Genomic DNA, 72,089 nt, shown 5'->3' with positions numbered 1-72,089 from the left:
CGGGAAGCCGCAGTAAAAATAAAACTACTAGTCGAGCGCGCACAGAATCAAGAAGTTGCGCGTGCGCGGAGAACATGTTGAGCGAGCAGGGAAGACTCTGCACGCGGAGAATCGAGCTGTTGAGCGTGCAGTGGGGACACTGCAAACGCATAAAGTGGTTTGTCTGCTCTCAAAATGCACGCCATCAGAATTGTGGCAGGAATATAACGCCATATAAAACGAATATTTAGGCCTAAAAATATGCTTTAAAATCCATCTAAAATGAATTTATCAGCGTTTATAAACCCGCGACTCGCACTTATATAGCTACTCAATAGATAAACGCTGGCTTTTCCCACACGCCAGTGCGCTCCGATGTAAGCCGATTTATTCAAGTCATAATTAGAGAATATATAGAGAGATAAATAAGATAGAGGAAGCATAATGCGACTGTCCAAACAGTAAATATAAAAAGGTATAAAATCCAACTAAATCTCAATGAGTGCTCAAATGTAAAGCAAACGCAATTATTAATTTATTGTGTATATTTAACTTCATTCAGCCGTTTAAGTTATATGAAAAATAACGTTCCTACCAGCCCACTATTATTTTCTGTTCAAATTTAAAGATGCCTGTGTGTGTGTGCAAAAGACGAATACAATAAATACAAAAGTAAATAATCTTTAATAAAGTTAGCCTAATACAATATTGTTTCCAATGCTGAAGCAAACATGATTCTGTTTAAATCTATTCTCTGAATACAACGCGACAGCACTCTCCGAGGTGACACCCAAAACCCCCAGATACTGTAATCCCTCTAATCACCTATCATTCATGATACTGTAGGTGTGAAAATATCAAACCGGTTTCGCTGATGGGGGGGATTTCGCAGAAATGGGGAGTTTAAAACGATTTAACAAGACCGAGCAGACGTCCCTGCCTAAAATGTATTTCGCCAGCAAAACATAAAAAAAAATTCTATATTTAATAAAACTGTATTGAAACAAAATTGTGTATTCTCCTTATTTAATATCGCTTCCGGAACATTGTTGTCCAAACGTTGTATGGAAAACAGTGAAACCTAAGCACAAACAGAAAGGACGAATAAAGGAATGTACAAAACATTAACACCTTTACCGTGTTCAAATGAATAAAGAGTTACTGCATTATATTTCAAGACATCCTTAATTTACTTTTTTTAAATATTTTTTTTTACTAATTATATTGTTAGGGGGTGTGGTGGAGATCCGCACCAAGAGATGTTTTACTGATTATAATAGCCCTGACGCAGGGCTTTAGACGGTGTCAGTGAAATAGGAGTTGTTGTGAAAGCTTATGACAGACACAGGAAGATATTTCCGTTTGCAGATAGCGTGGGATTATTAATTAATAAACTTAAAACTAAACCAAAAGAAAACTGAAAACACAAAATAACCAGAGCTCCGCCGTCTACGCGAGAACGGACTGGATTCTGGAAACTAAAACAAAAAACTAAAAAACTAAAGATGCCATTGGGGCTTATGCTCTTACTGAGGATTTATAGTAGGAAGAGAGAGAAAGAGTTGAGTTTGTGCTTTGTGCGCGTTTGTGCTTTGTGCTCCCTCACTCTCTCGCCGGTGTCTTAGACAGACAGAGGCTTGGGCTTTGCCTGTGTCTTCTTCGACGCGCTTTGTCTTTGACCCTGACACCTTTTACTGCTGCGACCGAATGATCACATGGAGTGTCGCGTCGTTACATACATATCCACAAATACTTTAACAACATACACTTATCATGAATTGCATTTTATATGAATGTCTCATAAGAGACGCGCGCACAAACACATACTTATATAATAGATTTACACACAAACACATACTGTATACACATAGAAACAATATATTCAGTAAATTTGTGAATTACACTCAAAGTAATTATGAAGTCTGAGTTGATTGGTACCAATAAATTTTTTATTTCTATTTATTCTATAGCCGGCGAAATACATTTTAGGCAGAGACGTGCGCTCAGTCTTGTTAAATCGTTCTAAACGCCTCAATTCTGCCAATTCCCCCATCCGCGAAACCGGTTTGATAACTTCACACCTACATCAAAGGTGAGAAAAGAGATGACAGTAACTGAGCGCGCTGTCGCATTGTATATACTGTATATATACTATATATATATATATATATATATATATATATATATAGGAGATTAATTTAATTTTAAGACCATTTAAACCAAAGCATTGCCATGTCCTTCATTGTTTTGTCCCTGTTAAGACATTACAAAAACTATATAAGAAACTTTTAAAGCACGAATTTGGGCATCTCATTTCATCACTGTGAAAATAATATGAAGCACATATACACACATTCATCATGAAAGATCTATTGTAAAACAAAATAAAATTCATGTTTGCTTCAGCACTGGAAACAATATTGTTTTAGGCTAACTAATTATACACAATTCTCCATCGTACTTGGTCTGGCTTTTAGATAAAGTCCTTCCATGCGCCATCTGGCGGATATTCAGTGAAGCACAACACATTTATTTAAATTCCCAAAGGTTGCTTACGGAAATTCGCAGCACGTCGCGCGCCAAATTGTGGCGTCTCTCGAGAAAACACGCGCAGTCTTAATGGCCACATCTGTAACTTTTTTTATTTACAATATACAGTATTATTTACATATTTTTTTTTTATTATTTTTGTATTATTTATAAGACAACGTTTCAGTTTTGTACATATTCTAGTTATAGTGTGTTAAGTCTTACTTTAGATTAAACGTTTTTGAGAATTACACCATCCAGCTAAGATGAATTTTATGTCGATGATTAATAAAATCTGGATTAAGGATATTTTATTTTATTTTGCTTTATATACTGTATATATATATATATCTATATCTATATCTATATATATATATATATATATATATATAAACTGTCAATATTTTAAATTATTTAGTGTTGTGATCTAAATACTGTATATTTACAAAATACAAAAAAAAATATTCTATTAACATATTACAATACATTAAAAATACATAAGGGATTGCCGCTTTTCATATATTGAGAAATCTATCAGTTAATATATAAAAAGTATACTAACATCATGCTTTTACCAAATCATTGGAATTAAACTTTAAATATACATCAAATAATTGTCATGTACAAAAATAATTGTATTATAGTACACTTTCCAAAAATATATTATTGGAAAATATACTTTAAGTGAAAGGTTGGTCTAATTTCTAAAGCACACTTATTTTAACTTATAGTTTTTAAATTCATTTTTGATATATTTTTTAAAAAATATGCTCGAAATAATCACAAAAATATTTTTTATTCAAAATTATTTTATTTTCATCGACATAAGGTAAATTACATGTTTTTTAAAATAGTTTAAAATTAAGTACGTCGTTTAAGCTATGGAATGTATTGTCTAATGTTTTATTGCTACATCTTATGTACTTTATTGTGGTATAATGTCTCTGTAGCTCTCGGCCTGTTCTCAGTCTCTGTGTAACAGCTAGAATCAACACACCAGGTTTAAATTAATACTGTTTCTGTATACTCTAATACTAATGTCTGTCTTGGTTTAGACAATAGTTTAAATTTTAGTTTGTGTGTTTGCAAGACAACCTGATGTTTTGTTGAATACAAATAAACTATAGTACTGTTTTTTTGTAACCTTGTGCAAATGAAATCTGTTGAACTCATGAATAAAATTTGCCTCAGTAATGTAATGTGATGTAATGTGTTTCAAAAACATGTTATAGTGTAGAAAATGCATTAAGCATTTGTAAATTATCCTAAACACCTGGTAACACATTTGCAATACAGAATTATAGAAGACTCTGTATGCTATATTTCTGTTAAGCACACAGTGTACTTTTTAGTATTTGTAATTGGCCATAAGAATAACAGCATGATACTGCTGCAATAAAAGTATATAAATAGTATATTAATCATGTATTTGTAACACAGTAAGAATTACTGTCAAATATGTAGGTTATACACACACAGCCATATACTTTAAGTGTACTAAGTATAATAAAATATAAAATGAAAGGAATAGAAATGTCCAGGGTGAGTGCAAATGTGCATGAATGTTCAAATGTATCATGTCCATAAATTGACCATAAATGTTGGGTGTGAGCAATGTCCATAAAGTGCAGTGTGCAAAAAGGATGTTTGTAGGGAATATTTAATTTTTGGTGTTTCATGATATTCTGTGTGCATGGGAACAGAGTGTTTTCTTTCTTTTACCTTGACACGCTGGCCTATTAATAAACACATTCTATAGTAGTTTATGTTAAAGGTCGTAAAACTGTTAAACGCTCGTAAATGCAGAGCTACTCCCAAGTTTCTGTTCTTCTTCACCTTATCTTTTATAAACATTCCAGACCAGATTTAAACGCTCCTGCACCCACTTTTTTTTTGGTTCTTTGTGTGTCTGCATATATACACTCCTGTCTCCCACAATAATCTTTGAACATCTCACTAAGCACTGTCTTGTGTGTTTCATTCAGGGGTTCCTTGGCCAGACGGGACAAGCAGAATACAGGCTGAGCACTGAGTAGACAAAAGGGGGTCTACCAAAGTTCATGAAATCCCTACAATTTGAGGGCTCTGTCTGGGATACCTCTAATCAGGTGAGTGCTGCTTTTTTATTTTTCTCTATAATGATAGAGCAAGAACACTCCCTGTTTTTTGGTATCTGGACCATATACGCGGGAATATTGTCTTGTGGCTTTTACGCCTGTTTAGCGCACACTCGCTTCTGAAAAGTTCCTTGAACTGAAGCATAGTGTGGAAGCTGTATTCTGTTGCGCGCTATTTGTTGTTGTCCTTGTTGAGCTCTTTTATTGTCTTTTTTAAACTCATTTTAACTTTAAACTTTTTTAAACTGTTAAACCACAGTCTTAATTTTTCACCTGTCCATGCGGTGGTATCTAGCCTCTGCTTACTCTCAGATATATGAGGGTATGGGTGATCCAGGTTGGGATTATCCTTACATGGGTTCAGGTTATCAAAAATGGGTAGAAATGAAAGATCTTTGGAATAAATACTTAGACATTAAAGATACTTTAATACGGAAGAAAAAGAAGAAAAAGATTCCAAAGGTCACATCCGAAACTAAATTTCGTTCCGATCCTTCCTCCATATCATGCTGACATAGTAACATCAGCATCTAACCAACAAATTATTGAGATTGTTCAACTCGGAAACAAATAATCTGTTTTTATGCTGTTTTTTTTTTCATTACAGCTGATGTGATCCAGCCTCCCTGTGCGCGCGCTGTTCATAAAAGGTTCATTTCCATATGAACAGCGCGCGCACAGGGAGGCGGGATCACATTAGCTGTAATGAGCCGATACAGGAGAATCTGTACCACTCCTTACTTTCATACGGATTACGTAAAACCAGACTATTTGGTTCCGAGTTGATTTGGTAAATGTAAAATATGTATTGTGTGTCTCTCTGTGGAGTATTTGCTAAGTTTCAGTTCATTTTAATGACGTGCTTCTCCCTGCAGTTTACGCAGACCAACCAAGTTTTATTTTTAACCTGTGTGCATATCGGATATGCTCTGGCACACTTGATCAATGCACAAGACTAAACGCTAGTAGATACAGATCATGACTGCTGTTCAGAGATTATTCACTCCATCTAATATACGTCCTGATCTGTCTTCCACCCCATTAATGACAGGTGACACTCTGTAGATGGTTCCTGTTCAAAACTTTATGATGGGAAATTTCTCTGTGGTTATGCTGTGTGTGCACTGCCAGATATAACCATTAAAGCTTACTCTCTCCCTTTTTCATCTGCTTAGACAGCTGATCTTTTTGCTTTAACCTGTGCGTGTGTTCTTTCTGAAGGAAAAGATGTCACTATATACACTGATTCTCATTACACTTTTGGTATCTCTCATGACTTTGGCCGCATCTGGCAATTCAGGGGTTTTCGTTCTGCTAAGGGTAAACCTATTTCTCATTCTTCTCTTATTCAGGATTTAATAGGCGCATGCCATCTACCTAGTACTCTCGCTATTGTAAAAAAAAACTAAGGCTCAGTTCTCTGGCAACTCTATGGAACTGCGAGGTAATTTGCTAGCTGATTGTATTGCTATTATTTCTTTCCTGACTCTGATTATGATCTAATCAATACATGTTTTCTTGCTATCTCTTTGATTCCTGATTTAGATTTATTGTCTTTACAAGCTAAATAAAGGAATATATGAAAAAACTCCTTTGCATAGCTGGCATGCTATGACATGGAACAATTGATTCATTAATATCTAGATGCTTGGTGTGTGCTCAGAATAATGTATTAAAGGGTTTAGGTAAACACGAAAGTCCTCCATTACCTATTGCCTCGTTTGCAGAATGGCAAATTGATTTTACGCATATGCCTACATGTGGTCCATTCAAATATATTCTGGTTTTGATTGACAAGTTTTCTAGGTGGGTGGAAGCTTTTTTTGTGCGCTCAAGAGAATGCAAAGGCGATGACCCGAGTCCTAGCAAAAGAAATAATACCTCTTTATGGCGTGCCTCACGCTATTGACTCAGATAAAAAAACACCTTTTGCATCACAGGTAACACAGAATTGGTGTAAATATATTTTACTGTCCTGGCATTTTCACAATCCTTATCATCCACATTCATCAGGTATAGTAGAAAGGACAAATAGGACACTGAAAGAAAAATTGACTAAAGCAACGCAATCCCTGGGGAGTAAAAACTGGGTTGATTTGTTACTGTCAAACCCCTGGTCTGATCATTAAGTTTTTCATTTTCCTTTCTTTCTTCTCCCTTCCTCTTCCCCCGTGTTGTTTACATGTCTATTCAAGCACATGGCGTTTGTTTTTGATACTTCGCCATGTGTCCGCGTCACTGACATCACCACCTTCCCTCCCACTTTCTCTCTATCACTCTATTAAGATGATTGCACTCACCTGTTCCCCTCGTGTTTGTTGTAATCACTCGCCCTATTTATTCCCTCTTTTTCCGTTGTCCTGTGTCAGACTGTTGTTCCGTGTCGCTAACCATATCGCTTGCCAATGTCATGTCCTGTCTAGTTTTTGTCTGTGTAGTTTGTTTTGGCTCCAAGCCAGTATCATCCGGGACTGCTTTTTCACTTTTTTTCCCCTTCTCCCTCTCTCTGGGTGTTTTTTTTATCTTCTTTGCATCCAGGCTGGGTCCTGTTTTTTCCCCCCTTCTTTAGTGTGCCTTGCGCTGCGGTTTTCCGTCCCGAAGCCGGCCTGCTCTCGCCCTTCTTCGCGGCCGCACAGTTCAGCGAGCTTCGGCCCTATCGCCCCCTGCTGGCCACCGACGGAACTACAGCCACGTCTCCCGGACCTGGCCTTTTTCCTCTTCGGAGTGGTTTTTGTTTGTTTTTTGTTTTCCCCATTTTGGGACGTCGGCGCTCCAGGTTTTCCTTTCACTTAAGAAAAAGAACCTTGCAGCTGGTCACAGTTTTTATCTCTATTTTCATATTTTTTTTTGTTTTGCTTTATTATTTAAAAGGAAGAGAAATAATAAAGGATTGAAGGAGACCTGCACTTGTGTCCGTTTCAATTCCCTGACAGAACGGTCTGACCAGCATGGACGCAGCAGGTCCAGATCCCATCAGATCAGCAGTGGCCCAACAGGGGGTGCTCCTAGGCCAGCATGAGACCCGGCTGACAAGCACCACGAGAGAGGTCGAGTTCCTCGCCAACCAGGTGGCAGACCTCACCGCACGCATCCAGGAACTCCAGCGGGAAGGCACTCAAGCTGGTACCGCCCACCTCTCCTCACGTCACGATCCTGAACCCCGCTGTAACAACCCACCTCCCTATGACGGGGATCCTAACTCCTGCCGAGTGTTCCTGACACAATGCTCTGTAGTGTTCACCCTGCAGCCACGTACATTCGCGGCAGAGGAGACGAGGGTAGCATTTATCTTGACTCTTCTTACGGGCAAAGCTCGTGAATGGGGAACGTCTGTCTGGGAGTCCAGAGCCCCGTGTTGTGACTCATTTGACGAGCTTCGACAGGAGATGTTGAGACTTTTCGACCGGTCCGTCAGAGGACAGGAGGCAGCAGAGAAGCTTGCACGGCTTCGTCAGGCAGGCCGCTCAGTCACAGAGTTTGCCATTCAGTTTAAGACCTTAGCAGCCTCCTGTGACTGGAATGAGGCAGCCTGTCGGGCAATGTTCCGGGCAGGACTCGAGGAGGAGATACAGGACGAACTGGCCACGCATGACCTGCCCCGCGACCTTGAGGACCTCATCGACCTGGCACTCCGCATCGAGGCTCGTCTCTGTCGTCGGCACCAGCGCCGGATGATCCGTCCCTCTAGCAGGGTGGAGGGCCCTCACCCTCCCGCGGCGACCGTGGACCTGCCAGAACCTGAACCCATGCAGCTGGGACGCCTCCACCTAACGCCCCAGGAGAAACAACTGCGCCTGGTCAAAGGTCTGTGCCTCTATTGTGGCAAGCCAGGCCACTTTGCCGTCGCATGCCCAGCAAAAGCCAAGGCTCACCAGTGAAGCGGGGGATCCTGGTGAGCGCTATTCCTTTTTCACAATCCCCCTCCTCTCGCACTGTTTTATCTGTCTTAGTTCAGTATGGGGAGACTTCACAGTTATGCTCGGCCTTGGTCGATTCAGGGGCTGAGGGTAATTTCATGGACAGCTCAATAGCTGCACGTTTGGGTATTCCGGCTATTCCCTTGCCTGAACCTATTCCTGCCCGATCCCTAAATGGAACCTTAATTACTGCTGTCTCTCACCAGACACCCAAGGTTAGCTTAGTGGTCTCAGGTAATCACCGTGAGGAGACCACGTTGTACCTTCTGGACTCCCCTAGTGCTCCTATTGTGCTGGGGCACCCCTGGTTGGTACAACATGGCCCTCACATTGATTGGTCTGGAAACTCTGTCCTGTCTTGGAGCCAAAATTGTCTAGCTTCTTGTCTTGGTCCTGCCCCTTTTTCTGGTCCTGTTTGTCCTGTGTTGCAGGTGGAGGTTGCTGATCTGTCTGGGGTCCCGGCGGAGTACCACGACCTGCGGCTGGTGTTCAGCAAGTCCCGGGCCATGTCCTTGCCTCCTCATCGCCCTTATGACTGTGCCATTGAGCTCCTCCCAGGCACTTCTCCGCCCAAGGGTCATTTATATTCCCTTTCAGGTCCGGAAAGAGAGGCCATGGACACATACATTAACGAGTCCCTCAAAGCCGGCCTCATCCGTCCCTCCTCCTCTCCTGCGGGTACGGGGTTCTTCTTTGTCAAGAAGAAAGATGGTTCCCTGCGTCCCTGTATTGATTATCGTGGGCTGAATGACATCACCATTAAGAACAGGTACCCCCTCCCTCTTATGTCTTCAGCTTTCGAGCTTTTGCAGGGAGCCAAGGTCTTCACCAAGCTTGACCTGCGCAATGCCTACCACCTTATCCGTATTCGGGAGGGAGATGAGTGAAAGACAGCTTTCAACACACCCACGGGACACTTTGAATACCGGGTCCTTCCTTTTGGTCTGACCAATGCTCCTGCTGTCTTCCAGGCCCTGGTCAATGATGTGCTGAGAGACATGGTAAATCAATTTGTCTTTGTGTACCTAGATGATATCCTGATATTTTCTCCCTCTTTGCAGGTACACACTCGGCATGTCCGCCAGGTGTTGCAACGGCTTTTGGAGAACCAACTTTTCATTAAAGCGGAGAAGTGCGTTTTCCATGCAAGGTCGGTTTCGTTCTTGGGGTTCATAATTTCGGCGGGTGAGATCAGAGCTGACCCTGCTAAGATAAGGGCGGAAGCTGAGTGGCCAACTCCTGACTCTCGGAAGGCTCTGCAGCGGTTCCTGGGGTTCGCCAACTTTTATCGGCGTTTCATCCGGAACTTCAGTCAGATGGCTGCACCCTTAACAGCGCTCACTTCTCCAAAGGTACTGTTTAAATGGAGTAATGAGGCCCAGGAGGCCTTTGATAAATTAAAGTCCCGGTTTGTCTCTGCTCCTGTCTTGTCTACTCCAGATCCTGAGCAACTGTTTATTGTTGAGGTGGACGCTTCAGATGTTGGAGTTGGTGCGGTCTTGTCACAACGCTCTCTTCAGGATGGGAAAGTGCATCCGTGCGCCTTCTTCTCCCACCGCCTGAGCCCCACTGAGCGGAATTATGACATAGGTAATCGGGAGTTGTTGGCAGTCAGACTGGCTTTGGGTGAGTGGCGTCACTGGCTAGAGGGCGCAGTCCAACCATTCATGGTCTGGACCGACCACAAAAATCTAGAATATATCAGTTCAGCCAGGAGACTAAATTCTAGACAGGCCCGCTGGTCCCTTTTCTTTAGCCGTTTTAATTTTACACTCTCCTACAGGCCTGGGTCCAAAAACACCAAACCAGACTCCCTTTCTCGCCTGTTTGAGACCCCCGAGAAGGAGGCCTCCATCGACACCATCCTGCCCAAGGGTGTGGTGGTGGCCTCACTCTCATGGGATGTCGAGAGGGAGGTGCAGGAGGCCCTGCGTAAGTGCCGTGTACCCAGAGGGGTTCCAGCGGGCAAGTTGTATGTCCCTTTGAGACTGCGTCCCAAAGTCATCCAGTGGTGTCACTCATCCAAACTAGTCTGTCACCCAGGAGTTCGGAGATCGCTGGCCTCCATCCGTCAGCGATTTTGGTGGCCCTCCATGACCAAGGATGTCAGGCAGTTCGTGGCAGCTTGCTCAGTTTGCGCCCAGAACAAGAGTTCACCTTTGCCTCCCGTTGGTCTGCTTCGCCCATTACCCATCCCCGCCCGCCCGTGGTCACATATAGCTCTTGATTTTGTCACTGGCCTCCCCGAGTCAAGGGGCAACACGGTCATTCTCACGGTGGTGGACCGCTTTTCCAAAGCTGCCCACTTCATCCCTCTTCCCAAGCTCCCCTCCGCCAAAGAGACTGCTCAGGTGGTGGTTGACCAAGTATTCCGGATTCATGGTCTTCCGGTAGACGTGGTCTCCGATAGGGGCCCACAGTTCGTCTCTAGGTTTTGGAAGGAGTTTTGCAGACAGATCGGGGCCTCAACGAGTCTGTCATCTGGATTTCATCCCCAGACCAATGGGCAGTCTGAGCGGGCTAACCAGGATTTGGAACGTGCTCTCCGCTGCCTGGCATCCCACAATCCGGCCTCCTGGTGTCAACAGCTGTCCTGGGTAGAGTATGCCCACAATACTCTACCGGTTTCTGCCACAGGTATGTCACCATTTCAGTGTTCTGTTGGCTATCAACCCCCTCTGTTCCCTTCACAGGAACCCGAAGCGGCAGTTCCGTCTGCCTTGGCTTTTGTTCAACGTTGCCGGCGCACGTGGAGAAAAGCTAAGGAGGTCTTGGCCCGGGCTAGTAGACGGACCAAAGCCGCAGCCAATCGCCACCGGACTCCTGCCCCTAACTATGTTTGTGGTCAAAGAGTATGGCTTTCTACCAAGGACTTGCCTCTCAGGGTAGCCTCACGCAAGTTGGCTCCTAAGTTCATTGGTCCGTACCGGATCACAAAGGTCTTGAACCCAGTGGAGATTCGGCTCAAGCTTCCTTCCACGCTTGGTCGGGTACACCCAGTATTTCATGTTTCTAGGGTCAAACCTGTGTTTTCCTCACCTCTTGCCCCTTCTGCTCCGACCCCCCCTCCCCCCCGTCTAGTGGATGGCTCCCCAGTATACACTGTTAGGAGGTTGCTGGACGTCCGTCGCAGAGGTCGGGGTTTTCAGTACTTGGTGGACTGGGAGGGTTATGGCCCAGAGGAGAGGAGTTGGATTCCGGCTCGGGATGTTCTGGATCAGACGCTGGTCGAGGACCTCCGTCGACGACGAGGTGAGCCCCTCCCTGGGGGCGCCTAGTGGCGCCCAAGGGGGGGGGGTACTGTCAAACCCCTGGTCTGATCATTAAGTTTTTCATTTTCCTTTCTTTCTTCTCCCTTCCTCTTCCCCCGTGTTGTTTACATGTCTATTCAAGCACATGGCGTTTGTTTTTGATACTTCGCCATGTGTCCGCGTCACTGACATCACCACCTTCCCTCCCACTTTCTCTCTATCACTCTATTAAGATGATTGCACTCACCTGTTCCCCTCGTGTTTGTTGTAATCACTCGCCCTATTTATTCCCTCTTTTTCCGTTGTCCTGTGTCAGACTGTTGTTCCGTGTCGCTAACCATATCGCTTGCCAATGTCATGTCCTGTCTAGTTTTTGTCTGTGTAGTTTGTTTTGGCTCCAAGCCAGTATCATCCGGGACTGCTTTTTCACTTTTTTTCCCCTTCTCCCTCTCTCTGGGTGTTTTTTTTATCTTCTTTGCATCCAGGCTGGGTCCTGTTTTTTCCCCCCTTCTTTAGTGTGCCTTGCGCTGCGGTTTTCCGTCCCGAAGCCGGCCTGCTCTCGCCCTTCTTCGCGGCCGCACAGTTCAGCGAGCTTCGGCCCTATCGCCCCCTGCTGGCCACCGACGGAACTACAGCCACGTCTCCCGGACATGGCCTTTTTCCTCTTCGGAGTGGTTTTTGTTTGTTTTTTGTTTTCCCCATTTTGGGACGTCGGCGCTCCAGGTTTTCCTTTCACTTAAGAAAAAGAACCTTGCAGCTGGTCACAGTTTTTATCTCTATTTTCATATTTTTTTTTGTTTTGCTTTATTATTTAAAAGGAAGAGAAATAATAAAGGATTGAAGGAGACCTGCACTTGTGTCCGTTTCAATTCCCTGACAGTTACTTGATGTACATATTGCTAAATATTCTGCTGCTCTAATAGATACTTTAACTAAAGATTATAAACAAATTCTTGATGTGATTCCAATACCCTCAACAAAACCCACATATCCTTTTGATGTGGGAAATACTGTTCTGGTAAATCTGGGAGATTGCAAAATTTCTGCTGTGATCTTTTTCCACAGTGCATCCATGCTACTTGGCTGAAGAGATGTCCTGTCGGCATGAGATCAAAAGATGAATAAATCCTTGTGTATTAATACTTTTTTTTGTGAGTTTTTGTTTCCTAGACTAAAGACCTGCTGCAGTGATGACCAACCCGTGACCCGACACAGAGGAGGTGATGTGACACAGAGGGATTGCCTTGGGTTGCCACGGGATGACTTTACTTTACACTGATATTAGTGTACCATTTCTGGTGGTGTCTTAGCGCCTCGTGAAGTGGGACGAGTGCAGATTTGATCATGCCCGCACTCTGAGCACCGCAGCGTCAAGAAAGGCAATAGTTCACTACTAGTAGTCATTTATGAGTTAGACCTGTTGTGTCTCTTTGGTCCATGCATTCTTCGCTGTGTGGAAAATATTTTGTATAGGTATGTTTTCTGGTTATGTGCCTGTGCCGTGTCCGATGACCTATTATCTTCTGGCGACTTCTGAAAAGCTCTGAGTTTTATTCAACGATGTTTCTTATGAATAAAAGGGGGGGTATTTAATTTTTAGTGTTTCATGATATTCTGTGTGCGTGAGAACAGAGTGTTTTCGTTCTTTTACCTCGACACGCTGCACTATCCATAAACACATTCCTTAGTATAGTTTATGTTAAGTGTTATAAAACTGTTGAAGGCTCATAAATGCAGAACTACTCCCAAGTTTCTGTTTTTCTTCACCTTATCTTTTATAAACATTCCAGACTTCAGATGTAAACGCTCCTGCCCCCAATTTTTTCATTCTTTTTGTGTGTGTGCATATATATATATATATATATATAATGTGTTTTGGTGTAACTCATTTAATTTTTGGGAAAAGTTACGCCCATCCTTTGCCTTTGAGAGAAAATGAAACTTAAGCACTATTTATATCTGAAGAAATCTCTCTCTACACACTCTGCACCGAACTGCAAATCCTCCACTTCTTCACCTTCACAGCACAAATCTTGCAAAATCACCAACAATGAAGTCTTAAATATCATCGCTGCTCTTCTGCACACTTTTCTCCAAAGGTAATGAAGTTTCCATTCATCTCTTCTCAGTAAACAATTAAATCCATAATTTAAATGGTTTAACAAAGTGAGGTTTTTTGCTTGTTTTTAACCCTGCTGGTATTTTTGGTTGTTTGTTTTCCCAATGCTGTTCATTCTATTTTTTCAGCGCTCTCACTGATTAGTCAGCAGTGCCTTTCATTAACTGGAAATTGTGAACAGACAACATGTACAGATCAGTGTCTTACTTCCACCACTTCTGTGTACACGAGTAAGTAAAAAAAATTAGTTCTTAATTTTTTATGAATAAAATATTTGTATACTTAATAAGGCATAAAAGCACAATAGCCTGGCCAGCAGAATATTTTTCTATTTACACATAAAGTGTTTTTTTGTTGTTGTTTATTTGTTTTTGTTTCATTGTAGGATTATCTTTAATTTTCTTTCTTTGAGGTACAGTAGTAGGAAAGAAAATTGTAACTTGTCATGTGTAAAATCTTCTACCCCAAAAATTCCCACTGTCTTTATAACATTAACACTGTTTCAGATAATTAAATTCAACTATAAGTCCTTAAAGAAAGTGTCATACCTTAGTGAATTAAAAACTGTATTTGCCATAATAATGTACGTTTTCTAGTAACAAGCTATTTTTTCCCATGGTTGGGCGTGCCGCTGTGCTGTGCTCCACTCTACCGTTATTTTCCCACTGCGTCAATCCTTCAGTAAAGCAGTGACTCATGAAGGCCAAAGGGGTCATAAAGTGCCTGAATGTTTCACATATAAATTAAATTCTTAGTATTGTAAATAAAAAGCGAAAAGGTGTTTTCCAAATAAATACATAAATTGGAAGACAGCCTTTCTTTTTGTTTAATCACAGATACTATTAATTTTATGTATTAGTGATTCTGCGTTTGAACCCCGGCATTACAGGGTCACCATTGTTGGATGCTTGCCCAAGAACCTTATCTTTATGCCATACAACCCAGTGAGTGCATGCAATGCCGTTTATCATGAGCCAGTGATTCACTTATTGGTTTCTAGTTGAAAAGCACTAAACATTAAATTATTGATTTTTCTAATGTCCGTAAATTCATTCTTGACCCTCAATAGGTCATAAAACAGCAGTTTGTGCAGCAAAATTCATCAGCAACAGTCCATGAAATAAACATTTTCAGTGCAAGACTTATGTGGCCCCTATTGACTTTGACCTGAGTGAAAAAAAGAAAAAGTTAAATAGAATAGGAGAAAAAGCCCTAACTTCATCTTGAGGAGAGTTTTATACAGTTTATACAGAAAAAAAGCTTTCTGTTTTATTTTTTTTTTCCAGTTTTATTATTATTTCCTAATTATTAAATCCACATTATCTCAGAACAGGAAAGTCCTCCTAAACATGCACAGAATCATTCAGCATACTTACATTTTGCATCTGAAGCCGTGCACTAGGGCTCTTACATTCATGCACCACATAACTAATAGAAAATTTGTATGAAATGTAACATATGCATTCTAATTGATTTGTTCATTAATTCAACCTCAAGTATAGATATATACATAAAAATTATAGTAAGCAATTAATACAATTTGTCTAAAGGTCTACAGTCTACAAGTTTACAATGTGCAAACAATTGCACAAGTTTACAGTTCAGTACTTATTACATTATTGCAGAGAACATGTTCACTTCAATATGTTAAATGTTCTATAGGTGGTATAAAGTCTCCAGATGTTACTATGAAGACTTGCGGCACACCAGAGGTGTGTGTCAGTGGGAGCATGAACCTGGGAGCGATGAAAATGGGCTTCAATTCCAAATGCTGCAAAATTAATAATTGTAACAGTGAAACACTTCCAGGTACAAGAACACATGCATAAAAGTGGTTAATTTTTTTATTGTAAAAATATTTAGTTTTACAGGAAACTTTAACAATTTTTATTTACATATTAGCAGTTACTTGTCATTGATGTTTAAGGATAATTAGGAAGATTAAGAAGATAACTAATCTCAAAGTTTGTATCTTGTCTTTAAAGAAAACTTCATGCATAGGTATTTTATTGCAATAATTCTTGGTCATGTATTAGGCACAAGGGGCTGTTTTTTTAATTTTATTTCTTTATTAAGCTTTACCCAGACAGTCTCCAAATGGAAAAATATGTTACACCTGTGAAGGTGACAGCTGCTCAGGAACAGTGAGTTGTGAAGGAAATGAAGATCACTGCATCACTGCATCAGGTGAACATCTTCATCTGTGCTATAAATTAATTAAATATATTCATATAATATAAAATACACAAATAATGTGTTATTTAGAATGAAAAAAAAGCTCTTTATTGCTTAATTCTAAATTCTTTGTTTGTCTTTCTTTCTGTCAGTTAAACAAGGAAGTAACACTCTGTCAATGAAAGGATGTGTATCCCAGATCTACTGTGCTGCTTCTGGACCCACATCCATGGCAACAATCGGTGCAACAAGTGTAAAATGTTGTGAGGGAAATTTGTGTAATGGTGCGGAGATGTTCAAACTGAGTTTGCTTCTCATGATCGTCTCTCTGCTCTTCTTTTTTCTTTTTTATTTAAATCCCCACTAATGGAGCAGCTCATTTGAATTTAGTTCATTTGATTTCTGTTTAAAGTTGACTGTGGTATATATTGTCATATAAAGACATAAAGAGGAAACGATGATAATGATGTAAAAGTTTAAATATTTTAGCAGTTTAACAGTCTAAAAGTACAGTGACTATTACTGTCTTTTTCCTTTTTGTGGTGAAAATTGTCACATTTCAGTGATTTCCACTTTTTTTTCTCTCTTTTCTTTTCATTATGACAACATTATTAGATCTGTTTATAAGCTTCTGTCTAAAAGTAGAATCGTGAGCAGTGCTTGCCAAGTCATGCTAACTGTAAAAATGATTTTGGGTCAATAAATAATACACATACATTTTTTAATAATTACTTACAATAATCCAGTACTCATGTGTAGTATGTTATTATTATTATTATTATTATTATTATTATTATTATTTATTACCTTTATTCTTTATTACCTTTCTTAGTTAACAACTGTGAGCACCTGTAACCGAGCATAAGCAATTTCCCTCTGGGATTAATAAAGTTATTTGAATCTTGAATCTTGAATCTAGTATATATATAAAGTTATATTTGTGAAAATTTACATTACTTGTGTAATTCAATTAAATTTAAGGTAGTTAAAAGACTTAGTTTGAAAAAAAAAGGGCTAATAACTATTGCTCTATTCTCCACTAGAGGCTCCGTCATGAGAAAAAAGCAGAGAAAGAAGCAGCCATTTTACAGAAGGAGATAACCCGAGAAATACTTTATATTTAGAGTGTACAAGTAAAAAGTGCAAAATGAACGAATGCAACGAATTGGGTGTTATGCTGGCTGTTGTTGCCGTGGGCACAAAGAGCAGGCATATCATATAAATCACAAAACATAAATAATAATAATAATAAAAAAGGAACAAACAACAAACTTAAACAATAACCAAAACATTTGGCGAAACACAGGCTCTATGGCGACGAGCGGGACAAGGGGCCATGAGCGAACCACGAGGCTACGACCTCACAAACAAACTAAGCGAGAGCTAAAACGGGACAAGACAAAACTAGAGACACGGAGGGAGACCAGAGACCGAACTAGAGACGAGACTCCAGAGACACACTGAACATCAGACATAGAGCCTTTTCATCCAAAAAACAAATTAAACTAAACTAAACAAAATGCCCACTATAGTGACAGTAAACTTAAACGATGCTCAACCCAGTTTCCCAGACTAAACAGCTATTTATAAATGATCTAATGAGCTACCTCGGTTCAGGTGTGCACCTGCATCACCTGACCGAGGTGCCATTCTGAGTCTGCAAACAAAAACTACAAAAAACAAAACAGTGACCTCTAGTGGTGGTCCCTTACATATTTAGACTATTTAAAAAAATAATCCTGCAACTATTTTTAGGTGTGACACCTGCCACTTTTCTTATGCAGCTTTTTGTCATGGCAAATCGTTTAGTGACAAGCCTGTAAATTTTAGTTTAAATGTATTTAAATGTGCTCAATGTAATGAGCTATTGATCAGTTACAGATTTAAGTAAATGCTCATTGCTGCACTGTTTGGGGGAGTGACATGATGATGATGTTTCGTCTGCTTTTCTGGACTTGCCACTCTATTATGTGAGTCTTTTAAGTGTGTGTGTGTGTGTGTGTGTGTGTGTGTGTGTGTGTGTGTGTGTGTGGTGTCATGTGAGAGGTGCCAATAGATCTGACATATTCATAAAATTCATGGATTATTCAGTAAAACAGGCTCTGCTGAAAAGGCACATTAGTCAAGTGTTGTAATTTAGTTGTAACATGACAGATATACAAACCAAAGAAACTGTGTGTACTGAATACTAAACCTAAACTGAGCATGCGGATAATTAATCTGAGATTCATGCAAAGGAATGCTCCACCTCTCTAGATTTTCCTCCACCTGTTCCCTGCTCTCCCTACAAAGCACAATGTCATCTGCAAACATCATTGTCCATGGAGACCCCTGCTTAACCTTATCTGTCATCCTGCCCATCACATTTTTTGCTACCCTCTGCTCTATCTTTCTGCCTCACCACCCTGTACAGGTTCACCTCTTTCTTCTTACTATCCAATCCAGCATACGCATATACGTCCTTATATGCTCTTTGTTTGGCCTTTACCACTTCTACCTTCACATACGAACCTATTTTATTACGTACATAATATTACATGCAGAGATAGCATTGGATAAGGGTCCTTTAACATTTTTTACACTGCCCTTTGCTAGACATAAACATTCTATAGTAAACATTCTGGAATTACTAGAAGGCAGAGGACCCCCAGGAGATCAGACCACCAACGCACATCTGTTACCTAAATTGTACTGATGGGAAGTATTATTTTAGTGATTCGATCCTTTGAATGTCCTTCATCAAAATGAAATCTTTTTTGAGGCATTTTGTTCTTTTACAAATAAAGTGTTACATTTTCAATAAACAAACCCCCAAAAAGTATACATACACAAATTGTCACTATAGTTTTGATTACTGAAAATATTCCAATACGTGTTATGAAAAACAGAATGAGCAGCTCACCTTTTATCTTCCGGTCCAAAGCGTTCTGTCTTTTATCACGTAACTCCCAGACGCTATAGGAGTAACAGCATAACAGATCTGGTAACAATATTTGGCCCGGCTTATTTTTGCATTAGAGGCCAAACACAAATCTATAGCTAAAATTCTGACCATTTTATGAAAAAAATTTTTATGAAATAGTGAAAGGCGAGAAGGGCTCACATTGAGATTTGTTTACTATCCCATAAACACCTGTAACAATGTGGAGGTTTAATAAATAAATAAATAAATAAATAATAATAATAATAATAATAATAATACAATTGTACATGTGTGTATTTTTCTTCATTGACCGACCACATTGTTCCCTGATAGCAAAACTATTTTGGCCCAGGTCTGGACAAGATGTTTCCCAAGATCTTTAAGAGATCTGGTAACATAATTTGCTCGTCCTATTTATTGCACAATGGGCCAAATATGGCACAAATCTATCCTGCACATCTAATGTAAATATGTTCCAGAGCTTGGGTAAGCTCAACCTTTAATTTTATTACACTTGACCCAAATTAGGCACAGTAGTAAAACTACACTGGCTCAGATCTGGCCCAGACGTTTCCCCTGATTTGACCTGGCTTATTTTTGCTCAACGGGTCAGATACACAGGCTTTACAACCTACACTGTAGATCTGACCAGAAGCATAACTCAAGCTTTACTGATCCTCCTATGTAAAATCAGATGCATGTTTCATGTCGTCAACTCTAATTATCTATTCATGCACATGTAGATACAGTGGATTCCGCTTTCAGACACATAAATATAAATGTTCATTTATAATAAGCAGACAGCCAATGAGCTGAATCAGTCTGTAGGGACAGAGGATGTACGCAGGGGATGGTGAGATGAAGGCTCATTTACTCTATGTGACGAGGCTTTCCAGCTGAAAGTTTCACCAAAAGGTTCATTTCATGAAGCTTCATTTAAGAGCTAATTGTACTGCCATCTAGTGGCCAAGTCTTGTGTAACAAACAGACAAACAGATGCGAACGTTGCACGCAGCACAACTACAGAATTATAAACATGTAGTATGGAATAAGATCACTGTCAAAAATATTTGTGCGTAAAAAAAAAAATTGTGTGTAATTCTGTCTTTTGTCTGAGTTGGATTCCAAAATCGACAGCTTACAGATACGAGATTTTGTACGTTTGTTACAATACAACTCTGAAATATACGACTCTGACCGTTTACAGACACAAAACTCGTTTTTACAACACGGAGATGCGAAATTACGCCCACGAATGCTGTGTGTTAAACCACTGTTAAAAATACATCATCAAGGCCACATGCACAGGCATTACTATCCGAGGGAAGAGGAATCGATTTGGTTTCAGCTGTTGTCCATTTTTTCCTCTTTTTTTCCTGAGTAACGGCTTGTTTTTTGTTACCTGTTGTGTTAGTTTTTTTCAGTTCATTTAACGTTTTTACTACCTGTTTCTTCTCTCTTTTGGACAGCTGTAGGAATAGTCTCCCCGCGAGCTCGCCGGCTGCACAGCCTTTTGTGACCTACATCCCCGCACTCGAAACACCTCAGCCGCTTCGTGGTGGCGAAGACAGTGTAGCTGTTGTTCCCGTCTTTAACTTTAAAATTAATGTTCAGTGGGCCCTCCTGATCGTTTAAAATCATCATTTTAGGACTTGCCTTCGGAAAGACAGGACGTGCTCCACGCTCGAGCTTTTGCACCCGAGCGGGTTGGGTTTCATGGGGTCGGTGAACTTCCCAAAAGCGCGCCAGCTCCCTCAGTATCTGCTCGTCCTTGATGAACAGGGGGATGTTGGAGATCACCACTCGTGTTGCTGGCACAGACAGAGGGATGACCTGGACCATGACGTCTCTCACTCGTATCCCGTTTTTTGTTGCCGTGGGGACATGTGTGTTTTTTTGGTCAGGAAGACCACCACTGCTTTATTCATCCGGGAGGCAGAGTAGATGTTCTGGCACCCAATCTGCTCCCCCATAGCTAGCAGCACTTCCCCCAGCAGTCCACCGTCTTCCACAACACACCCGACGCCATTCTGGAGAGACAAAGTCTCCCCTCCGGCCTCAAAGGCCATGGTGCCTCGCTCACTCTCTCTCACTATAATCTTTTAACTTTTTTTGTTTTTTTAACTAATTACATAAACCAAAAATAAATAAATAAATAAACTCAGCAATAGGTCTCAAAAACTTGGCAGGATGCCAAGCAGCCTTCCGCACGTTTACTCACACCCAGCGCATGCGCAGAGAGAGAGAGAGAGAGAGAGAGGAATAAGAATAGGAATAAGACTTCTTATCTTTGGAGAAGATCATGAACATGAGCAGCATTGCTGTTGGTGAAGTTCCGCATGACAAAAATTCATGTGACATAATGTTTAATGGGAAATCAGAAAGTGCTGAGTACGTGAGGCCTAAGGATTCCTCATATCAGCCTGTCACTTTTCTGCCTGAAATGACTCCATCTTTCCCACCATCAAGAAGGAATAAACACAGAGCAGCTGGTCATGTTTGGTCTTTTGCAATGAACTGCACACAGTGAAACAGATTTAAACTTTACCAACATTTTTTTCCAATTGATTTAAATCTGTACATCACATAAGGCATGCACTACTTGGCACATAGTGTATCCTTTTAAGTGTAGCTTCGTCTGCAGTATAATTAGAGTTATAGAATGGTGAAGGTTTTATTGCCGATCAGATTGTATGCACATGAGGACAAGAAATTATTATGCAATTATGTGTTTATTACAGATTAAGTGTTTATTAGTTTCTGACTGTAATACCAGTGATTTTTATCTCATCCTTTACAGCTTAAGTGCTTTGTATCTGGTGGCCTAATGGCAGTTGTATATTTATGTGTGCACTGCAGGCCACTTGTATTTGTGCAATAAATGCTAAGCAATCGGAAACAAGTCCACTGTGATGCCCAGAAGCTGTACAAACTTATACCAACTCTTTTTGAATGACAAAATATGAAATGTCTGCAGTAGCAGTGGCATGAAACCCCCATAAACTGGTGAATCTTATAAACTGCTGGCAGATTTCTTTCTGGATCAAGAGGGTCTCAGTCCAGTTGTCTTTGTAAACATGTCTCACGATATTTATCGCTAAGAATTGAATAAATAGATTGAAAAGCAGATAGATTTTATGGAACTTACTTGCATAGATATTACATAACATAAATACTGTATGTGCTGTTCTTTAAATAATCAGGGGCAAATTACTTTGGTATAAGAGGATTAAAAATGTAAATAAACCAAGTTGCATGTCCAATAGAAATCAGAGCTGTGTTTAATAGTGAAAGTAAGAGTATTTTCACACGCTACGTGGCGAGAACTCACAGAACACATGTTGGGACCAAACAGCGATGTGTCCATAAGAATCCTAACACTTGTTGGTCAGAATCATTAAAAAAAAAGCTTAAGTTTTCTAGGAAGCATAAAGATTGGTGTTTGTAACTATGGAAAAAGGTCATGTGATCTGAGTAAGGGTGTGTCTGAAAAAGAGGTTCTGGGGACATAAGAAATCATTTTAACATCTTTACTGGACACCCCAGAGTCCTGACCGTCCCCTCAGTGAATTTGTTTTTAATAAAGAAGTTCAACTCTCTCGTCAATACAAAGTAAATGTTGTGACATTGCATAAATATGGTGAAATAATTGTGACAACCAATAAATTGAGGTCTAATTTGTGATGTAAAAAAGACTTGATTTTTTTATTTGAAGTTTTCTTGTGTCTTCTCTAAAGGATGACTAATGTAAGCACCTCCACTGTTATAATTTAGACTGAAAGTAAAACTTATAAATAATATGACTGAAAATGAGACAAGGAGCTATTATATGAGAGTGACGAAATTGTGTTGTGTAATCACTTATCATCAATCTTCGGTTAATGTTTGACACGAGTATAAGCTGCTCACTTATAAGCTTCCTAAACACCGTGCACTTGGTCATTCGCAATGCATTATTTATTGCTTTTACATCAATCAGACATAACATTAAATCCTCCTGTATAATTTTCTGTACGCTTAAAAAAATAAGGTTACAGCATAAAAATATGTTTTATGATACCATTATAATAATGAATACAGTTACTGTAGGTCCATTCATGGTTTAATGCTGGTTTGTGTTGTGCATGCTCAGTGTGGCAGTGGGTTTAATGTAAGGGCAGATTGCTGTATGTTACTAAAGTATCACATTGTTTTTTTGATCAGGATTCTGATCCAGAACTGTGACTGTAGTGACTTTCCTATGGCTCTTACTGTTAAGTTTATCATTGAACCACTTGTATACTGTATATTATGTAAATATTGTTTCATTAATTATTTGAGGTTTTGGTTTCCACTGTAAATAAGGAGCAATTGGGTGAGATGTTGTGACATCTCTACTAAAGTTTGCTAATGTTCATTTCAAGTCTCAAGTTTGCTTCATTACATTACACAGTTAATTCTCTGATTAGTAATCAGTGACAGCCTTTATTATATTAACACCTTTTTATTTTGATTTTATTTCTTATGTCGGCTTCCTATTTCTCTAGACACCAATAATAAAAATAACAACAAGATAGGAAACTGCAACAAAAATCTATCACACCATGAAATGCTAACAAAACACTGATTGTTTATAATGTAAATATGAACTATATTGTATACTTTTACAGGCTTATTGTGCAACCTTATTCATAATAATATATAACCAGTCTGACCAGTCTTTTATTGCGGGTGGGTAATGTGCTAATGCTCTTTAAATAAAAATAAATAATAAAAAGATCAAAGCCATTAGGTGACCATTTTAAGAAAAAAGGTAAGGAAAAACAAGCAAAAGGCAAATGTATTCAGGCTGAGGATGGTGGGCACACAAGGCCAGCATCTTAGTTTCTCATCAATGGAGGGCTGCTGTATTCATGCATAAAGAGAAAAGGGGAACAGCATGATTGACTAGTGGCAACATCATAATGCACCTGGACCACTAACATCTTCTGGTCATCTAAGATTGCTTCCATTGTCTGGGAGAAGAAGTTTCATTTTAAAATCAGTGTTGTCAGTTTCACTCTCAGTTTCATCATCACATTTGTCCCTCTGCTCTTCTGTGGAATTTGTCACCATGGATCACCTGTAGCAGTTTATTAGCTCATTAGCTGCAGTGGACATTGTGTACATTATTAGCATACACACAGTACTGTATATTTATTTAATTTGCTAAGGTATATTTTTCTGAGTGGGATATCAAATGTAATGCATATACAGTATAATTACACAGTAATCTATGAACCAACAACTTCTAACTTCTAACCTCTGTCTTTGATGAATTACAGGTTCTCTTTAAAACCCGTATTGTTCAACATATCATCACAAGTGCTGGCAGGAACCCTTTAGGAGCCCTTGCATGTGTCTTTATTAAGTTCAACAGAAAAAAGGTGAGAAGCCTGAGGAAGTTTCTTTAGTCACGCAAGTTTTTTTTTTCGCAACCATTCTATTTCTTTCAATCTGTAATGTTTAGATTTTGCTCACCATTATCACAATTATACGAACAATATTGAAAATAAGTTTACCCTGATAATAATTTATGTGTAAACAAAGTTCTTCATATCCTGCAAAAGTTTATGTTTATTTATAAGATGTTCTTGTTTATTCATGGATACGTGTTTAACACTGGGCATGTTCACGGCCATGGTCAGGGTTTCATTCCGAGTCCAGGACACTGGAACCACTGAATCTTAGTGACTTTCTCAAGGCTGAATAAACAGAGTGGGTTGTGTTAGAAAAGGGCATCTAACATCACCAAGCTAATTCTATAGAATTTTTATTTCTGCTGAACTTGGATACTTAAAAGCTAAAGTATTTATCCTTGTTTTCTAAACAGATGTTGCTGTTCTGTTAATCTATAGAACTCTTTTGCAGAGTTTCCTGTGACTTATGCATAGTCTGTGTTTGGCTTCTTAAAATTCTTGCCTGGGCAGCTCAGGTCAAGAGGCAGTCTATGAGCATGAGCCGTTGACTCCAACAAAATTTGACTTACACAGCTGCAATAAAACATACTGTGTGTGTATGTGTGCATAATGTGCTGCCTTTGTTAAAAAACGTTACTTGCTAACAAACCGCTGGTAACTAACTGATGTTGTAAGTGCTGTAAAACCCAGGTTGAGAAATGCACCAGTTCAATTCATGAGGCCTATAGACCAGCGTTATTATACAGCACTACACTGACATTCCCAACATTGTTAATATTTTTAAGAAAGTTCCCAACATTGTTAATATTTTTACTGTAAGAACTGTTTATAAATATACACTTCAAAATGGTTTCTCAGTGAGTAAAAAATGCAATATATACAAATGCAATATACAAGATGTCTATATTTGCCTACTTTAAGCATTTATCCTCATAATCATCATTTATTTTATTAGGAACACCTTTATGATTTAAGCCCTCCGTTCCCAGTTGGGGATGGCTGGGTGAGAGGAGCCACACTGAAAAGCCCACAGGAGCTGTCCCACAAGGATTAATTCTGTCGCTCAATAACCGCCTGCCTGAACATGTGCGTGGCATGTGAGCAGGGTGTTGCACCATGTCTTAGGGACTTCAAATGTAAGCATGCTTCACAAAGGTGAGCAGACTAAATTCTGCAGTTTCACCAGCCTGAGCATGCTTTAAAGGTGGGGTTGACTGAATGCCACCATTTGACCAGCCGGAGCATGAAAGAAGCATGCAAAAAGACGATGCCATGCGCCCCCAGCGACTTCAAGGGAAAATGGGCTGAATGCCACAATTTGATCATTGCAAAGCAGCAAAAAAGGCCTGCATTCTCTGCTAAGAGACCTGTTTCCAGTTGGGAAAGTTTCTAGATGTTGGACGTCACAAAGACTCGTGCCTAAGGCTGCTGCCAATGGATGGCTGGGTGGGCCTGGCTGAGCTTGACCATGAAAGCCACATCGAAGGGCGATGTTTCTTTTTGTAAATTCTTTTTTTTTTTTTTTAAAAAGCTGAAGTAGATATACTTCAATGAATATACCTGAATATATATAAAAAAAGTTCTAAAGAACTGAACAAAGTTGATAAAATGATTTAGAAAAAAAAACGGCTTAGACTAGTTATAAATCCCTCTTCCTGTGCTCCAGACTCCTCCCTCCACTGCACCCCAATAACACTGAATATGAGATCCCTTTCTTAATGCATCACCCAAATCCATCACAGCTTCACACTTTTGCCTTCCAGCAGCAATGAAGTCACTTGTGGCACTTGTGTTCATCTACATGTTTTTACCTAAAGGTAAGATACAGGATCTTACTGTATATAAATTCTTGTGTGTGTGTGTGTGTGTGTGTGTGTACTCAGACAAGTAAAATTATCTTAATTAGTCTTTTGGTGTCAGTATTGATACAGTATTTTACATGTTTTAGACTTTGCTCTATGACATGCTATAAATTAGGCTATTAAAACTAATCCACTTATATATTAGTAGCCACTTTTGTGTGACTGGAAAAATAAAAGGACATTAAAGGTTCTCACATTATTAGACTATTATTTATAATCCTTTCTTATAAGATGTCACAAAATAAATGTTATTAAGTTAAATCATGGCAGGCAAATCATGCGAATGCCTCCATCCTGTGTTTCCAATAGTCTTAAACAAGCTTTGCCCTGAATGTAGAATAATGTTCTATTTTTTTAGTTATTTATTTTAAAACACTCCCCAAATTTAAGAAACTATTAAAAAAAAAAATAAGTGGAACAGCATATTTACTCACATATCATTTCATAAATAGTTACATTTTATAGGAGTAGATGACTTTCTCAAGGCTGCATCCACATGCTTTTAAAGATGATAAAGAATTCATGAAGAAAATGATACATAATAAAATTTGGATGTGGTATAAAATTTAAGAAACCATGCTTTTTGTTACATAGATGACGGCCATAATGGCTAATAGCTAAATCAAATATCAATTTATAAAAATATAAAAAATTAGACAATTACACAAGTTTTCCATCAGCATAATTAAACCGAAGTCTGAACCTTTCACTTTCACTTCTTTTTTCTGTTTTTTTTTTTTTTTTTCCATTGAAGCAAGGGCATCAAACTGAATCTAGAAAGGGACATGTGGGTGCAGGTTTTAATTTAAACCAAGCAGAAGACATGCCTTTTCAAGTAGTCATTGTTGGAATTCCATAGCCTATCAGGTGTAATTACTACTTGGTTTGAATGAAAGTCTGGCCTTTGTGGATTTCTTTCATTTTTTTCCATTGAAGATCTCTTGAGCAAAGTTCATGGTAATATTACAAGGAATATCGATATTTTTCATTTAAAATACAAATCTGGTTTGTTGTCAATTCACTTACATAGAAGACTTTTACTTTCACTTTTACATTTACTACAGACAGCCATTGGAGGGCCTCAGGGACTATTTTGGCTTCATTTTTCTATCTCTGTCTTAAAGCTGCTGACATTTCCCACCATACTAATGTTTGATATAAAAAACAAAACAAAAAAAAAACAGCTTACTATGACAGTAGCTAATCAGTCACTCCCTTTTAATTGAGCAGTACTAAAAGAGTGGAACAGAAGAGTGCATATAGATTACCTGTTAGGTAAACTGTATTTACCATAGGTGTCTTAATTCAGTATTTCCACTTAAATAACAGTTTCCCCTGACACCATGAAAACATATACTGTACATGCAAAAAAACAAAAAACAAAAAAAAAACATTATTATTTATCTTAATGAATGGTAATGTTGTATTTGCCACTTTTGGTGTTAAATTCTATATATGTAATTAGTCATTATTTTATACAGATAAAACCTATATAGAGAATGTACTTCACTCAAAAAGGTATAAAATTTTTATTTTTAATAAACATTGACATTGGAATATGCTGCTATGAATCATCTGTTTGGTTGGATAAAAAGATGAGACCTTCACGATTAGTTAAAAGTACTGTGTGTGTGTGTGTGTGTGTGTGTGTGTGTGTAAGAGAGAGAGAAAGAAAGAGAGAGAGAGAGACATACAATTCAACAGACTTATACAGAATTATTGTTGTCATCTTTATTTTAGTGACATTTGTCAGATAAAATCTGAAATAAAATATACTCTTTATGTTTGCCCTATTTTATTGTTTTATTTCTTTCATTAGCTGAACCCCTGAGATGTTACACTTGTGATCCCACTAATTGTGTTGAATATAGAACGCAGACCTGTTCTGGGTTTTCTAATACCTGCCTGAATGTAACAGGTAAATAATATACACTCATGCAATTTTAAAAAATATTCCCAGTAACAGTGTATATCATGCATTATTAATATCTATTACTTGTGAAAAAGTAAATCATAAACTATAAAAGACACTATTCAAAACAAACAAATCAGCAAGCATTATACTCTGTTACTACAGTAAGTCTACACATGTGATGTTTCTTTATGTGATTCATGTCTCTCTTAGGTTAATAATCTATTAGACTCTATTAAACACTATTAACTATTAACAGCAGTTAAGATTAAAAATTATTTAAAAAATATATTTTTCTTTCTCCTTCTCCTAGGTACTGTATCGGGCCAAAGGTTCGTTTTGAAAACGTGTGCACCGAGTGACATGTGTAATCAGGTTCTGGCTTTGTTCTTGGGAGTTACAATTGAATATGCGAAGTGTTGTCAGGCGGACCTGTGTAACGGTGCTGAGAGATTCACACTGAGCCTCCTCCTTATGATTGTCCCCATGCTGTCCTTCTTCCGCTTTTCCTTAAAGACTTAAAGCTGTATCTAGTTTAGAAATGACAGCAATAAAACATAATAATAATCTTCTGGGCTCTCCTTTTTCATGGGGTCGGGGTGGGACCTCTCATTAATGTATACACTGTTCATATTATTCCCATTTAATAATCTTGTGTAAATTATGCTGGGGGAAATATGTTTGGCATATCACTAATACTACTAGCTGTTGGGAAATATTAGTAAAAAAAAAATCAGATTCCCTGATTTCCAATAATTCACACCAGCTCTGAAGCCTCAAAAATAAACAATAAAATGAATAATTGAATGATTAAATAATTGAATAATGAATAAATAAATAATTAAATAAATAAGACACTTTTAATGATTGAGACTGCTTGAGAGTGCGGTTTGTGGGGGTGTGTGGTGGGGTGAATTATTTGAAAAGCGCCAACAACGCCTGCTGTAAAGAAAGCAGATGTAAAACTTGTTCCATAACCGAGTACATTTGCTCATTTGACAAATAAGTTGAAAGGTTTTGTTCAGTGACTCAATCAGAGCAGTTTGGTGGTGGAGTCTGAAATGACATTCCTATTTTGTGATTTAAAATCTTAACCTCAATGCAACTAGCATGTGCTGATTCAACTCAAGTTAGTAGATTACTATGAAATTACTAGAGTATGCATGTGTTTAAGTAAAGAGTCTCCATTTAAAGTAAGTGGACACCAGGACATCACATGCTCGTGTTCTTGTTAACCCTTAGGAGTCTGTAGGTGTTTCAAGGAAATTCTGTCAAGTCTTGACATTTCTGTATTTTTCAATTGGCTAATGTCTAATTACACTGTATTTAGCACAAACTGGGCTGCAGTAATATGTATGAGAAAGTTTGTATTTTGGAGAAAATTACAGTTAAGCGTGGTTATTGTAAACAACAAAAAATAAGTCACTAAAATTCGACAACAAAACACAGTCATGAGATCTGTGGACAAGACAACTGGATTTTGTAGTCTAGAGTTTTTGCTTCAAATTGATGTGATAATCATCCTGCTCACTCATTCACAAAAAAAAAAATTATCTAAGAATCTTTTTGTGTAGAAAAGCCATATGCAAGAAGGCGTGAAGGATCATGGACAATGCTATAATTCACACCAGAGTAGACAAAGACATGAGCTGCATAATGAGCCTTCCAGTTAGGGTTGTGACGGAGGGAAGTGCTACAAGAAAATAATTTAAGAACAAAATAAAAATAGTTTTTTGTAGTTTATTTAGAATATAGTTAACTGGCATGTAAAATAACTCACTCTTACACCCTCTACATAATCTACTCACTTACACAGGGCAGGCAAAATGTCCAAGATTGAGTGGAGAGGGACACAGATGATCTTCTACACAGAAGGCACATTTATAGCAAAAATATGGCTGTGCAAAATACAATGAAGCAAGGGTGCTGTGCCACTCTCGAAAAGCTGTTCCTGTTTAACTAAAGACACAAGTAATCATTGCATACCTGGCATATCCATGGTGTTTTTTTTTTTTGCTGCTTACCTTTGCAATGTATACAGATCCTGTGACCAGCAGGAGCAACATTTCTGTCACCTGCGGTCAGTCCATGTGATATTTATCAGAGACATATCGTATGTCCATCCACTTTTAAAATACAAGAAATCCCAAATCCAGACCCCAGTTTTGGTCCAGGTTCCCATGAGGGCAGGAATGGCAGACTGTCATCATCAGTCTGTTTTTTTCATGAAACAGTGATGGGCTGTCTGTATCTCACCAGCTTGTTTGCATTTGCTTTCGATCAAACAGGTGATAATAATTTTCACTGTCACAACTGTGTATAAAAAAAAAACAAGATGAGCATGATACGTAACACAACAAAAGCAAGTACTATATATTTTTATCATCATCACTCACTAATTACCATGCATAAAGACAACACAAGCAAAACTTTTTTATATCTGAATATCACACACGCAATCATAACTGAACTAATGGTTTTTCTTTTTCTTGCGCTATGGAATTGTGGGTAATCGTCTCCCCTGCTGGATCTTAGTGCGCGTCTCTTACTTGTATAATCAACATCCGTGCATGCGTGTACCATTTACTATAACACTCTGACCATGTGTGTGTGCGTAAAACATATTTGATTTTGTGTCTGTATGTGTGTGTGTACAGTGCACATGTACTGTTTATTATAACACACGTGTGTGTGTGTAAAGCAAAGGAAAGTCTAATTAGAGAGGTTAAAGATCCATTAAAGATCTCTCTCCTTGTGTTCTACACATTTAACCATGAAGACAATCCTGGCCTCGACTGATACTGACAGCTGATCTTCAAGGACACCATAATTTATGGTCTTAATTTGCTAATTATGTGTCATTCTATAGTAAACTTTTCATAGGTGAAATGACAATAAAAGCCTACTTGACTTGACATCCATAAAAAACACTTGAAAAAAAAAGTGCTTGGCATTGACAACGCCTTAGATCTCAGAGGGTTAATATTTAACTCTGATGGTAACTTGTGGTACATGGCCCAGAAAACAGATGGAGTTGATTATTTTTTGAAATACTTACATTTTCCTCGTCTTCCTGAGACAATTGGACCTGATCCATCTTTTAGGACAAGTTTGATGGCAAAAACAGAATTGTACTTCCACAGGTTGGTGGAGTAGTGTATTGTTTGACTTTTCCATCAAAAAATAAGGTAATTCTTGCATCTCTTGTTGTAACATTTTGTGCAACTAACAACAGAGCAACTCTTATGCCTGCCTCTAGCCTTAGACAGGATAGCCGTGCTTTGGCGGTGGTATTATTGTGAATGTTAGACAGTGGTTGGCCCTGAAATACTTAGGCAGACAGAGGGTAGGTTATTAAAATGAAAGCCATTGTGATGTAAAAACAGGCTCAAAATCTGAACAGGCCATTTTCACAGTTTGAGTGCTGGCAGGCACTCTGGACACCTTAATATACGTACATAAGCACTGAAAGTGCGTTTTTTTTGTCCGCTTTAAAACCACTGACAGGTGAAGTGAATAACATTACCTCTTTACTTATCTCTTTAACAAGGCAGGCTATATTAGGCAGCAAATAACCCCACCAGTCAGTTCTCATCCTTTCGCAAATAAAAGGATGTAAGCAACTATCGACAAGGGCCAGTTTGTGACAATTAGCTCAGTTTAGCTCTCCAAACTGGCAGTTCTTGTGAGTTGTACCTGGTATGCATTGGTTATTACCTACCAAATGGAGAGCAAAGGTATGGAAGTATATTGGCGTCATAATAATTTTAATTAAATCAGCATTTGAAAAACACGTTTTAAAATTTAATATCCTTTAATATGTTTTTAAACGCAATATGTTTGATTTTATGTGCACTAAATGCCACATGATATTATCAATAGTCAATTTCAAGCTGTGAAATTTCAATGCTTTAATTTCAATACATTTTCAATACATATTCTCAAATTCAGATAAAAAAATCACGTGTCTAACAACTAAACACTATATTTAACGTGTCCTATTTCATTAAGTTCAATTCAGAACTAGGAACTGAACTCAAGTCAAATTATAAACTTGAAGAATTTAATCACTAAAATTCAGTACTGAACATCCAGGACACCAAGAAATAGCATTCAAGCCTAAATGAAATCCATTTGGCCTCTGGCCTATCCAGTAACCAAATGTTGGTAAAAAATAAAAATAAAATTCTGTTTCGCATAGCTCATTGTGAGGGACAGTGTTTAGTGTTTTATAGCAAACCATAGGACAGACTTGGAGAGGTTACAGAGCGGAACTTTACTGACACTGTGTTCAAGAGAGGGGAGGGGGGAGCAATTAAGCACCGCAAACATGCAAAGCTGGAAGATGTGTGGAATTTTTTTTATCTTTGATATGCAATGTGGTAACCAGCAGTAACATCTACAACGACATGTCATAAACACCCTAAAACGTAACAAACACTAAGGTAAAAGCAGCAACCTAAATTTATAGAAGAGAAATTGAGAAAAACAAATTGAGAGAATGAAATAGTTTTACTTCATAAATAATGTTAGTTTATATATATATATATATATATATATATATATATATATATATATAGTACAGGCCAAAAGTTAGAACACACCTGCACTCATTCAATGTGTTTTCTTTATTTTCATGACCATTTACATTGGTAGATTCTCACTGAAGGCATCAAAACTATAAATTATGTACTTAACAAAAAAAGGTAATATAACTGAAAACATGTTTTATATTCTAGTTTCTTCAAAATAGCCACCCTTTGTTCTGATTACCGCTTTGCACACACTTGGCATTCTCTCGATGAGCTTCAAGAGATAGTCACCTGAAATGGTTTTCCAACAGTCTTAAAGGAGTTCCCAGAGGTGGTTAGCACTTGTTGCCCCCTTTGCCTTCACTCTGCAGTCCAGCTCACCTCCAAACTTTTGGCCTGTACTATATACACACATTGTAACGGGTTCAACCCTAAGTGCACGGGCGACACTATGAAACACGGACACGAGGCGAGGTCTTACGTGGAAAAAAGGGTAATTTATTTAGAAAAAATGGGGGAGGAAAAAGGGTTAGAGGAGGGGAGGACGGAAAGAAGGGGAAGGAAAGCTTGTGATGCACGTGCTTGTCTGGTTGGCAGTGCCCCACTGGCATGTGGGCACAGGCTGGTGAGCGCTGGTGACAGGCAGAGTGGCAGGTTTGGAGCATGCAGAGGTAGCGCTCCTGCACGCTCCTGATGACGGTGACCTCTCCTGGACGTCCGTCGGCTGGGCGGCTTTCCCGGCTAGGATTGGGGGCCCTAATGCAGCCTTTTTCCTTTTTAGCAGCGGGGATGCGAAGGCGGGCTCGAAGCAGCTCGTTCACGCGCTGTCCTCTCGCGGAGATCAAAGAGCTGCATTCCGCTTTCAAAGTCTCCAGGGCGCGTCACATTGCCCCTGCTTGTGTGCCACTGTCTTTTTAAAAATCCACTGCATAGCAAAGATCCAGCTTCCCAACAGTCAGACCTCAAACTACATTCCCCGCTGTGTTTTATAGCGCAGGGAGAAGCCTGGGATCATTAACGGCGATAGCTCACCAGCCGTGCTTAATTGCGCGGCCCTACTCCTTCGCGCCCCAGTAGAAGGAGAGGGCGCCTACCTAGTGAGCTTTGGAGTAAACTAGAAGCGATATTAATTTGGGCGCACGCCCATCACAGGCACACGCCGTGACATACATATACAGATGGAGCCACGCCAAATAGCCGCGGCCGTGTGAATTGCTTACGAATGGCGTACGGCTGCCCCATGCACGCCGTAGTCCCCCCTCCTTTTTCTTCGAGAAAGGCGTGTCAAGATTTCACAGTAAACACGCCCATTCAAGCCCTATTTATGTATTTACCTGGTTCCACCACTAGATGGCGCTTCGTTCTCAAGGACACGTTAACACAAGCCAGCAATTTAGCTGCGCTGAGTTGCAATCACGTGATTTTAACAACTCACCCCCGCCGAACTGACGCTACCAAACTGAACTAGAGTTGAAGATGGCGGCTTAATGGACTATTCGCGGTAAGTGGTGTTTTAATTTATAAAATTTGTTTGGGATTAGTTTACAGTTTATTTCCCAGTTTAGTTTTTTATTGGCCGTTTTGAAAATCACTGGCAGCGCCAGCAGCGGTCAGATGTACCTTTAGATAACTTAATGATCTGTTTACCAAGTCTGGAGTTACCATTACAGCTTACTGTCAGTGTCACAAACTCACAATGTCACTCCTCTTTAACTAAAAAAGACACTAAAGCTTCGAAAATACTATTAATGTCCCTATTACAAAAGCTGCACTATCGGATGAAGAGTGTTTGTGCTCTATAAAAAAGCCTTTAGAATCTGACCGTGTGTTGTCTGGATAAATTCAGCATTTATTTATTCTTTGGGTAAGAGTTAATCTGCAGGTTATATCTGTGAATATAATGTGATGCAGTTCATGAAGGACACAAGCTGAGGATAGATGTACAGGAGCTCGCGAGCTAAACGCTCATAACCCGGTTTATATTTTTCTCAATTTGGCCGTGACTTTGCGCGGTAGCGCGAGCGCTTAGTTACCGAGCTGGATAAAAACTCTGAGGTGTTTATCAGTTAAGTAGTGGGGGGGAGGTGTGTGTGGGGGGAGGTGAGGGGGGCTTCAGTACTCGGGAAGTTATAGTTTGGCTTCAGAGATGAACTAATATATACGAGTGTTATATCGCCTAAATTATTTGTATGAAAAGCGCATTTTAATTTAATGCAGACGATAATACAGACAGACCGGGGTTAACACTAACAAAGTTTAACGGTTAAAGTTATCCCAGTTTATTTACATTCCAGAATTCCCCCAAACAGTATTTTACACACTCTGTGATGTAAGGTTTACTAATATCTTTTATATTTATTACAACCAGATATTTTGTAAAGTTTATTTATCTTTGTCTTCACTAAATTCTCCTGTTGTCTTTAAGCAGAGCTCTGCTGTGGAGGATTGGGGGGTCAGACGGATGACGGTTGGCCTTTTGGAGCTACTGGAGGAGCCTGAACAAGCTGTTGAGGGAGCTGTAGGAGGGATGACGTCAAAGTGCAACAGCTTTAGAATGATGTTTGGTCAGGTCTACTGTATATTCTGAACAAGCAAAACGTCTGATACTTTAGTGGGGAAATAAAGAATTAAACAGTTCCATCTTTAATATTTAAAAAAAATGATATTTTAATATAAAAGAACCAGATAGAGACTGATAAGCAGCTTGTGTTATCCGGGTATTTTAATGACCTTTAAGCAAAAATTAAACATGTTTTCACCTGTTTTATACAAATTATTGTTTTACCTTTGATTAGTTTTGGAAGAATAAATTTTATTTTTAAAGTCATGTGTGCGTGTTTTAATTGTTGGGGGATTGTTTGTGTATTTAAAAATACATTTACTTAAACCAACAACTTCAATGTGCAAAAAATGAGACCCGACATTGTTTTAAATAGTCAAAGAGTTGGGCTAATAATAATAATAATAATTATTATTATTACTAGTTATAGAAAGAAATTACAATTTCAAAAACAATGATTATCGCCCTGTAGCCCTCACCTCAGTAGTGATGAAGTGCTTTGAACGCCTGGTCAGAGACTTCATCATTTCTTTACTACCAGACACACTGGACCCACTACAGTTTGCATACCGTCCAAACCGTTCCACGGACGATGCAATCTCACATCTCCTCCACACATCTCTCACTCACCTGGACACTCGGAGGGGGAATTATGTGAAAATGCTCTTCATCGACTACAGCTCTGCATTTAATACCATAATTCCCTCCACACTCACCACCAAGCTGGAGCACCTGGGACTCAGCTCATCCATGTGTCAGTGGATCTCCAATTTTCTGACTGGCAGACCACAGGCAGTAAGGATGGGCGGCCATGTCTCAGCCTCCATCACTCTCAGTACTGGAGCCCCCCAGGGTTGTGTTCTGAGCCCCCTGCTGTACTCTCTGTACACCTCTGACTGCGTAGCCACTACCAACTCCACCACCGTCATCAAGTTTGCTGACGACACTGTCGTGGTGGGCCTGATCACCAACAACGATGAGACGGCCTACCTGGAGGAGGTTGGAAATCTGGAGAACTGGTGCCAGAGAAACAATCTCCTCCTGAACGTCAGCAAGACAAAGGAGCTGATAGTGGACTTCAGTACAAAGCAGGAGAGGAACTACCAGACCCCCGTCATCAACAGGAGCCCAGTGGAGAGAGTGGACAGCTTCAGATACCTCGGTGTTCACATCACGCAGGACCTGACATGGTCCTGTCACATCAACACCGTGGTAAAAAAGGCCCGGCAGCGTCTGTACCACCTCAGACGCTTGAGAGACTTTAGACTGCCCTCCAAGGTGCTCAGGAATTTCTACTCCTGCACCACAGAGAGCATCCTGACGGGAAACATCACGACCTGGTTCAGAAACAGCACCATGCAGGACAGACGAGCTCTACAGAGGGTGGTGCGATCAGCTGAGCGCATCATCCGCATCGAGCTCCCTGACCTGCACTCAATCTACACCAAGCGGTGCTGGACCAAGGCCAGGAAGGTCGTGAAGGACCTCAGCCATCCCAACAATGGACTGTTTACTCTGTTGCGGTCTGGGAAGCGATTCCGCTCCCTGAGGGCCAACACAGAGAGACTGAGGAGGAGCTTCTTCCCGCAGGCGATAAGGTCTCTCAACCACACCACTAGGCAAAACTAACACAATATTTTCACAATTCTCAAAATCAATTAATCAATCTTTATACATCAGTGGACAATATGGACAACTCCACGCACATCACATCTACACTACTGTACATGTTCACGTTTACATTCTGGACCATTACACAAAGTCACTTTAATAACCATTGCACAGAGTCACTTTTTCTATGCATACTTGCACAAAATTATAGTTCTATGCATACAATATATTTCTATTTTCATGTTCTATTTTTTCTAGTTAAATTTTTATTTAAATTTTTTATCATATTTCGTCTATTGATATTTATTACTTATAAGTTTTAATTCTCTTTTTAAGGTCACTGGCGGTCGTGTAAGCATTTCACTACATTTCGTACTGTGTATGACTGTGTATGTGACAAATAAAATTTGAATTTGAATTTGATTTTGATTTGATTTGAAATTAAAACAACAGTTAAACACTTGATCATATGTATCTGTGCTAGTTTGTGTTTGTGATTATGTGACCCATAATCATTTTTTTCTCAGTATAATTTTTTGGGGGGTTTTAAGAACTCCATTAAAAGAGCAAAGACAAACTTAGAAGGAGTGGAAGGTAAGAAACCTTAGTGGAGAATACTGACTATGACATGGTGCTAATTGCTCTGTGTGTGTGTTTTTGGCGGGGGGAGGGGTACTTCAGACTTACTTGTCTGCGCAATGTTTGTGTTAAACCAATGGAAAAATGCAGGAGCGCGCACGCACACACACACACACACACACACACCTCTCATCCACAAACGCTTTAACTGTTGTCTTGTAAATCGTTGATTAAACCTTGTTATTTGTTTGACTAATTCATATCACACCACTGTTGAATTTTGGGTTCCTATTAGTCAGAAGCACTGACATCTTTATTGGTTTTATATATGTTTTCTTTTTTATCATTATGTTGTCTTTTTAATTATTATTTTAATTTTTTTTTTTTTTTTTATATGGATTTTAAAAATAAATTGATGCAAAGCTTGGTAGTAGATATATACACTACAGTTTAAAAGTTTGGGGTCACTTGCCAATTTCTTTGTTTTTGTTTAGTGATTTATTTTCTACATTCTACAACAATACTGGGGATTTAAAAACTATGAAATAACACATATGGAATTAGGTAATTACAGTACGTAACAACAACAAAAACAACAGTTAGTTGTTATTTTAAGACACAGAGGTCGGCCTTTCTGTAATAGTTCTTGCAATAACAGTATTGTCAAGTGCATTTGCAAAATCCGTTAAGCACCATAATGAAACTGGCTATGATTGTTACAGTGAATGCCCAAACCCAAACCAAACCACAACCTGTTCGGATAAATGTGCTACCTACAGTGGCGTGACATATGAGAGTAAGAAAGTTCTCTTCGTACAAAATTTTTCCAGCAGGATTTATTGTGAAAGACGATTCACGGCCCAATAATTTCCTTTGTTCTCTAGATGGTGTTGTGTTGAGGAACAGAGGTTGGGAATACTTTAGGGAGGTGTGTTACAACATCAGTTTTAATGCTGCAAAAAAAAAAAAAAAAACATTAAATACTTGTGAATTTTTCTTTTGACATTTTAGCCAAAAAACTAAGATTACATTGACTCTTAGCAAAAGACAAAGCAAACATCAACCTTACATCTTTACATTCCAGTAAAAAATTAAGACTAAGGCCCCATGAGCCTCATCACTGGTTGTGTGTATGCAATGTAATTTCATCAAATAAAAAGAACCTTAAACTAGAAATAATTAAAGTTCAGATTTAATATAAATCAATATTTTAATGCTAATTCAATTGCTAACAAACAACGTTGGCATCTAACTCTGACAAACAACTCTAACTCTGATGCTCGCCCACAAATGTAAAAATGGCCCAGCACTCACTTACATCCCTGTTCTAATCACACCTCACACTGCACCACGTTCCCTCCGATCCTCCAGCACTGCTCATCTCGCTCCACCATCTCTCAGGGATCGAGGACGACATTCATCCAGACTCTTTTCTCTTCTGGCACCTAGGTGGTGGAATGAACTTCCTCTAGATGTCCATACAACTGACTATTTGACTATCTTTAAACAACGACTAGAGGCATATTTGTTTTTTCAGTACTCGGACTAATCCAAAATTAAAATAAATACATAAAAATTCGCTTTCCCAACTGAGTTTGACTTATAGCACTTAGTTAGTAACCTAGGAAACCTGTGTGAGTATCTATCCAATGACGGAAACTTCAAAGCAATTTTCCTGGATAAGAGCGTCTGCCAAATGACTAAATGCAAATGTAAACTGTCCAGTATAATGTTCAGTAATAATTTCCAGGCAGACTGGTCATTAATTTATCTAGTACATCTCAAAGACATTTTCAGGGCTGTTCCTAAATATACTGCATCGAAATAGAGGAAGGCAGATCACTTAACAGCAAACATGAACCTAAACTTACAAGCTTAAGCCTAAGCTGAATCACAGAAGCTTAATTTGCAACATCATGCAATTTGGAAAACTTTACTTACAATTATGTTGATCTTTGCTAAACTGTTGTACTGGAGAAACCACATAAGAATTTAAACATTTAAAAATGTAAGCCTTCTTCGCATAAGTTGATGCAGTTGGATAGATTGGATGCCTCGTCACTGTTACTATATAATGCTGCATGCTATATTCTCCTATTTTACACTAAATATTAACATCGAATCTGAAATAGGTCTAACTGAAATACTGCATGTACATACTGTATATTAGTGCTGGGGGACTTAAGCATTAACTTTTGCAATAAATATGTAATTCAGCATGGTAAAAAATAAACTCTGTTAATTTACTGTCCTTTTGTTCCCTTACTGAGGCTCTACTGTTTCCGGTTGTAACGTCATTATCAGTAGTGTGCTCTTCTTTATAAAAGTACCACTCTCGGCCACTAGAGACAATCTCTTTACATTTCCAGATTCAGCAGCTTATGGAAGGCTCTTTTGTGTCTTTTTGTTTGTGAGGGTTTAAAATCATACAAACATTTTCTTCTGTTCATCAGCCACATACATACTTTCCATGCACACATAAATACTTTCCACCATATTTGCCACAGATTCCATGCTTCAAGTTCTAATTCCGGTTACACTGAGAAGTTTGTATGTATCTTTGTGCGTGGAAAGTATGTATGTGTGTGTGTGCGCGAATTTCATATGTAGTTGTTTGAGCAGTTAGTAGTATATACAGTGTGAAAAAGTAATTGCCCCCTGAACCTAATAACTGGTTGGGCCACCCTTAGCAGCAATAACTGCAAACAAGCGTTTGCCATAACTTGCAACGAGTCTTTTACAGCGCTCTGGAGGAATTTTGACCCACTCATCTTTGCAGAATTGTTGTAATTCAGCTTTATTTGAGGGTTCTCTAGCATGTACTGCCTTTTTAGGGTCATGCCACAACATCTCAATAGGATTCAGGTCAGGACTTTGACTAGGCCACTCCAAAGTCTTCATTTTGTTTTTCTTCAGCCATTCAGAGGTGGATTTGCTGGTGTGTTTTGGGTCATTGTCCTGCTGCAGCACCCAAGATTGCTTTAGCTTGAGTTGACGAACAGATGGCCGGACATTCTCCTTCAGGATTTTTTGGTAGACAGTAGAATTCATGGTTCCATCTATCACAGCAAGCCTTCCAGGTCCTGAAGCAGCAAAACAACCCCAGACCATTACACTACCACCACCATATTTTACTGTTGGTATGATGTTCTTTTTCGGAAATGCTGTGTAACTTTTACGCCAGATGTAACGGGACACGCACCTTCCAAAAAGTTCAACTTTGGTCTTGTCGTCCACAAGGTATTTTCCCAAAAGTCTTGGCAATCATTAAGTTGTTTCTTAGCAAAATTGAGATGAGCCTTAATGTTCTTTTTGCTTAAAGTGGTTTGCGCCTTGGAAATCTGCCTTGCAGGCCGTTTTTGCCCAGTCTCTTTCTTATGGTGGAGTCGTGAACACTGACCTTAATTGAGGCAAGTGAGGCCTGCAGTTCTTTAGATGTTGTCCTGGGGTCTTTTGTGGCCTCTCAGATGAGTTGTCTCTGCGCTCTTAGGGTAATTTTGGTCGGCCAGCCACTCCTGGGAAGGTTCACCACTGTTCCATGTTTTTGCCATTTGTGGATAATGGCTCTCACTGTGGTTCCCTAGAGTCCCAAAGCTTTAGAAATGGCTTTATAACCTTTACCAGACTGATAGATCTCATGTCTAGCTTTTGAGGTGCTTTTGGTCTACTTTTCTGTGTCAGGTAGCTCCTATTTAAATGATTTCTTGATTGAAACAGGTGTGGCAGTAATCAGGCCTGGGGGTGACTACAGAAATTAAACTCAGGTGTGATAAACCACAGTTAAATTATTTTTTAACAAGGGGGGCAATTACTTTTTCACACAGGGCCATGTAGATTTTTCTCCCTTAATAACGTAAACCTTCATTTAAAAACTGCATTTTGTGTTAAATTATGTTATCTTTGACTAATAGTTAACGGTTTTTGATGAGCAGAAACATTTAAGTGTGAAAAACATGCAAAAAAATAAGAAATCAGGAAGGGGGCAAATAGTTTTTCACACCACTGTATTTCATACTGTGTGAAAATGTTTTCCATTTATATTCATTTTTTATTTCGGTTTAAGCAAACACCTTCATCCTTTTGAATTATATGCTAAAACATTTTATTTTTCTGAATGCACAACTCAGTCTTACTACGTATTATACTTGCAATCTTTAATTCTGCTAATACAAGCAGAAGTGGTTTACTGTACCTGTAAATCTCTGATGCCAATTAACCTAATTTCTGTGGTGGCTGCGGTTTCTTTAGCAGTTTTTATCTGGTAAAACAGTTATAGCAGTGTATTGTAAGACTGGCTCAGGATTTACATTTTTCCAAAACGCAGATATTTTAGTGTTTTTATTAGGGCCGGGACTTTACTGCGTTAATTTAGATCAATTAATTACACAGAAATGACGCGTTAATTTTTTTTTTACGCATTTTAATTGCATATTATTATTATTATTAATTTTTTTTTTTTTTGCACCGTGGAACGTTTCTCACTGGATGAGTTTTGGCGGACCAATTATACTGGAGCACCAACTAGCGTTCAGACAAAAACAAACCACAGTGAACATGGACAAAGAAGCTGATGAGACCGCTTTGGTTGGCCCTGTGGGTGGGAAATTTTGTTATAAAAAACGAATGGACGGAAGCGTCGATAGGAGCATGGTTGTGTGCAAGCTATGCAACAAGGAATTCGCATTTCCCTTTCAAAGCCTACACTCGATGCTGCGTGAAAACGCTATGGGAATATCTTTTCGTGTTGCCGGTTGTGAAGCATGTGTGTACCAAACATGCCAAATTTTGGCTTATATAACCTCGGTCAGGTGACGTCATCTGATTAGATGCACCTGCAGGTTATAAATAGGAGTGAGCCGGCAACATTCCTCAGATTGATTGTCTGAACGGACGTCCGGTCACGTGGGCAGTGCGGCATTGGGACGCAGCATCTCGCTCCCGCCTTTTCAGGGAACAGGGTTACAACAAAGTAACCCGAGACGTTCCCTTTCAAAGGCTACACTCGATGCTGCGTGAAAACGCTATGGGAACGAGAGTACCGACGTCGCTGCACTGCGAGTGTCTGGACCCCGCATTGTGTAGCGTGTGCGCACAAGGCTGAGAGGTCTCAGAACTATGTCTGGGAAGCTGACTCGAGGACTTGTGAGCCCGGAGTGACAGGAACATTCAGACCATAAAATCTAATAAATGTGTGCGGAGAGGACCAGCCCGCCGCATCACACACTTGTTGCAGGGGAATACCTCTTGCTAGTGCAATAGATGAAGCAATTCCCCTGGTTGAATGAGCCCTGATTCCTAGAGGCGAAGTGAGCCCACGCGCCTCATAGGAGAGAGCAATAGCATCTCTCACCCAATGTGACATGGTCTGCGTAGTAGCGGCCGCCCCCCGGTTGCGGCCTCCATAGCAAATAAAGAGCTGCTCTGATCTACGCCACTGGCAGGTGCGGTGGACGTAAATCCGAAGAGCACGTACTGGACATAATAGGTGAAGTTTCTCCTGCTCCGAAGCTGTAAAAGGCGGAGGACAGAAGGCTTCAAGAACAACAGGGTGCATGTTTGAAAATGGAACTTTCGGAAGATAGAAATGGTTTAGATCATACCTGTCTGATCGATACCATTTTGTAGATCTAAATGGAGTACCGTCTGATGTAATGCCAGTGAAATATGGGGTCCCACAAGGGTCAGTTTTAGGACCTCTCCTGTTCTCAATTTACATGCTTCCCCTGGGAAACATCATTAGAAGGCATGGGATTAGTTTCCATTGTTATGCTGATGATACCCAATTATACATCTCAACGAAACCAGATGAAATACCCAAGTTGTCTAGACTAACAGAGTGTGTCCAGGACATAAAAGATTGGATGACCAATAACTTTCTTTTACTAAATTCAGATAAGACAGAGATATTGCTAATCGGCCCAAAAACCAGCACACAACAGCTTTCACAATTCAGCCTGCGTTTAGAAGGATGTACTGTTACTACCAGCTCAACAGTAAAAGACCTGGGCGTGATATTAGACAGTAACTTGTCTTTTGAAAATCATATTTCCAATATCACAAAAACAGCCTTTTTCCATCTTAGAAATATTGCCAAACTTAGGAGTATCCTATCCGTATCTGATGCAGAAAAGCTAGTTCATGCATTCATGACCTCCAGACTGGACTATTGTAATGCATTACTAGGTGGTTCTCCTGCATCCTCAATAAACAAGCTACAGTTAGTCCAAAATGCAGCCGCCAGGGTTCTCACTAGATCCAGAAAATATGATCATATAACACCTATACTATCATCCCTGCACTGGCTACCTGTTCAATTTAGAATTAATTACAAAATAGTACTACTTACATACAAGGCTTTAAATGGTTTAGCTCCCACATACCTAACCAGTCTTTTGATACGCTATAATCCACCACGTCCCTTAAGATCACAAAACTCCGGACTTCTAGTAATTCCCAGAATTTTAAAATCTACAAAAGGGGGCAGGGCATTTTCATATTTGGCTCCAAAGCTTTGGAATAGCCTTCCAGACACTGTTCGGGGAGCAGACACGGTTTCCCAATTCAAAAGTAGACTCAAGACGCATCTCTTTAATCTGGCATACGCGTAACTCATCCCATAACCTCATACTCCAGTACACCTATCCTGAATGGCAACTACGCTAATTCTCTCCATCTTTTCTGTATTTCTCTACCCACCCGAGGCATCTGGAGATTGTGCCAGCTTTAGTAGACAAAGGCCAACCCTGCGAGGTTTCTAAGGCATCTTGAGAAGGACCTGCTCCAGCTAGATTCTGCTTTATGATGGCTGGAGCTACCATCCTGCTCCTGTGCTTCCAGTGATCCAGACGCCATCTGCCCTCTGCACCTACTGCTGAACTGAATCTACACAACTTCTGTTATATTGAACTTTCACCTGCACAACACACATGATGTTATTTCTATCTGTTATCACCCAGATGAGGATGGGTTCCCTGTTGAGTCTGGTTCCTCTCAAGGTTTCTTCCTATTGCCATCTCAGGGAGTTTTTCCTTGCCACTGTCGCCGTCACCCTTGGCTTGCTCATCAGAGACATTTCATTCATCATTCATTCATTTCATTATTATCTAGACACATTTTTCTCACACATACACACTTCCAAATATTTTCTTTTCTTTTCTAGAAAAAAAAAAATCTTTCTTTTTTTTTTTGTGAAGCTGCTTTGAGACAATGACCATTGTTAAAAGCGCTATATAAATAAAATTGAATTGAATTGAATTGAATAGTTCGGGTGAGGATGCAGAATGGCCTTGACTAGCCCAGGGGCAAAGTCCAGGCAGGATGGGGAGACTGACAAGGCGCGCAGATCCCCAATCCTAGTGGGTGGCTTAACCGTTTAGCTCCACGAATAAAACGGGCAACTAAAGGGTGTTTTCCCACAGTAATCCCCTCGATTGGAACGTGGCAGGCTGAGATAGCGGCCACGTACATCCTAAGGGTACTAGGGCACAAGCCCGAGGACAACTTATCTTGCAGGAACTTCAGCACTGAAACAATTTGGCAGTGGACTGGGTCTACCTGCTTCGTCATGCACCAACTTTCAAAAACATTCCATTTGAGGGCATAAGCTTTTCTAGTGGAGAGAGCTCTAGCGGCTAGAATAGTGTCAATAACGCTGGCTGGGAGACCAGCTTGACTTAGTTGGTCCCGTTCAGGGGCCAAACGTGAAGGTTCCAAAGCTCCGGTCGGGGATGAAATATTGTCCCCTGCGCCTGAGACAGAAGATCCCTCCTCACTGGAATCATCCAAGGTGAGCCATCGAGGAGAGATATTAGATCCGAGAACCATACTCTGGCCGGCCAACGGGGCGCTATCAGTAAGAGGCGCAAACCGTGTTGACGGACCCTCGCCAGGACTCCCGGGAGCAGAGATATTGGTGGAAACGCATAAAGGCGTAAATTGGGCCACGTATGGGCCATTGCGTCCAGACCCAGGGGAGCTGGATGAGTCAGAGAGTAGTAGAGAGGACATTGTGCTGTCTCTTGGGAGGCAAAGAGGTCCACCTCTACTGTAAAGAATCTTTCCCAGATTTGGCTGACTATGTCGGGGTGGAGTTTCCATTCCCCGTTTGTCACAGCTTGTCTGGACAGTAAATCTGCTCCCATATTCATGTGCCCTGGAATGTAAATCGCCCTGAGGGACAGGAACTTGTCCTGTGCCCAGAGCAGAACCTGATGCGCTAGCTCGTTCAAGCGGCGCGAGTGCAGTCCGCCCTGGCGATTTATGTAGGAGACTACCGATGTATTGTCCACCCGCACTAGAACATGGTAGCCTCTCAGCTGCTGGAGGAAGTGCTGTAGGGCCAAAAATAAAGCCATCATTTCGAGGCAATTGATGTGCCATGCGAGAAGATGACCTCTCCAGCGCCCTTGAGCTGGACGGCCATCCAAGATCGCACCCCAGCCGGTAAGGGAAGCGTCTGTCGTTAGCATTTTGCGACGACAAGACGGACCTAGAGTGGGACCCAAGGTGAGAAACTGGGGTCTGAACCACATAGAAAGGGTACGACGTCCTTCGAGCGTAACCCTTATTCGCCTTCGGGGATTGGCCCTTGTATGAAATCCCCTGGCTCTTAGACACAACTGAAAAGCTCTCATGTGCAGAAGGCCCAAAGGTATCACCGTGGATGCAGCTGCCATGAGGCCAAAACATTTTTGAAAGTGATAAATAGTCACTTCCTGGTCTAGTCTGATTTCCTTGAGGGCGCTGAGGATGGATTCGACACGAGCGGGAGACAATTGTGCCCGCATAGTGATCGAATCCCATCTGACACCCAAGTATGTTGTCCTCTGAGCCGGAACGAGAATGCTTTTGGTAGCGTTGAGTCTCAATCCCAGCGAATGAAGATGAGCTAGGACGACATCGCGATGTCGGAGCGCTAGCTGCTGAGACTGGGCCAGGATTAGCCAGTCGTCTATGTAATTGAGAATACGGATGCCCTGGAGTCGCAAGGGAGCCAGGACAGCATCCATACATTTTGTATATGTGCGGGGTGACAGAGCTAGACCGAATGGAAGGACCTAATACTGGTAAGCTTCTCCCCCGAAAGCGAACCTCAGGAACTTCCTGTGTTGTGGCAAAACTTTTATGTGGAAGTATGCGTCCTTTAAATCTATCGTCACGAACCAATCTTCTGGTTTGATTTGCGAGACAATCATATTGATGGTTAACATCTTGAATCTGTACTTTTTGAGATATCGGTTCAACCCGCGAAGATCCAAAATCGGACGCAGCCCCCCGCCTTTCCTGGGAACCAGAAAGTAGCGACTGTAGTAGCCTGACTCCCTGTCTGGAGGAGGAACCTGTTCTATGGCTCCCTTCTCCAGCAACACCTGGAGTTCGGAGTTTAGCAGATGCGCTCTCTCCGGTATCACGGAAGTGTAGACCACGCCGTTGAAATGCGGAGGGCGATGAGCAAACTGAATCCTGTAGCCTTTCTCTACAGTTTTTAGCACCCAGGGAGATATGCCTGGCAGTAGCTTCCACGCTGCCAGTTTCTCCGAAAGGGGTACAAGTTTTAGTGCGCGGGGGGGTGTTAGTGGTTCGGCATCCTGGAATATAGCAGGATAAAACCGAGGCACTAACATATCTCTGGAGGTCGGTGAGGTCCGAAACACCAGAGGCGGCGGAAACTGAACACCGACCCCCTGGGGGTGTCCGGGGGGGCATGCTCTTATAGGAAAGAGAGTTGAGTGCCGTTCCCCGGGGGGGGATCACCCCCACAGTCCTGGGCACGTAGGCTTCAGGACTTAGTCTTTGAAAAGAAGACAGTGCGGCGATCTGATCTTTTGGAGGCAGCCTGTTGGGGGCGACGAGCCGTACCCCAGTCCTTACGGGGGGGTGCCCGGCTGCTGACGCTCTCTTTCTGTGCCTCTCGCCTGGTGAGATTCAGATCTGGCCGAGGCTGGGTGGCCGAGGGCCTCGACTCTTGAGCACGGCGTGGGAGAAATTTCCCAAAAGCCTGTTCATACAATTTAGCTTCTCGGAACCTAGTGGCGACGAAATTCACAGCGTCGCCAAATAGGCCGGAAGGTGAGACAGGGACATCAAGGAGGAATCTTCTATCCTTGTCCTTGATGCCTGTCAGGTTTAACCACAGGTGCCTTTCAGCGGTCACCAAAGAGGCCATGGAACGGCCGATTGCACGGGCTGTCTGTTTAGTTGCACGCAGGGATAAATCAGTAGCCCGGCGTAATTCATTGAATGCGTCATGATTCAGTGTGCCGCTCGTGCTCAAATCTTTCAGCAGATCAGCCTGATAGGCCTGCAAAACCGCCATGGTGTGCAAGGAAGCGCCGGCCTGACCTGCTGCTTGGAACGCTTTCCCTACCAGGGTAGAAGAAGTTCTACACGGCTTGGAGGGAAGTGTTGGTTTCTTTAATGAGGATGATGTTCCAGGAGAGAGATAGCCCGCAAGCGTCTCTTCTATCTGGGGCATCACCACATAACCTCGTGCTTTTGCATCAACGATGTTCGAATAAAACGAAGTCGATTGTACAAAAATACGGGAAGAAAAAGGAATTCTCCAAGAACGAGATAACTCGTTGTGGAGGTCATCAAAAAATGGGAGAGAGCGGTGTTTTGGCTCCATCTCCTGGCCACCCGACAGAAATCTGTCATCTAATTTAGATTGTTTTGGGTGAACCTGCTCCTATGGCCAGTCAATATGCAGTCGTTCGACTGCACGCGTTATAACTTCGAGCAATTCCTCATATTCTTTTTCATCTTTTGAGGAGCGTTCTGAGGAAGCAACTTCCATTTCCACAGAAGCAGGAGAACGAGTCTCTTCAACACACCCGCGAGAAGCACCGGAGTGCGCTCGTGAAGTGGAAGGAGAGACATCGGGATCGGGGGAGAGGGCGAGAGAATGGAGGGACTCCGTCTCTCGCTCCTCGGCCAGATCTGCTTGTGATCCCCATGAGTGCAGCGCGGCTCGTGTTTCCCTAAAGAACGCGAGACGCGCGCGAAGCAGCTTCATGGGGAGAAGATCACAGTGCTCACACTCTCTATTAAGCCCTTCGAGAGCGTGCTTTTCACCCAAACATTCAAAGCAGAATGTGTGCATATCGCCCTCCGAAAGGAAATTTTCACAAGGAGGGGGACATCTAGTTCTAAACTCCGCCATAATAACTGGTGACTTTTATAGATTTAATTCTGCTTATTTTTGTTATGCTTGCTGACACACACACGCGCACAATGCGGTGAAGAAAAAGATCTGAGGAATGTTGCCGGCTCACTCCTATTTATAACCTGCAGGTGCATCTAATCAGATGACGTTACCTGACCGAGGTTATATAAGCCAAAATTTGGCGTGTTTGGTACACACATGCTTCACAACCGGCAACACGAAAAGATATTCCCATAGCTTTTTACGCAGCATCGAGTGTAGCCTTTGAAAGGGAACATCGCTGGTCTCACCACTGTCCTGTACACCTTTCCTTTCATTCTTGCTGATACTCTTTTATCACACAACACACCTGTTGCTTTTCTCCACCCATTCCAACCTGCCTGTACCCTCCTCTTCACCTCCTTTGAACACTCTCCGTTGCTTTGGACCGTTGACCCTAAGTACTTAAAATCTTGCACCTTCTTTACAGCTGCTCCCTGTATCCTCACCGATCCTCCTGGGTTCCATCTCATTTACACACATGTATTCTGTCTTGCTGCGGCTAACCTTCATCCCTCTGCTTTCCAGAGCATACCTCCACCTCTCCAAATTTTCCTCCACAAACTGTTTGTAGTTGCTATTGAATAAATGATAAGGCGAGGACATCTGGTCTGGGTTCAGATAAAGAGTCGTAAGTTTGAATGTAGGAACTTCATGTATTATATTACAATATTATATAATTTTCCTTACACTTCAAAATTATGTGCCACTTTGTGTTGGTCAATCACATAAAAGAAAAAGACGCTACAATTATTTTATTTTTCTTAACATAAATGTGAAAGCAAGTATGAACAGTTGAACAGGAACTGCTTTCAAGAGTGGCACAGGATGTGTGACTATACAAACCATACACCCAATTTATCTTGTATTTTTCCTTTTTGCACCATTTGCCTTTAAGTGTCTGTTTTTTTTCTTCAGTTTTTATTTTGCACTGCTCCTGTTGCAGTTTAATCCTGCATGTATGTTTTTGCACAGTTTATATTCTACACTGTTTTTGGTTTGCACTATTTTACCCTGAATGTTGTTTGCACTTTTAGCACTTTTTATTTATTTTGAACTGTTGCTGGAATTTTTGCAAGTGATCTGAAGTTATTCTAAATAAACCGCAAACAAAGAAATATGTTTCTGTCCTTAAATGATTTTCTTGTAACACTTTCCGCAAATGTCTTCTCTGGTGTGAATTACAGCAGTATTCATGATCATTCACACCTCCTTGTACAGATCTGGCCTTAAAAAACGCACGTTTTCGGAAAAGGGATCCCACGACTTGCCGCGAGTGCGCGCGGCAAGCTGTGAAAATGCCCTTCAATACCTGTAGGGGGCAGTCGTGTTTCAGTCTAAAGTATTGTGTGTCTACTGAAGCCGAAAAATGTTATGTCTCTTAGGCGCCCATTGACAGCAAGCGACAGAGCTCATAAACGTGTCAAGCTCAAACTGTTATGTATTTATTCATCATTTTCATTCAGAATTATTATTATTAGTAGTAGTAGTTCTCCGAATTTATTATTATTATTATTGTAACGCACCCGCGCGTGTGCAAAAGGACTACAAAGATGTATGACGTTAGCCTATAACAGTATTTATGTGCTTTCAACGCAGACGGGTACTGGTGGCTCAGTGGTAGGTTCGCCCGCCATGCAGGAGACCCGGGTTCGATTCCCAGCCAGTGCTCAATATGCTGGTGCTAAAATGCCATTACATTATCAACTTATGCTTCAGTACTAAATGCATATTTGCAATTGAGAATTTTTTTTTGCTTAAGCTATGAAACACATTAGCACTCACCTCACAGTTGCTATAATTTAATGATTATCATAAGCAAAAAGTTTTCATTTTCACCCAGAGCGGGATTCGAACCAGGGTCTGGACGATTTTATAGGATATACGGATATTATACGGATATTATTTAAGCAACGCCACACCACGTGGAAAGCGGCAAAAATGCTTCAATTTCATTGGCTGTCACTGAGTGTCACGCGACTGGCCCCCGCGGAACACAGAATCCCCGGGCTTTGACTGCGCTTTCTCCATTCGTTATTACAGGGGCGGACTGGGACCAAAAAGTGGCCCTGGACTTCCTGCCCCACAGCAGCCCACACCATAATACATTGGCTTATTAATGTAGAGATACATTTTTAATGCCAGTTACTAGTATAAAAATATAACACAATACAGAAATCAATGCTATTTAAACATGTTATTTGAAGTATCACTGAACATATATTGGATCAAAGAAACAAACAAAAAAAGAACATCAAGACAAACAACATATAAATCTATAAAGACAATATTTTTTATTTTATTCTTTAATTATTATGGTAGTCAATATTAATACGAAATAATGCTAAGAAACATTATTTCAATTAATATTGACCACCATCATAATAACTAGCACAAGTTAATGCTGCTACTAATTTTATTCTGTTTGATTGCCATTCTTTTTACTTGGCTCTGGTAGATCAGGGGAGACGTGTTGGTCATCATCAGCATGTATTATGATGTGGGATGTGGTGCGCTGCTGGATCCAGCCTCACTGTCCCTGACCTGTTATAGGCAGAATCTGTTCATTTGAAGCATTTCACAGCATTTACCTCTAAAGCTTTTTCTTATTTTTGCGTAACCTTTTCTTCTTCCTCCTTTTCATTCATGGAAATTATTATTAATTTGCTCAGAAAATTCGCTGCATCGAGAAAGGATCAATATCAAAAAATTGCCCACGTGTGTGGACAAAGAATACAAAAGTGTATAATCTTTAATAAAGTTAATCTATTACAATGTTGTTTTCAATGCTGAAGCAAACATGATTTAGTTTTAGTCTATTCATTGAATACAACGCGACAGCGCGCTCCGAGGTGAAGTGCACCCACAGTTACTGTAATCCCCCATCTCACCTTTACAACAGGTGTGAAGTCATCAAACCGGTTTCGCTGCTGGGGGAATTCACAGAATTGGGGGTTTTAAAACAAATTAACAAGACCGAGCAGACTTCAGACAGGGGGTTTGGTTGGTTAGAAGTGGCGCTGACGGGGGTGGGGCGGGAGGGAGTCTCGCCCGCGGAGCAATTCAGTGTAAAACCGCCACTGCCTATTTTCCACCACATCACGTACTTCCCTGATCTCGGACTAAACTCCGCGCTTTGCTTTTATAATGTGGAGCAAGCCCGAGATCATATTAACGTAGCATTCATCATTCAAAGTTATTCATATCCGTGTATAGTAAGTGTGATTTGAAAAGTGCTATAACTCCACCTGCTACAGTTTCAGCCCAGTAGAACAATCTGACTACACGTGAAGTGCCATGAAAAAGTATTTGCCCCTTCCTATTTTTTTTCTTTGCATATTTGTCACACTTGTATAGGTGGAATTTTACCTAAACACTTTAGGTGAGAACGTATAGGTTAATATGTATAGGTGAGAACAGCTGATTCACACTTGGGGAGAGTGAATAATTTGCATTTGAATGTTGTCTGGCATTGTAAGCACACGCAGTGACACTAAAAGAACAATAGGATTAATAGGAATAGGAGGCACTAAAGAGGAGGATTTTAATTTAGACTATAAAAAAATTAACCTGCGTCTATTTTTAGGCGTGCCAGCTGCCACTTTTTAGTCTTATAATGCCCACATGACATGCTGGTACAGAGCTGGACATAGATCATCCATGCCAATTATCCTGGGTTTTCACCCTGCGCTATAAAATACGAGTACGACGGCCATCCGCGGACAGCAGCTCCTGCCTCCGTCCGCTCGCGCTTGCTCTTCTTTGAAGTCTCTGGGGCACGTTCCATTTGCCCCGTTTGCATGCCGCACTTCCGCGTTGTGTGCGCGCGTCCCATTCACACCACGTAGTAAAATCCACTGTAAACCAACAAACCCCGAGTATTTTATAGCGCGGATTGGAAGCCCGTGATCATTAGCAAGGAGAGCTCTTCTTCACTATTCGTGGCTAATTCAGCAGCCCCGCTTTTTCGCATATCTGAAGTGGAGGCCGCCTAACTAGTGAGCGAGGAGCGATATTGATTTGGGTGCACGCCGTGACAGGCTGAAAAAAAACTATTGTCCTCAAAAATGTAACAGATGAGGACTCTGATTAATGTGCAAAAACTATATAATAAAACTATATAAGACTACATGCCCTAAAAGACTCAAATTTTATTTAAGCGCACTCACAATAATGAAAAAACGTGATTTTTATAAATGTTTGAAAGCAAATAAGCTGCGCTGCTCTGTATTGTTTTTGGTGAACTTGAGCGCGTCAGAAAATGAACGCAAACGGTTTTTTAAATGGTCAGAGTCAGTCTGCTTGCTGTTTTCCCGACGCGTTCATAATCATTAGTCTACTTCTGCCGGTGCGCTCTGGAAAACTCCATGCATGCGGCTGAGTGCTGATTAAAACTATGGAGTAAATTAAAGAGGAGAATCACGATGCCGAATCGAAGTCCTGAGCCCAAACCTCATTTAAATTAAATTAACAAATACTATAAGTAAAAAAAAAACAATAGCTCACGTTTAGAAACCGTTTATAAATTATTTCCGACATGAGTTGGCCCGGTGTTATGCGCAGAGCGCCGGGAGATTTCCTGAAGCTCTGAAATCACTGGGGCATTTTTTCTAAAAAGATGCTATCGTTAATAACTGATGGAGGTTTTGAGCTGTATATACACGCAGTTTTGAGGGGTTTAAAACGAATTAGTCCGAGCAGACCTACATGAAAGGTGAGAAGTGAGTAACTGCGCGCGCTGTCGCGGTGTATATACTGTACAACACACGTTTATCAACCTTTTGATAAAAACGCTGCCTTTTGTAAAGTGAAAGTACTTTACAAAAGACAAACTGCTTTATTTTAGTCATGAATTCACAATCACATCACATTCCAGATATTATTTCCAGCCATGGTTAAATAATGTATGAAATAATTATTAAATGCTGGACACAAACAGCAAATATGATGATTATTATAAAAAGACCCGAAAAAGTTTGTGGTCATAAGATAATATTTACTTAATAATATAATATATATAGTTCATTCATGTCTTCTGATGATGTCGACACATTTTTTACGTTTTAAATAATGCCAATATATGTTGGCATATTCACGAATCAGGACATTCGCATAGTTAAGACTACCAGATAGCCTACTATCAGGAAATCAAATTAATTTCAACACCATGTAAACCGAGACATTGCCATGTCTTTCACTGTTTTGTCCCTGTTAAAACATTACAAAAAATATATAAGAAACTTATTAAGAATTTTAAAGCACGAATTTGGGCATCTCATTTCATCATTATGAAAATAATATAAAGCACATATACACACATTTATCATGAAAGATCTGTTGTAAAGCAAAATAAAATTCATGTTTGCTTCAGCATTGGGAACAATATTGTTTTAGACTAAGTAATTATACACAGTGCTTCGTTGTACAGTACTTGGTCCGGCGTTTAAATAAAGTCCTTCCATGCGCCATCTGGCGGATATTCAGTGAAGCACAACACATTTATTTAAATTCCTTCTGAAAAACAGTTACATTGACACTTCAGTGCAGAAGGGGGGAGTCCCAGGCATACCGGGATGCTTGGAACACACTGGAGTGGTATCCCAGCTGATCAGGGAGGCAAGGAAAAATAGAGGAGACTTGGCAACACTCTGGCTGGACCTCACAAATGCCTATGGACCCATTCCTCACAAGCTGGTCAAAAACGCACTGACAAGACATCATGTGCCAGAGAATATCACCAACCTCATTTTGGATTATTACAACAACTTCCAATTGAGGGTAACATCGGGATCATTAACATCTGCCTGGCAACGCCTGGAAAAGGGCATTATAACAGGCTGCACCATCTCAGTGCCACTCTTCTCCTTGGCTATGAACATGATTGTGAAATCAGCAGAGGTGGAGTGCAGAGGACCCTTATCAAAATCTGGCACTCGTCAACCCCCTATCAGAGCCTTCATGGATGACCTCACAGTGACTACAACCTCTGTTCCAGGCTGTAGATGGCTACTCCAGGGGCTAGAAAGACTCATCTCTTGGGCGAGGATGAGCTTCAAGCCTGTCAAATCCAGGTCTCTGGTCCTGAAGAAAGGCAAAGTGGTTGATCGGTTCCGCTTTACCATAGGAGGGACACCAATTCCATCGGTGACGGAAAAACCTGCCAAGAGCCTGGGCAAGGTTTTCAATAGCTCCCTAAGAGATACAGACGCACTACAGCAAATCAGGGCTGATTTGACAATATGGCTTGCAGCAATAGACAAGTCGGGGCTACCAGGAAAATTTAAAACCTGGATCTATCAATATGGAGTTCTGCCAAGGATTCTTTGGCCCCTACTTGTCTACGAGGTGCCCATGTCCATTGTGGAGATGCTGGAACGCACCATCAGCAAGTTCCTCCGGAGGTGGCTTGGGCTCCCTCGATCCCTTAGCAGCATTGCCCTGTATGGCCATTCCACCATTCTGCAGCTTCCCATCAGCGGCCTGTCAGAAGAGTTTAAGGTCACACGCGCCAGGGAGTTGATGATGTACCGGGACTCCTCTGACACAAAGGTTGCTTCCGCAGGAATCCTGGTGAAAACCGGAAGAAAATGGAAGGCACAGGAAGCCGTCAGCAGAGCTGAGGCACGGCTGCAGCATAACGTCCTGGTTGGTAACACTGCAGTGGGCCGAGCAGGACTAGGCAGCTTTCCCAAACCCCGCTACGATAAGGCGAGAGGAAGGGAGAAACGCCAAATGGTGCAGGACGAGGTAAGAGCAGAGGTGGAAGAAGTTCGCAGGATCAAGATGGTGGCCATGTACCAGCAAGGCGCCTGGACAAGGTGGGAGCACGCAGAACAGCGTAAAATCACCTGGTCAGAGCTCTGGAGATGCGAACCCCAGCACATCAAGTTCCTGATACAATCCGTGTACAATGTTCTTCCAAGTCCAACCAATTTACTGCGGTGGGGCTTATCTGACACCGCTGCATGCCAGTTATGCAAAAAGAGGGGCACACTGGAGCACATCCTCAGCTGCTGTCCGAAGGCCTTGGGGGAAGGGCGGTACCGCTGGCGTCACGACCAGGTACTTAGGGCTCTGGCAGACATAGTCAGCACGGCAATCACCAATTGCAAATACCAACACACCTCCAAGCAGTCCATCACCTTCGTCAGAGCTGGGCAGAAGTTACAACAACGGCCAAGTCCACCTGGAGGGCTTCTCAACACTGCTCAAGACTGGAAACTCCAAGCCGACCTGGGGAGACAACTCAAGTTCCCAGAATACATCTTGACCACTTCATTGCGACCAGACATGGTGTTAACATCTGATGCATCAAAGCAAGTGGTCTTGGTTGAGCTTACTGTCCCTTGGGAAGACAGATTGGAGGAGGCCCATGAGCGTAAGAAGGCCAAATATGCTGAGATAGTGGTGGAATGCCGTAACAAAGGCTGGAAAGCTCGCTGCGAGCCAGTGGAGGTTGGGTGCCGGGGCTTTGCTGGTCAGTCATTACCCCGCATGTTTAAACTCCTTGGAATAAAAGGGCAGCTGTGCAGAAGAGCCATCAAAACCATCATAGAGGCTGCTGAGAAGGCCTCAAGATGGTTATGGATCCGGAGTAGGGATCCGTGGAGTAGTGGGCCACTTGGACACAAGTTGGGGACTGATCACCTCCGGCTGGGTCGCCCGAGCGAGGGTGATTGATGATCAAAGACCCGAAACATCCTATGACCTCGGGTTCATCACTGATGATGTGTCCAAGTAGCACCTTGTGGTGTATTGAAGAACTGTTGTACCTGGCCTTGCCAGTGACTGCCGGGAAAGACTGGATGACCACCATGAACAGGATGGTGACGACTGGAGAGACAGTTGACTGTTTGGAAAGACGGCAACCGGGGCAGCGAGGGCTAGCACCCCAAACTGCAGCTCCTGTGAAGGAGCACCCAAAATAAGCTACGACGAACCCTTCCGAAGTATACCCCCAGGGATTCCCGAGAGGGGGGGAGAATGAGAATCCCAAATGGACAGATCTACTGGTAACGAACTTGGCTAATGGACATTCGACAAAGAGCACAGTCTGCTTTTGCGGCAAGGTTTGCAAAAACCCAACAGGTCTGAAAATTCACCAGACCAAGATGGCCTGCCTGAAGGGAGGACAAGTAAGGCAACGCACAGGTGTAGTGGCACGCACTAGTAATAAAGTGCTCGTCACTGACCCTGGTATAACGAAGGAGGAGCCAGGCCCGGAGTCACCCCACAGTGCCCGGAACCTCCAAGCTGCACCAGTCCCCCTGCAGAGTGGAAAACCAGAACACTGTTGGGTGAAGTGGCCTGCTGCCAACAGCAAGGAGTGGCCCCAGCTGGACAAGGACATAGATAAGATCATGGAGACAACAACAAAGGGCGACGCAGACCACAAACTCCTCACTATGTGCACCCTCATAATGACCATCGGTGCAGAGCGGTTTGGGGTGGCAGAACAGTCAACGGGTAGTAAATCAGTAAGACCCAACCGGCGGGAGAATAGGATCAGTGAGCTTAGGCAGGAGTTGAAAATCCTTAAGCGCAAGTTTAGAGTAGCAAAGGAGGAGGAGAGAAGTGCCTTGTCTGAGCTCAGGAAGATCGTGAGAACAAAGCTTGTCACACTCAGACGAGCCGAGTGGCACAGAAAGAAAGGAAAAGAGAGGGCCAAGAAGCGCAAGGCATTCATCAACAACCCATTCAGCTTCACTAAGCGACTTTTGGGACAGAAGAAGAGTGGCAACTTGTCTTGTACCGTAGAGGAGATCAATCACCACCTCAATATCACCTTTGGTGACCCTTTAAGAGAACAAGAACTGGGCCCTTGCGAGGCACTGGTCAAGCCGCCAGAGCCCTTGGTTAAGTTTAACACCTCGGAGCCCACCCTGAAAGAGGTCAAGGAAGCAATAATGGCCTCCAGATCAAGCTCCTCTCCAGGACCCAGCGGAGTCTCATACAGAGTCTACAAGCAGTGCCCCAAGCTCCTCGTACGACTCTGGAGGATCATCAAGGTGATCTGGCGAAGGGGAAGGGTCGCTGCCCAATGGAGGTCAGCCGAAGGAGTCTGGATTCCCAAGGAAGAGGAGGCCAGTAACATCGAGCAGTTCCGCATCATCTCGTTGTTGTCCGTCAAAGGGAAGATCTTTTTTAAGATACTGTCCCAACGGCTAATGGAATTCCTTCTGAAAAACAGTTACATTGACACTTCAGTGCAGAAGGGGGGAGTCCCAGGCATACCGGGATGCTTGGAACACACTGGAGTGGTATCCCAGCTGATCAGGGAGGCAAGGAAAAATAGAGGAGACTTGGCAACACTCTGGCTGGACCTCACAAATGCCTATGGATCCATTCCTCACAAGCTGGTCGAAAACGCACTGACAAGACATCATGTGCCAGAGAAGATCACCAACCTCATTTTGGATTATTACAACAACTTCCAATTGAGGGTAACATCGGGATTATTAACATCTGCCTGGCAACGCCTGGAAAAGGGCATTATAACAGGCTGCACCATCTCAGTGCCACTCTTCTCCTTGGCTATGAACATGATTGTGAAATCAGCAGAGGTGGAGTGCAGAGGACCCTTATCAAAATCTGGCACTCGTCAACCCCCTATAAGAGCCTTCATGGATGACCTCACAGTGACTACAACCTCTGTTCCAGGCTGTAGATGGCTACTCCAGGGGCTAGAAAGACTCATCTCTTGGGCAAGGATGAGCTTCAAGCCTGTCAAATCCAGGTCTCTGGTCCTGAAGAAAGGCAAAGTGGTTGATCGGTTCCGCTTTACCATAGGAGGGACACCAATTCCATCGGTGATGGAAAAACCTGTCAAGAGCCTGGGCAAGGTTTTCAATAGCTCCCTAAGAGATACAGACGCACTACAGCAAATCAGGGCTGATTTGACAATATGGCTTGCAGCAATAGACAAGTCGGGGCTACCAGGAAATTTAAAACCTGGATCTATCAATATGGAGTTCTGCCAAGGATTCTTTGGCCCCTACTTGTCTATGAGGTGCCCATGTCCATTGTGGAGATGCTGGAACGCACCATCAGCAAGTTCCTCCGGAGGTGGCTTGGGCTCCCTCGATCCCTTAGCAGCATTGCCCTGTATGGCCATTCCACCATTCTGCAGCTTCCCATCAGCGGCCTGTCAGAAGAGTTTAAGGTCACACGCGCCAGGGAGTTGATGATGTACCGGGACTCCTCTGACACAAAGGTTGCTTCCGCAGGAATCCTGGTGAAAACCGGAAGAAAATGGAAGGCACAGGAAGCCGTCAGCAGAGCTGAGGCACGGCTGCAGCATAACGTCCTGGTTGGTAACACTGCAGTGGGCCGAGTAGGACTAGGCAGCTTTCCCAAACCCCGCTACGATAAGGCGAGAGGAAGGGAGAAACGCCAAATGGTGCAGGACGAGGTAAGAGCAGAGGTGGAAGAAGTTCGCAGGATCAAGATGGTGGCCATGTACCAGCAAGGCGCCTGGACAAGGTGGGAGCACGCAGAACAGCGTAAAATCACCTGATCAGAGCTCTGGAGATGCGAACCCCAGCACATCAAGTTCCTGATACAATCCGTGTACGATGTTCTTCCAAATCACCCAATTTACTGCGGTGGGGCTTATCTGACACCGCTGCATGCCAGTTATGCAAAAAGAGGGGCACACTGGAGCACATCCTCAGCTGCTGTCCGAAGGCCTTGGGGGAAGGGCGGTACCGCTGACGTCACGACCAGGTACTTAGGGCTCTGGCAGACATAGTCAGCACGGCAATCACCAATTGCAAATACCAACACACCCCCAAGCAGTCCATCACCTTCGTCAGAGCTGGGCAGAAGTTACAACAACGGCCAAGTCCACCTGGAGGGCTTCTCAACACTGCTCAAGACTGGAAACTCCAAGCCGACCTGGGGAGACAACTCAAGTTCCCAGAATACATCTTGACCACTTCATTGCGACCAGACATGGTGTTAACATCTGACGCATCAAAGCAAGTGGTCTTGGTTGAGCTTACTGTCCCTTGGGAAGACAGATTGGAGGAGGCCCATGAGCGTAAAAAGGCCAAATATGCTGAGATAGTGGTGGAATGCCGTAACAAAGGCTGGAAAGCTCGCTGCGAGCCAGTGGAGGTTGGGTGCCGGGGCTTTGCTGGTCAGTCATTACCCCGCATGTTTAAACTCCTTGGAATAAAAGGGCAGCTGTGCAGAAGAGCCATCAAAACCATCATAGAGGCTGCTGAGAAGGCCTCAAGATGGTTATGGATCCGGAGTAGGGATCCGTGGAGTAGTGGGCCACTTGGACACAAGTTGGGGACTGATCACCTCCGGCTAGGTCGCCCGAGCGAGGGTGTTTGATGATCAAAGACCCGAAACATCCTATGACCTCGGGTTCATCACTGATGATGTGTCCAAGTAGCACCTTGTGGTGTATTGAAGAACTAAAAAAATTCCCGAATGTTGCTTACGGCAAGTCGCGGCGCGCCGCGCGCTAAATTGAGGCATCCCGCGGGAAAACACGCGCAGTCTTAATGACCACATCTGTATACGGCCTTTCTAAACAAAAAGTGTCTTAGAAAATTTTAATGGGTGTATTGTTTTCTGTAATTGAGTAAGCGAGATGATTCTCATACCATTTTGAAGTAAAACTTCTACACTACAAGATCCAGGTCACAAAAGTCTTGTACACACATGCATAACTGTTTTTTCCTCCAATATACAAACTTGTACATACATGCTGCTCATGTATTATTGCAGCCCAGTTTGTGCTCAATAAAATGTTATCAGACTTTAGATGTGTATACAGTGGTGTGAAAAACTATTTGCCCCCTTCCTGATTTCTTATTCTTTTGCATGTTTGTCACACAAAATGTTTCTGATCATCAAACACATTTAACTATTAGTCAAAGATAAAGCAAGTAAACACAAAATGCAGTTTTTAAATGATGGTTTTTATTATTTAGGGAGAAAAAAAATCCAAACCTACATGGCCCTGTGTGAAAAAGTAATTGCCCCCTGAACCTAATAACTGGTTGGGCCACCACTTCTAGAAACTTCTAAATTTCTGTTTTGACAAATTTCTATTTCTATTTTCTTTTCTATATTTCTATATCTGTTATATTGATATTTTGTTCTCATTTCACTAGTTAATCTTATTTTCTAACTTATTTCTTTTATTACAGTATATTTTTTTGTACAGCATATTTTACTAGTTAATTTTATTCTTAACGTATTTCTTTTATTCATATTTATTTTCTTATGTATAAGCTTTTATTTTTTAAAGTCACTGGCAGTTGTGTAAGCATTTCCCTGAATATCGTACTGCGTATGACTTTGTATGTGACAAATAAAATTTGAATTTGAACTGCATAAGCTTGCCTACTGGTAAAGCATGGGGGACCTTGGCTAGAGGACAAACTGGTGCATGTCCCTCATCATGTTGGGTTACCAATACTTATTTTTGTGGAGGTGGTATATTCGATAGGATGTCTTGAAGCTGGTGCTGTGTGGGCCCATGTGATTAGTTTAGCTAACAGAGCACTGGGTATAAATCTCCTGTTAGGAGGGCATGCTTTGGGTGCTTGTCTTGGTTGGGATTGTGTGATTTCTTGGTCTATGCCCCATGTTATTGCTTCTATGTAGCAGTGCAGGGGTAGGATGGGTTATTGGCAGTAATCATAGAGGCAGGAGAGTGAATCTGCTTTAGAATTTTTTGACCTTGGACAAAATGAGATGATAAACTGAAATCTGGAGAAGAATAAAGCCCAAAGGGCCTGATGTGGGTTAAGTCTCTTGTCAGCCTTGAGGTATTCCGGGTTCTTATGATCTGTGAATATGGTAAATGACAACTGTCAGTTTCCTACATCATAATTTTTCTCAGCAGAGGACAACTTGCAATAAAAAAACGCTACAAAGTGGAGCTTCGTTTATCACCAAACCATTGTAACAGGACTGCTCCCGCCCCTGCTTATGATTCATCTACCTTAACAATAAATGGCTTGTCGGGGTGTTTTATAATGGGAGCTAAGGTAAAGGCATTCTTCAGTTGAAAGAATGCTTCTTCTGCCGTAGGGTTCCAGTTGAGGCTCTTTCTTTCTCCTTTCAGGAGTCATGTGAGGGGGTGTGCAATGGAGCTGAACCCTCCTATAAGGCAACGATAAAAATCTTCCTGAATCATGCCTTGAAGTTTTCATAAAAGATGAGTTGATACTCCTCCGTGAACCAGAATGCTGTGGCTCATGCAAGTGCTTTGCCGGTGAGAAGATTCCGAATTTGTGATATTTTTTTTTGTCAGTTAGTCCTTGAAAACTACAGGAAAAATACACTGAACACTGTAGTAGAAAATTCCTGCATAGGTCTGGCTCACCTTCATGCTTCTCTGGAAGGGAGGTCACTGGTGGTTTGTGCAGGATGTTAGTTATGGTTTGTGAGAGCTGCTGTATTTTGGCATTGATTTCTGGTAGTCTCTATTCTTGGTTCTTCAGTAGTTGTTTCCAAGTTCTAGCAGCTTGAAGCCAATTGGGAAATGCTGCAGAGAGGATGTGGAGACGCATGCAAATGCATATAAGAGCAGAGGTTTATTGATAACTGCAAGAAAACAAATTCAAAACATTAATCCAAAAGGCAAGGTCATAATCAGGCAAGGTCAGATGATGTATAAACAACAATGGTAAGGTCAGGGAAAAAATCTAAATCCTTTTACAAACGTGGTCAAAAGCTGAACATCCTAAACACAACCCAAAGGCTTGGCAAACATCGACAAAAAAGGTACTAAATAATATTTCTGAAATACTAATACTGCAGCAAGGTGCCGAGGTGCTTTTGTAATTGTAGGAAATCAGGAACAGGTAAGTTTAATCTATAATCAAAACTCTGGTGAACCTGACAAAGTGCATGCATGTTGGGCGCTGTAGTTTCTGGTGGCCATGTTTGTAGCCAGTGATCCATGCTGGAAAATGGAGTTCTGGACCTGTTCCCCTGATTCTCTTACATTAAAATATATGTGTTTCGGTTATTTTAGTACGTTTAAAACTTTGGAAAACATAAAAGATATTATTATGTTTATTATAAATTATAATTTTTAATTATATATTCATCAAGTTGCATTAAATTCTATTCACAATAGAAGCACATTGTACAAATTACGTGGGAATGTTATTTATATTTACATTTACATTTACATTTAGGCATTTGGCAGACGCTCTTATCCAGAGCGACTTACATTTTTATCTCATTACACATCTGAGCAGTTGAGGGTTAAGGGCCTTGCTCAAGGGCCCAACAGTGGCAACTTTGGTGGTTGTGGGGTTTGAACCTGGGATCTTCCGAACCGTAGTCCAATGCCTTAACCACTGAGCTACCCCTATTTACGACAAGAAACACATACAAAAATACAGTCAATCTACTCTACTATCCATCTACTATACTTGTATATATAGAGGCTGCTGTGGCAAAAACATTAAAAGGAGGAACCCCTCTCCTTCAGCATCCATGCCAGAGTCTGCTCTATATCTGTATTAAAATACTTTGATCTGCAGCCACATGATTCACTAAAGAGATAGCTTTGAATAAGATGAGATAACTGCATAAAAGTACAAATGTGCAGGTGTTTCTATTAAAGTAAATGATGATCATGAGGATAAATGCTTAAAGTAAACAAAGGATTTTTATAGATTTTCTGGTTATATTTGTTAAAGATAAACATATGTTAAATTAGTGTATATTGCATTTCTTTACTTACTCTAAAAACATTTTGTGTTTTCATAAACAACTTTTACACTATTTTCCAAATGTAAAAAATACCATGTGGGGAACCACGTGTTGGGAACTTGTGGATTAATTTCACATGTAGTGCTGTATAATAAAGCTGCTTTACCTTGAACCTACGTCAACTGGTGCATTTATTATACTGGGTTTTACTTACAATGTCCCTTGGTTAAATCTTTTTAAGACAAAGGCAGCACATCACGCACACACATGCACACATAGTATGTGTTAATGCAGCTGTGTACGGGCTAAAATTAAGCCAAAAGTTTTATTCCAGATGCTCTTCCAAACACAACCCTCTGTTTATTCAGGCTTACTGTAGGAGTGACACTAAGAATGCAGTGGCTCCAGTGTCCTGGATAAAACCCAGTCCAGTGAACATGCCTAATGCTAAACACCTATCCACAAAAAAACCAGTGCATCTTAAAAATATATACTTTGGCAGTTTATGAAGCACTTTGTATACAACACAATTTATTTACAGAATGTATTTCACAAATGACACTACAGTATAGTGCAGAAATAAGAAAGAGGCCAAAATCTTAAATTTTGCACTTTTGTAAAAAAATTGTAATGTGTCAGAAGACTGGCTAGATATGTAAAAGCTAAACCATTTAGAGCCTTGTATGTGAGTAATGCTAGTTTGTAATGCTGTTTGTAATTAATTCTAAAACAGCTATTTACTTAGTGAAATAAAAATATAACAACGATTCTGTTGCTAACTAACTGCGTCATCAACTCGCGTCCACGGTTGCTATGGGTTACTGGACGCAGACGCTGACCCACTGTCTGCGTGCTTTAACTGTATGCACTGTAAAGTGGTCAGAATGCCGAAAAGGGCAAAATTACAATCAGATGTTCAGTTGTTTTTTATGTTGTTTTTAATTAAAATATTCATGTTTTACCCGACAGCTTGTTTTGCAACTACAGCTAAAATTCCACTAGTCTGTGGAGAATGAAGTGGAGTATGATGATATGGCTGGTTATCGTTGTATTTTAATAATGCGTTGTAATTGTGGTTGCATAAAGATGAACACTGATATGAACTGATTGTAGTGTTGCTTTTTAAATAGCTTTTATGTGACCATACAGCTTTACAAAAAATAGGAATACAGAGAAGTCGCTGTGTTGACTACCATACCAATGACTGATGGCTTGCTTGTAGTTAGCCTCGGTATTATTCCATGTTAATTTTTTTCTGTCAGGCACTAAGGGCAACATTTCGTTCTATTGTAGTACAGTGGAACCTTGGATTACGAGCATGATTCTAATAAATCTAATTTTTCTATAAGAAATAATGGAAACTCAAATTATTCATTTCACAGCCCCCAAAAATAAATAATTAAAAATAATTAATACAAAATATAAAGCAAAAATAAGACATTAACCTGCACTACAAAAAGTAAAAATAAATCCCGACAGATAAGTGTTTCCATTGTGTTTCATGTGTGTGTGTGTGTGTGTGTGTGTGTGTGTGTGTGTTACCCTTCCTACACTCTTTTCACACATGCGCGCACACAACAAAAACACTGTTTTGTCAGAAAAATAAACAAAAAATCTCTCTAATGTCGCTGAATATGCAACACATTAACGGAATCCCTGCTGAGGAGTTCAGCAGATTGTAACTTTTTTTTTAACAGCAATTTTTTACAGTGTATATAAGCCGACTATGAAAATGGGTAAAACTGCCACTGAGCATTTTTTAATTGTGTGTGTACATTATATATTTTTTTTACTTCAGGTGTACACTAAATGTTTTAAAACATTTGCATGAAAAATGAAAGTTTAACAGTATAATATAAACATATATATATATATATATATATATATATATATATATATATAAAATCAAACTGATATTTCACTTTTAACAGATAACAAATAAACATCATGTAGCAGGCAATAAAGCTGCTACATGCTGTAAATAAAAAAAATGAATACATGTGTTTTGTGACTGCAGCTACAGGAAGCTGGGCTAAAAAACCCACTGGTGTGGTCTACGGTTTCCTGCTACAGTATTTTTTGTTTCTTCTCACGTCTTCTTATTTGTTTAACTCCCTAAAGTAAATCATTTAGTTTTGTGTGGTGTGTTCTGTCAGTACCTAAAATTTTTTTTTTTAACAAAACAAGTTGAATAAATGTCTCGTTCTAGTTTTCTGTGGTGTGTTATAAGGCTGAACTGCACCATAAGATGCTCTTTTAGTGCTACACTGTTACAATTTATCCAAAAACAAATATTTATTAATGATATTATATGTCAATGGAAACTTGACAATCAGTGTCCATTTTTTTCTTGCTGTCTTCTTTAAAATACTGTATACTATCATGTTAATGGCAAAATAATTTCATTTTGTAATGTACACCTCATTCTTATAAGCCTCATGATTAAATGTAAAATCTATCAAGGAATGCCTTGGATTTTTCCTTGGAATACTTTTTACACCTGTTCTACGCTGTTATTAAGCAGGGTCAGGTGTTTTATAGCAACCTAAACCCATCAAGGTTAAGGGAAATGGGGGGAAGTTTCAGGAGAAGCTAAGCAATGTACATTGAAGCACAACAAGATAAGTAAAGAATGGTGAGTTGTGGATTGTAATCTGTCAGAAGACTGGCTATGTGGGAGTTAAACCATTTGGAGCCGTGTACGTAAGTAATACTAGTTTCTAATAAATTCTAAACTGAACAGGTAGCAAGTGCAGGGATGATAATATTGAAGTTATATGATCTATTTTTTTTTTTTTTTGTGAGAATCCTGGTGGCTGCATTTTGGACTAACTGTATGTAAGGTCTTATACTATCGAATATTATCAAATATAATATATAATCAAACTGATATTTCACTGAGCTGTGCATTCTTGTGTAAAAAAAAAAAAAAAAGAAATCTCCTGCATCAGTCGGTGTAAGATGGTACAGAGTGTTCAGGAAATGTTTTGACACAATGTGTGGCTTTTATATATATATATATATACTATTATCAGCAGCTACTGTATGTGTATGCATAAGTCATTCAGTACTGGGTAGCCGTCTTCTGTAAGAAACAAACATTAAAGTTATGCTTTAGCTTATTGTCTACATCTACATCTAGGCATTTGGCAGATGCTCTTATCCAGAGCGACTTACATTTTTATCTCATTACACATCTGAGCAGTTGAGGGTTAAGGGCCTTGCTTAAGGGCCCAACAGGGACAACTTGGTGGTTGTGGGGTTTGTCTACATTACTTATATTTTATTGAGCATCTAAGTTGTCAATTCTAAAATGTTCAATTTGTGAAACCTTTAATCTGTTTCCAGTAAAAAAAAAATGCTTATTAAGTAAGGAATAACACACTTTCAAATACAAAGAAGTAATGACTAAATTTGACTACATTCTTATAGTAATAAAAAAAAAGTCCATGCATGATTGCTCAGTAGAGAAAGTTACAAGACACTATAATGTGTTTTGTTGTGACTTGTTTGATTTCCTGGGAAAAGTTACGCCCACCCTTTCCCTTCAAGGGAAAGTGAAACTTAAGCACTAGTTATATCTGAACGAAATCTCTCTCAGGACACACTCTGCACTGAACTGTAAATCCTCGACTTCCTTACCTTCAGAGCAAAATCTTGCAAAATCACCAACAATGAATTCTCAAGTAACATCGCTGATCTTCTGCACACTTTTCTCCAAAGGTAATGAAGTTTCCATTTCATTTTCTCAGTAAACCATTAAATCCATAATTAAAATTGTTTACCAAAGTGAGTTTTTTTTTTTTTTTTTTTGCTTGTTTCTAATCCTGCTGGGATTTTTAGTAGTTCATTTTCTCATGCCCGTTCATTCTATTTTTTCAGCGCTCTCACTGACTTGTCAGCAGTGCCTTCCATTAACTGGAAATTGTGAACAGACAACCTGTACAGATCAGTGTCTTACTTCCACCACTTCTGTGTACATGAGTAAGTAAAATAAATTAGTTCTTAATTCTTTATGAATAAAATATTTGTATACTTTATAAGGGATAAAAGCACAATAGCCTGGCTAGTAGATTATTTTTCTATATACACATAAATCGTTTTTTTAGTTTTTGTTTCATTGTTGGATTATCTTTAATTTTCTCTCTTTGAGGTAGTAGGAAAGAAAATTGCTACTTGTCATGTGTAAAATCCTCTACCCCAAAAATTCCCACGTGTCTTTATAACATTAACACTGTTTCAGATAATTAAATTAACTTTTCAATTAAATCCTTAAAAAAAGTGTCTTACCTTAGTGAATTAAAAACTGTATTTGCCATAATAATGTAGGTTTTCTAGTAACAAACTATTTTTTCCCATGGTTGGGCGTGCCGTTGTGCTGTGCTCCACTCTACCGTTATTTTCCCACTGCGTCAATCCTCCAGTAAAGCAGTGACTCTGAAAGGCCAAAGGGGTCATAAAGTGCCTGAATGTTTCACATATAAATAAAATTCTTAGTATTGTCAATAAAAAGCGAAAAGGTGTTTCTCACATAAATAAATAAATTGGAAGACAGCCTTTCTGTGTTTTTTTGTTTAATCACAGATACTATTAATTTTATGTATTACTGATTCTGTGTTTGAACCCCGGCATTACAGGGTCACCATTGTTGGATGCTTGCCCAAGAACCTTATCTTTATGCCATACAACCCAGTGAGTGCATGCAATGCTGTTTATCATGAGCCAGTGATTTCACTTATTGGTTTCTAGTTGAAAAGCACTAAACATTAAATTATAGATTTTTCTAATGTCCGTAAATTGATGCTTGACCCTCAATAGGTCATAAAACAGCAGTTTGTGCTATCTATCAGCAACAGTCCATGAAAAAATCTATTAGCAACAGTCCATGAAAAATACATTTTAGGGCTGCAACTAATGATTATTTTGATAATCGATCGATTAATCGGATAAAAAACATAAACGCTTTTTTAATTTAATGTTTTGCTTATAACTATAAAAAACCTTAAATCACGTTATAATTTATGTATAAAAATAACATTTAAAAATGCAAAAGCCACATATAGAGTTTAATGATCTTTAATTTTAACATTTTAAACCTTAAATAAAATATATATATATATATATATATATATATATATATATATATATATATATATATATATAGTTTAAAAAATACACTGACATATTCAGTTGTTAAGATAGAAACAGCTAAAATAATGAAATTTTGCATAATAAAATGATGTATGCATAAGTAAAACCACAATAAATTATGTTTGAAAGCAGATTTGCCAGTTAACAAGTTAACTTTGTAGTGGACTTTAAAAAAACTGTAGAAATGCAAAAACTTATAGTCATTAATGTACTGTTATTTGCATTAGCTGAAAACCACAACAATCACTAAATGTAATATTCTACTGTTATTCGCACCGTGTAATTTAAGCTGATCTAAAGTAGCGCCATTTAACTAATCACTATTGCTTATGAGGTGATGCACAATGTGATGCTAGCGAGTAGCACGTGAACAGATCTAGCGCAACTGTCCCGAAGTTAGCAAACAGTTTAAACAAAAGCACTTAAACTATACAACTTTTACACGATGAAGAGATACAGTTTTTACTGACCCTGCTGACGTTTTACCATCCGTAACACCAACATGTTTCTTTTTAAGTGTTCGTGACACGACATGCCATGAAAGCATAGCGTGCAGGTTACCGTCTTCTTAGAGGCCTTTAATGTACATTGCTCCCATACCTTGGAGAACTCGGAGCGCACGCTTTTTCCTGCAGACGCTTCTATAACCTCCATTGCGCGAGCGGCTGTGTATCTGTGTGTATCTTTGTGTATTTGTGCATCTTGTGGTCGCGCTCCTCAGTAACGTGAGCAGCCCAACTAATCGATAACAGCATTCATTGACAACAAATTTCATTATCGATAATTATCGATTTTATTGATTAGTTGTTGCAGCCCTAATACATTTTCAGTGCAAGACTTTTGTCGTACCTATTGACTTAGACCTGGGTGAAAAAAAGGGAAAGTTAAATAGAATAGGAGAAAAAGCCCCAACTTCATCTTGAGAAGAGTTTTATACAGTTTCCTCTGTCTCAAGAACACAACAAAGCTTTCTGTTTTATTTTCCAGTTTTATTTTAATTTCACAATTATTAAATCCACATTATCTCAGAACAGGAAAGTCCTCCTGAACATGCACAGAATCATTCAGCATACTTACATTTTGCTGACCCCATCTGAAGCCGTGCACTAGGGCTTTTACATGCATGCACCACATAACTAAAAGAAAATTTGTATAAAATGTAACATATGCATTCTAATTAATTTGTTCATTAATTCAGCGCCAAGTATAGATATATACATACAAATTATAATAAGCAAATAATACAATTTGTCTAAAGGTCTACAGTCTACAGGTTTACAATGTGCAAACAATTGCACAAGTTCACAGTTCAGTAATTATTACATTAATGCAAAGAACATGTTCACTTCAATATGTTAAATGTTCTATAGGTGGTATAAAGTCTCCAGATGTTACTTTGAAGACTTGCGGCACACCAGAGGTGTGTGTCAGTGGGAGCATGAACCTGGGAGCGATGAAAATGGGCTTCAATTCCAAATGCTGCAAAACTAATAATTGTAACAGTGAAACACTTCCAGGTACAAGAACACATGCATGAAAGTGGTTCATTTTTTTATTGTAAAAATATTTAGTTTTACAGGAAACTTTTACAATTATTATTTACATATTAGCAGTTACTTTTCATCGATGTTTTAGGATAGAAGATAATTAATCTTAAGTTTTGTATCTTGTCTTTAAAGAAAACTTTATGCATAGGTATTTTATTGCAATAATTCTTGTTCATGCATTAGACACAATGCATTAGACACGGCTGTTTGTTTAATTTTATTTCTTTATTAAGCTTTACCCAGACAGTCTCCAAATGGAAAAATATGTTACACCTGTGAAGGTGACAGCTGCTCAGGAACAGTGAATTGTGAAGGAAATGAAGATCGCTGCATCACTGCATCAGGTGAACATCTTCATCTGTGTTATAGATATAATTAAATATAATCATATAATATAAAATACACAAATAATGTGTTATTTAGAATGAAAAAAATGCTCTTTATTGCTTAATTCTAAATTCTTTGTTTGTCTTTCTTTTTGTCAGTTAAACAAGGAGGTAACACTCTTTCAGTGAAAGGATGTGTATCCCAGAACTACTGTGCTGCTTCTGGACCCACATCCATGACAGCAATCGGTGCAACAAGTGTAAAATGTTGTGAGGGAAATTTGTGTAATGGTGCGGAGATGTTCAAACTGAGTTTGCTTCTCATGATCGTCTCTCTGCTCCCTTTTTTTCTTTTTTATTAAAATCCCTACTGATGGAGCAGCTCACTTGAATTTAGATTATTTGATTTCTGTTTAAAGTTGACAGTGGTATATATTGTCATATAAAGGGGAAACGATGATAATGATCTAAAAGTACAGTGACTATTACTGTCTTTTTCCTTTTTGTGGTGAAAATGTTCTTCTCTCTTTTCTTCCACTTTTTTTCTTCTCTCTTTTCTTTTCATTATGACAACATTATTAGATCTGTTTATAAGCTTCTGTCTAAAAGTAGAATCGTGAGTAGTGCTTGCCAAGTCATGCTAACTGTAAAAATGATTTTGGGTCAATAAATAATACACATAAATTTTTTAATAATTACTTACAATAATCCAGTACTCATGTGTAGCATGTTATATTTGTAAAAATTTACATTCTTTGTGTAATCCAACTAAATTTAAGGTAGTTAAAAGACTTAGTTTGAAAACTAGCCACTAGAGGCTCCGTCATGAGAAAAAAGCAGAGAAAGAAGCAGCCATTTTACAGAAGGAGATAACCTGAGAAATACTTTATATTTCGAGTGTACAAGTAAAAAGTGCAAAATGTACTACAAAGCAAAGCAATAGAACAAAAAAAAAAAAGAGTTTAAATTAATTTCCAAAGAGTTGGGGAAAAGATGTCTTTCATTCTTTGCTGTACATGAGCTACATAACTTCTGCTTTTCTTTAAGTGCACTCACAATGATGACAAAACATTCTGATTTTGTAAAATAATGAAAGCAAATAGGTATTGTGTACTGGTTTTGGTGAACTTGAGCGCATCAAAAAATGAACCAAAACTGTGTATACTCGCCTCAAAGACGTGGATAATCTATACTTATAAAAAGCGAAATGTCTGCCTTTACATAAACTAATAAAAAACAATGTAATTCGGATAAAACAATTTTAATCATTCATGAATTATTGGCTCATCCACTGCTGTGGAGATGATATGACATGAACTTACCTTCATCACTACAGCCGAAAGCAAAGAAATCACTAATTTATATATGAATCATTAAAATGGTCAGAGTCAGTCTCCTTGCCAGACACTTTCATAATCATTAGTCTACTTTTTTCGGTGCGCTCTGGAAAACTTTATGTGTGCGGTTGAGCGCTGATTAGACTACGTAGGAAATTATAGAGGAGGATCATGATGCCGAATCAAAATCCCGAGCCCAAACCTCATTTATATTAAATTAACAAATATTATAAGTAAACAACAATAGCCCACGTTTAGAGCAGTATTTTAGTTTGTCACGAATTAGGTGTTATGCTGGCTGCTGTTGCCGTGGGCACAAAGAGCAGG

At 40.3% G+C, this 72,089-nt stretch overlaps 3 protein-coding genes and 1 pseudogene across 4 annotated transcripts; all 4 read left to right on the top strand.

The window, feature by feature from the left end:
• The first annotated feature begins 11,964 nt into the window (after positions 1-11,964).
• Positions 11,965-16,828, top strand: LOC128510862 (urokinase plasminogen activator surface receptor-like). Its single transcript, XM_053483406.1, has 6 exons — positions 11,965-11,968; positions 12,279-12,467; positions 14,041-14,142; positions 15,575-15,721; positions 15,989-16,099; positions 16,240-16,828. The coding sequence occupies exons 1-6, from the start codon at positions 11,965-11,967 to the stop codon at positions 16,452-16,454; spliced, it is 768 nt and encodes a 255-aa protein (XP_053339381.1). The 3' UTR covers positions 16,455-16,828.
• LOC128510414 (urokinase plasminogen activator surface receptor-like) lies at positions 13,767-71,133 on the top strand. Of its 2 annotated transcripts, none has more exons than XM_053482686.1 (5): positions 13,767-13,892; positions 67,284-67,385; positions 69,923-70,069; positions 70,333-70,443; positions 70,585-71,133. In XM_053482686.1, the coding sequence occupies exons 2-5, from the start codon at positions 67,382-67,384 to the stop codon at positions 70,785-70,787; spliced, it is 465 nt and encodes a 154-aa protein (XP_053338661.1). In that variant the 5' UTR covers positions 13,767-13,892; positions 67,284-67,381; the 3' UTR covers positions 70,788-71,133. The 2 variants fall into 2 exon arrangements, with proteins under 2 accessions (XP_053338661.1, XP_053338660.1); XM_053482685.1 differs by lacking the exon at positions 13,767-13,892 and adding an exon at positions 66,968-67,124.
• Positions 54,219-56,387, top strand: LOC128510861 (uncharacterized; the record flags this gene model as incomplete). Its single annotated transcript, XM_053483405.1, has 1 exon — positions 54,219-56,387. A coding segment is annotated over one exon (2,169 nt), but the record flags the coding sequence as incomplete, so codon positions are not given.
• LOC128510413 (uncharacterized) lies at positions 57,113-60,050 on the top strand (annotated as a pseudogene).
• Positions 71,134-72,089: the final 956 nt, after the last annotated feature.

This window comes from Clarias gariepinus, chromosome 22, assembly GCF_024256425.1.
Source record: "Clarias gariepinus isolate MV-2021 ecotype Netherlands chromosome 22, CGAR_prim_01v2, whole genome shotgun sequence".
NCBI lineage: Eukaryota > Metazoa > Chordata > Actinopteri > Siluriformes > Clariidae > Clarias > Clarias gariepinus.
This window is presented reverse-complemented; position numbering and strand designations above follow the sequence as displayed.

Bases quoted from the DNA above. Each gene is read 5' to 3' on its own strand.
- LOC128510862 (XM_053483406.1), top strand. The intron at 14,143-15,574 runs GTAAGTAAAAAA...AATGTTCTATAG, and splicing joins CACCACTTCTGTGTACACGA to GTGGTATAAAGTCTCCAGAT. The intron at 16,100-16,239 runs GTGAACATCTTC...TCTTTCTGTCAG, and splicing joins TCACTGCATCACTGCATCAG to TTAAACAAGGAAGTAACACT.
- LOC128510414 (XM_053482685.1), top strand. From the start codon at position 67,076: ATGAATTCTCAAGTAACATCGCTGATCTTCTGCACACTTTTCTCCAAA. The intron at 67,125-67,283 runs GTAATGAAGTTT...CTATTTTTTCAG, and splicing joins CTGCACACTTTTCTCCAAAG to CGCTCTCACTGACTTGTCAG. The intron at 70,070-70,332 runs GTACAAGAACAC...TTCTTTATTAAG, and splicing joins TAACAGTGAAACACTTCCAG to CTTTACCCAGACAGTCTCCA.